Consider the following 72089-nt stretch of genomic DNA (forward strand, 5'->3'; position numbering starts at 1 on the left):
GGTTATTACAGTCATAAATACACGTGTTAACAGATACAGGGAATCAACAGTCTTCTCAAGGAAATTTTCCTGTCAATCTGAGATGAAGATGACTTCACAGCAAAATGAAAGGAGGGAGAAGCATCTCTTGAGTAATAAGAAAGAGCAGAAAGCCACAGGCAAAGTCCAACAAGCAGGGAGTAGCCGGCAGACTCACCCACCTTGAGACTGGAAGTCAGGGCCCATCAGCAGATGGTCTGAACTCATTTTAACAACCAGCCACAATGGCTGGGGCAACCTCTAGGGCAGAACAAAGGAAATACAGGGGAGGCAACCTAACTCCAACAAACTCCTTAGAACATGGCTTCAAACAGGCCACAAAATGCTCCCCTCACATTATGGACATGTTACGGAGTCCTTGATACCTCTGCTAAAATAGGTAGTATTTTCACGGAAGCCTGATGTTTGAATTTATTCATTTCTTCATCTGTTCATCAACTCAACAAAACCAGAACATCTACAAAGAACAGGACATGGGGTCATGAATTGGATACACAGGAAAACCAAGAGACAGTCCCTAATTACAATTGCATAGGACAGAGAGGCATACAGACAGACAAGTGAACAAGTTAATAATCCTAGGACACTGTGACAACTGTGAAGATGATGAATACAGGGCATGAGGGGTGCCGAGAAGAAGACAAGGCCTGGATGCTGAGGGTCACTGGGAAGGGTTAGGGAAAGCTTCATGGAAGAGGTGACAATTGAGCTGAATTTCAATGTTGAATCTGAAATAAAAAGTTAAAGTCCATCCAAGCATATGGTATTAGATACAGGCACCTTTAAATATAAAATTCCAAAAGAGCACAGAGTTATGTTATTTTTTTTTTTCTTTTTCCACATCCTTCAAGGAAACTGAGTGCCTTAAGTAGTACCCAGGGGCTAAGGCACCCACATCCTCTTTCTAACATGTAGTGTGGTTGCTAGGCAACCACTGCTGAGCTAAATCCAGCCTTATTCTCAATTAATTTGGGGGAGATATTATGTTTTTTTTTTTTCCAATTCATGTCCTTGGAGCTTCATTTTTACAAAGAAAAGGAAATAGCTTCAGGCCTTTCTATGTGGTTTAATTGTGAATTTTCTAAATTCTCTTCAGTCATAGATCAATCTCAGCACAGATTCAAAAAAGTCACACTTGTCACTGTGAAGAAGTACAGGTATAGACATTCTGAAACAAACCTTTTCTAGTCACACCTGGTAGAAGTCATGAAACTTCCTGAATTCTCTTGGGAAAGAAAAAGGTGATTAAGACAGATTTTGAGTATATTGTGAAAACACGGAGATCTTGCAAATATAGAGAAAAGTATTTTGTAATTTTATATATAAATGCATATACTCAACTTCAGCTGCCTGTGGCTATGTACTCAACACAAGTTGTAAAGAGATGAAATAGCAATGTATTTCAGAACAATGTATCTCAGTCCCTGATAACTCATAATAATACAAATGTATCCCAGTCCTGCACAATGAAAAATGATTTTTTTTTCAGTTTTGACTCCCAGCAAGATGTGATCTTTCCTGAAAGAAGTTTCTCAAAGATCCTACTTCAAAACAAGATAAAATACGACAAAAATATATATACTTACCACTGTCAACATATGGAAAATCAGACTTAGTCACTTAAGTGTATAAATAGTAATTTAAATTAATTACATTGGTTAATAAATAAGTTAATACACAGTTAATACAAATGATTGCCACCCTAGCTCACTAGCGTATCATGTATGACAATGTGTATAGATGTTTATAGAGAAGACAGTATATGTAGAATGTAGATTTAGTGCTATAGACAAGTTTTATTAAATTTTGGTTAAGAAATCTCTTCACTCTTTATGGAGTCCTCAAACTGGATAACACTACCTTCTTACTAGATGCAAAATGCTGGCACATATAGAAGGAAGGAAAATAACATTTTAGAATCCATACCCTTTTGAACTTCACTTTACAAAGAAAATAGAAAATGATTCCTTCAAAATTTGACATTTGCTTTATGTCTCATTACATGTTCAGTTTTTATGTGCTTCATGTGTGCTTTAAAGAATATGTATTCTGTACTTGTTCAGTGCTTTTTTCATATAAAGACAATAAATTTTCTTTCTAATTCTAAAAAAAAAGGAAGTACAGAATGGCTCATACAGGAAAGTGATTAAATGAAAAATGAAATGTGATACACAAAGACTATGAAATATATGAATCACTACATGAAAAGAGGCAGACTTCTATGTTCTTTATAAAAATTTCTTTTGTTTGTACATCATTTGAAGGGTTACTTTCTGTTCACAGCCATTACAAAATCTCAGCTACATTCCACGTTGCACAGCACATCCTTGAGCCGCCCTTATGCCCAGTAGTTATTACACCCTACTTAACCACCCCTATATTGCCCTTCCCCACCACCACTGTAACCAGTAATTTGCTCTCTATGCCTGAGTCTGCTTTTTTTTTTTTGTTGTACTCCCTAGTTTGTTCATTTTTTAGAATCTACATATAAGTGATATCATATAGTATTTGTCTTTCTCTGACTTATTTCGCTTAGCATAATGCCCCCAAGTCCCTACGTGTTGCTGCAAATAGGAACACTTCATTTTTGTTTACAACTGAGTGGTATTCCACTGTGTGTGGGTACGTGTGTGAGTGTGTAAAAATGTCACACTATCTTCATCCATTCATTTGTTGATAGACACTTAGATTGTTTCCATGTCTTGGCTATTGTAAATAACGCCACTACGAACATTAGGGTGCTCTCCAATTACTGTTTGGTTTTTGTTTTTTTTCCAGATACACAGCCAGGAGCAGACTTTTATGTTCGTATGGCTGCTCACTCACTCAGTCATTTTAGACTCTTTGCAGCCTCGTGGAATGTACCCTGCCAGACTCCACTGTCCATGGAATTTTCCAGACATGAATCCTGGAGTGGGTTGCCATTTCCTACTCCAGGCAGATTTCCTGATCCACGGATCGAACCCGTGTCTCTTGTGTATCCTGCATTGGCAGGCAGATTCTTTACCACTGGTGCCCCTCGGGAAGCTCAAGAAATGGCTATGTCCCAATAAAACTGCATTTATAAAAACAGGTCATATGTTGTTTTTGGCCTGAAGGCTCTAGTTTGCCAGCCTCTGTTTTAAGGAAACGGCGGGGGGTGCAGAAGGGAGTTAGCCATCACATCTCTCAGTCTGAAGTTGGAAGGGCTGATTTAAGGGGTCACACCTGCCTCCCTGATGCTATAAGATCATCCTTCCTGAAGCAGGGTGCTTCATAAACTCCCATCAGCCAGGGTCACTCTATTGTCAGACGCACCAGGGAAGCACTGTCCCCAGCTAGAACCTGGCACTAAGGGGCAAGTGAAGCAGAGCGTTCGCATGGAAGGCACACTAAGCTGCCAATCAGGGGATACGAGTTAGGGTTTGACTCCCAGACTTGCCACTGTCACCTCTGTTGTCTGTCTGGTCTCAAAGATGCTTCCTCTCCTCCTGCAAAAATGAGTGTGCTGGGCGATATTATCTCTGAGCTTCCTTAAGCACAAGATTTCATGATATTTGGGGTAATATAAGTAAATAAAATCTCACAACACCTCCCAAAATCCCCATTTGTTTTTTCTTGTCAGACTGCAGCAATGTTCTCCAGGAATGTTTCAGAAGCATTAACACTCAGGACGAATCATTAATTTAAATTCTACCAGCTCCCTTTCCCTACCAGTCAGCAGGAAGATAACTAAAAGGCAGACAACAGAAAGTGAGCACGAAGGTGGAAAAACTGAAAGTCAAGCCCAAGGAAGAGGGATTAAAGGAACCAGGGTGAAAGGAGGTACTTGGTGTCAAAAGAGAAGGTTCACTGGGGATGAGAAATCCGGCTTCAATTAGAAAGACAAAAACTTTAAGTGACAGCAAATTTGTTCCATACTGTCCCCAAAGTGAAAAATGAACATTATAAGAAGTACTTGAGTTCAGCTCAAGGAAAAGAGCTACTTTGGGGAAATAATAGATTTCTGAAAATGCTGCAGCTATTATAGGTGCACCTCATCCATAAAAGTGTACAAGAAAAGATGGACCAAACACCTGAGATGGTACCAGGATAGACTAAGTTGCTGGGCCAGATTCCTGATCCAGACCTTCCTTCTAGCCCTGAGATTCTACAACAAATTATAGTTAGGTGCTTTGTTTAATCAGGCTTCTATTTTATGATTCTCATCTTGAATGAATGTGATCAAAAGGTATTCTTTGAGCTCTCTTTCAACCTTGAAAGAACCCGAGAAAATTTTCTTCCTATACTGGCAATGCTGTAGAGGACATTTACACCATTTATTGATAAATTTATTCTCCAAGTACAGGGGTTATACTTGACACTTCTTAAAGGATTATATTTGACTGGCTGTTAACAATAGCACCCTAGCTGTAACTAATATAAACTTCTCATTGCTCCCCAAAGAAATATGTTACTTTATATTTTAGTTCAAGGGAAAGCTGGTGAACATCAGTCACCATACATGAGATAAAGGGTAATTTGTCAGATTAAATCCCTGAACTAAAAACTAAACACTGAGAACACCATGCATGTTTTATGATTCTCAGTCCTGAAATGAATGGTCAGGCACACAATGAGATATCCAAACAGGAGTCATACACAGCTGATGACAGGAATGGACACAGCTTGAAAACGAGGAGCTTGATGGGAGGTGGTAAGGATATCAAACTGAATTTTTCAAAGGAAACTAGAAGAGAGGGGATTTTTAGAAAGCAGAGTGGCCTTCATAAGATCCTGAGGAAATACAGAGTACATCCCATCCCTTCTCTGCTAAAGGCACTTCACTTGGGAGGAAACGAATGCAGAGGTGAGGGCATGAGGCTGCTCACATCATGTCAAGTGGAAGCTCAGGAGACATTATGATGATGAGAACGTCCCACCTGATGTGGACCCTCCCTCCCCGACCTCTAGTCTCAAAATCCTTGTTCATTCTACCCAGCCACTATGGCCTCTCTTCTCTCTCTTTCTCTCTTGAACTTTCTTAGGCCTGCCCCTGCCTCAGCACAGCTGTATCTGCTGTCCCCTCTGACCGGAATGCTTCCTCCACCCCCTACATAATGGCCTGGCTTACCATCTCACCTCCTTCAAGCCTTTCCTTAGAGGTCCCTGACTTTCTTAGAACTTATCACAGCATCCTGTTTACAACAGCAATGCCCTGCCCTTCTACCCAGCCACTTTTCTTGCATGCTCTTTCTACCTACAGGACTGTTCACATTGTAACACATCACATACTTTACTCTTTTATTCTCTGTGCACCACCCCACCTCCACTGAGTATAAGCTCCATGAACGTGGTGACTATTGCATGTCTGAGTCACTGCTGAGCCCCACATAGAAACCAGCATATTGTTGAATGAATGAAAGAAAGAAAACAAAAGTCCAAGGCTGGGAAAGAAAATAAGGAAAAGGAACACTGGAACAGAATGAAAAGAATCAGTGGAGAGATAACTGGAGGAAGGGAGGAAGGGTAGAGAGGAGAGCAGCAATGTTTCTGAAGGATGAGCAGAAAGAATAGAGCAAGATAAGTGGTTCCTGTCATTCCTGCTGATCCACCTGGCATGGGGGCTTATTGCCCCACCTCCTGCCTTTTGAAATGAGCTGCTCATGCCTCAAAAGTCCTGTTCTGGCTGAAACAGTTACAGCATCACAGCAGAGAGGGATGGGAATAAACTTTTCTCTGGGCTGCAGTAGCAATGGCAGGGACCTGGGCAACAGGTGGGGCTGGAACTTTCCTGAGCCAAGCAGCTCTTGGTTGACTGTCCATTCCCACCAGACTACCCAATATCTGGTGGGAACAGAAGGAAAACACACAGCCAGAGAGTGTGCCTCTTCCTGCCAAACAACAGGTTCATCTGACAGTTCCACAGAATCAAAGAATACTAGAGGAATAGGGAAGAATAAACCCATGAAATTCTTCCATGGACTAGGATGGAAGGCGAGATCACAGTAAATAAGAGATGCAACTAATCTGGGGAAGACTCAGAATCAACGGAAGAATGACTAGGTTTCATCAGTTTTAAAAGGTGCCTGTTTTTTCACAATTGAACATTTCTAAGATCAAGATGACTCTTACAACTGGTGGCATCTTACAAATTTAGTTGACAGCAATTTTTCCCCTTCGTCATTACTCATTAGACAGTGTGTGAATAAAAAAGAACAGAGTGTCACTCATCATCTAGCTGTACAAGGGTGAAGTCACAACCCACTTAGTTGTACACTGACAGTGCATTCTGAGAAATCAGGATGGAAAAAAAAATAATAAGAAGAAGAGGCACTCTGTGCTTGAGATAAAAAAGGCCCCAAACAGTTAGATGCATATCTCAGGAAGAATTTCAATGACCACTGATTCTTGCATCTTTCCATAAATAGGAGAGCACTAAAATCATTAACTTGAGATATCTGTTCTTTATGATTAGCAGTAATCTTTTATCAAGATGTATGCTTGACTGCATGTGTTTCTTAGCCAAAAAGTGAATGTGTGTGTGTATATATACACAAACATACACACATTCTTCCCCTATGTCTTTGGAAAAATTCCTTAAAGCTGTCTCCCAGACTATAGTCCTCAATAAGAACTTGAATAACACAAATTCACAACTCCTATGTTGTGGATTTTCCATTAGGTCAACAAAAGGGTGGTGCAGCCTATAATCAATTGCATGTTAGAGGAAAGGAAACACAGTGGGAGCACAGAGGAACCCAAAGGCCAAAAGTACACAGACCAGATGACCAAGTCAATGAGAGGAAAAAGATGTGCCTTGCAGAACTGCATGAGGGATTGAGGGATTGGGAACAGCAAATACCATGATGCTGGGGGGAAGAACAAGGCAGAGAGTTGGTGAAAGAGCCATGGGCTCCCCCAGATCCCTGGCACCTCACACAGTGATATAGCCAGGCTACTGCTGTGCTCTTCCAATGTGGGCAAGGCCACCAGATAAAACACATAGACCCAGTGAAATTCAAATTTCAGATACCAGCTGATTGCATGGGACACACCTATACTAAAAAATTATTCCTCATTTATCTGAAATTCCAATTTTAATAGGCAACCTCAATTTTGTTTTTCTTTGAGTAAATCTAAAAGCTTTAGATTTTTGTTTTCTTTGATCAAATCTAAAATTTTTTTTGAGAAATCAAAAGAGAAGTACATTGAACTCTGAGATGAATACTCCATGAAGACTGGGGAAGAAGTCAGGAATAGAAAGCAAGTAGTTTCAGGAAAATCACACTGAATGATACCTCTCTCAGCACTGTGCAACTCAGCTCCAAGAAAACTACCAGTCAGAACCATTTGTTCCACCCCCAGTAACCACTGGAAGAAAGCAAAAAAGCAAAGTAAGAAAGTAATGGGCAATTCTCTGGGGACTCTCCGTGTGACAGAGAAAATACCAACTGAATTTGGAGGCTCTTTAATGAAGCAGGTCAACACTCTACTGAACCATTCTAAAGAGAAGACCACCATTCAACCAGGACCTTACCTTGCTCTTAAAAAATCCCAAAAGATGATGCTGTGAAAGTGCTGCACTCAATACACCAGCAAATTTGGAAAATTCAGCAGGGGCCGCAGGACTGGAAAAGGTCAGTTGTCATTCCAGTCCCAAAGAAAGGCAATGCCAAAGAATGCTCAAACTACCACACAATTGCACTCATCTCGCATGATGGCAAAGTAATGCTCAAAATTCTCCAAGTAAGGCTTCAACAGTATGTGAACCATGAACTTTCAGATGTTCAAGCTGGATTTAAAAAAGGCAGAGGAATAAGGGATCAAATTGCCAACATCTGTTGGATCATTGAAAAAGCAAGAGAGTTCCATAAAAACATCTACTTTTGCTTTACTGATTATGCCAAGCCTCTGACTGTGTGGATCACAACAAACTGTGTAAAATTCTTAAAGGGATAGAAATACCAGACCACCTTAGCTGCCTGCTGAGAAATCTGTAGGCAGGTCAAGAACCAGACATGCAACAACAGACTGATTCCAAATTGGGAAAGGAGTACATCAAGGCTGTATATTGTCACCCTGCTTATTTAACTTATACACAGAGTACATCATATAAAATGCCAGGCTGGATGAAGTACAAGCTGGAATCAAAATTGCCTGGAGAAATATCAATAGCCTCAGATATGCAGATGACACTACCCTAATGTCACAAGATGAAGAAGAACTAAAGAACCTCTTGACTAAAATGAGAAAAGAGTGAAAAAGCTGGCTTAAAATGGATGCTTAGGGCTGGTGCAGTGAGACGACCCAGAGGAATAGTATGGGGAGGGAGGAGGGAGGGGAGTTCAGGATGGGGAACATGTGTATGCCTGTGGCGGATACATGTTGAGGTATGGCAAAACCAATACAATATTGTAAAGTAATTAACCTCCAATTAAAATAAATAAATTTATATTTAAAAAAAACTCAACATTCAGAAAACTAAGATCATGGCATCTGGTCCCATCACTTCATGGCATATAGATGGGGAAAAAATGGAAACAGTGACAGACTTTATTTTCTGGGGCTCCAAAGTCACTGCATATGGTGGCTGCAGCCGTGAAATTAAAAGACACTTGCTCCTTGGAAGAAAGGCTATGACCAACCTAGACAGCATATTAAAAAGCAGAGACATTGCTCTGCTGACAAATGTCTGACTAGTCAAAGCTACGGTTTTTCCCGTAGTCACGTATGGATGTGAGAGTTGGACCATAAAGAAAGCTGAGCACTTAAGAATTGATACTTCTGCACTGTGGTGTTGGAGGAGACACTTGAGAGTCCCTTGGACCTCAAAGAAATCAAACCAGTGAATCCTAAAGGAAATCAATCCTGAATATTCATTTGAAGGACAGATGCTAAAGCTGAAGCTCCAATACTTTGGCCACCTGATGCGAAGAACTGACTCATTAGAAAAGACCCTGATGCTGGGAAAGATTGAAGGCAGGAGGAGGAGGGGACGACAGAGGATGAGATAGTTGGATGGCATCACTGACTCAATGGACATGAGCTTGAGAAAGCTCTGGGAGTTGATGATGGACAGGGAAGCCTAGCGTGCTGCAGTCCACGGGGTCGCAAAGAGTGAGACACAACTGAGCAACAGAACTGATCTCCCTGCTCCCCTGCACATATGAGAGTTAGTTGTCTGTCTAACTTTTAACATGTGTAGACAACAAAAGACCACTGGACACTTAAAGAAAGCCTGTAACAGGCAGACAGTTACTGACAAAGCAGGAGAAACTCCTAATACAGAAAGGTGATAAATGGAGGGAAAGAAAACTTGTTAAAGGTAATTAATACCATGTTAGAGGGAAGAAAAGGCATTGCATTCATAAAATAAGACTGTCATGCTATTTTAGAAAGGAACAATGAAAGAATAAGAAAAGCCTCAAAGTTAAAAATGCAAGAGTCAACATTTTAAAACTCCACTTACCATATGTGCACACTAAGACACTTCAGTCGTGTTCGACTCTTTCCAAGCCCACTGGACTGCAGCCCGCCAGGCTTCTTTGTCCGTGGGGTTTTCCAAGTAAGAACACTGGAGTGGGTTGCTCTGCCCTCTTCCATGGTATTTTCTTGACCCACGGATCGAACCCATGTCTCTCACATCTCCTGCTCTGACAGGCTGGTTCTTTACCACTGGCACCACCTGGGAAGTGCAATGTGTACACGCGAAGTTGCTTCAGTTGTGTCCGACTCTTGGTGACCCCATGGAGTGTAGCCCTCCAGGCTCCTCTGTCCATAGGATTCTCCAGGCAAGAATACTGGAGTGGGTTGCCATGCCCTTCTCTAGAGGATCTTCCTGACCCAGGGACTGAACCTGTGTCTCCTGTAGCTACTGCTCTGCAGGCAGATTCTTTTCCCCTGAGCCACCAGGGAAGCCCTGGGAAGCTCCATTTAAAAGATGGTATTATCTCTTGGAAAAGAAATCAAATGGGCATACAGAAGGAAAACCGAGATAAAAAATAGAATAGTGGGAGAATCCATTCAAGAAGTGCAACATTCAACTGATAAGAGGTCTTAAAGACAGAATCTAGAGGGGAAAATGTTACAAGGAATGGAAGAATCTTGTCTAAAGCCAAAAACATGAGATCCCGCACTGATGGGGCCCGTACAACACACAGGACAAAGAATGAAAACAGACCTGTTAATATGGCCTTTCAGAACACCAGTGCTGAAGAAGATTCTTAAGTAACTGGAGGGGTCAAATGGTTCAGTAAGTAGGCACCACATTTCAGGAAAGTTAGCCTCAAGTTAGCACTATGAGATTGCCTACTGAGACGGTGACATCAATGACTAGGTCCAGCCTTCTGGATCACCAGGAGTGGTGCCAAGGTGTATGTGAAGTGAAGTGAGCTAGACCACTCCTGAGCAGTGGTCTACACAGCCTGGGCCCAAGACAGCAATGGACTCCATCAGCTCTCATGGTGCCACAACTGGCCCCTCTAACAAGAAGCCAAGTTTAGTAATGAGTATTCTGTGCACGAGTGGTGGTTCCAGACTCAGGACCTGATTATACATAAGTCACACAGGGAATAAGGAAGATTTCATGGCACAGAAGCCTTCAGAGCACTCCCAATATTTGCAAATAAAAGCAATTTAAATGTTATTAATTGACAAAAATAGATAAAACTGGGAAACCTCACCCCAAAAGCTAGATTTTTAGGAAGTATTGAAGCACATGAAGACCTGAGAACAATCAGGCTCATCCTCTTGGAACAACTGGGTAGGGTCAAACAGCAGATACCTCTTGCAGATTAGTTTCTGACTGGTCACAGTCTCTACCATTCCCTATTTTCCTCAAACTCTGAAGTCAGTTGACCATTGCCATTTATCATTGAACAGGCACTCTTTTTCACTGGAAAATAAACTTTTCTCTTTAAGCTGATCATTTTTTTCCCACATACATCACCAGCTTAACTTTGTAAGGACTTGAGTTACTAACCTGCTTGACGGAGCTGTAGCACAGCGTCTCTGCACTGCCAAGTCAAGCTACCACTTCAGTGTTTTTATAAGGAAGATGATTTTGTGAACCTCAGTTTCCTCCTCCAAAAAGGATCTTCTGATATCATGCTGCCAAGTAATACAGTATTAATGTAGTAAGACTATACATCTGCTTCTACTGGGGAAAAAAAATAATGGCTAACTGAGAAAAGACTATTTCTATGATTAAAACTAAAGTTCTGTTTCATGACTTTTTCCTCACTTGACCCAACTCAAACATGGAAGCCCCGTGACATCGTATCCAGTGTATGCATAGTATCCTGGGCTTGTTATTTCTCTATTTTCTCAATTCAGAGCATAAGAAAGGGAAAGAGAGGTAATTTTGGTTCAGTATCTGAGCTTTAAGACAGTAGATTCAAGTCTTCCATCTTAGTAAAGGGATCTTTCACAAACTCAATAGAGGGTGTCTCTGAAAACTAAGGAGAAAAAGATCAATAACCTGGTGTTATGGTAATAGCTGTGACAATTTATCAAGAATTTGACATAGACATGTTTCATTTGGCCCTGACTAAAAGTAGGGATTCTGTGAAACTCACCTGTAAAATCAGGAATCCCTAATTGTGTGTTGGGGTGGGGGTTAACTCGGCAGAAGGATAAAGCTATTTCAGGCAGAAGGATAAAACTTCAGGCAGTGTGCAAAAGCTAGAAGAATGAAACTCCGTGGCTGCTCAATGAACTCTGCATGGTCCCATCTGCCGGAGAGGGAGTGCAGCTATGGGATAAGGTGGTGTGGATGGGGGGTCATGGTAGGGATTTGGCAGACCCCTTTAGGGAGATGGTATAGGATATTACACTGGGTGTGCTCACAGTCCAGAAATACACTCAGATTTCTTTGGACTAAATTTTTCCTGTCTTCTTTGTGCTATGCCTCTTCATAAACGTCAGTAACAGCAACCATCTTTTGTTCCACTGCCAAGACTGTCTCTCACTACATTAGGTGCTTGATACCCACCTTCTCTGATCTTCGCAACTACTAGCAAAGGGCATATCCACCCACCATTGATTCAAACATCCATTCATTCTACATGTTTTGTTTTGTTTTGTTTTTAATTCCAGCTTCATTCCAGGGCCATTGTGCTAAGCGCTGAGGATGCAACTGTAAATAAAACAGTCAAAGTCCCTAGGTTTCTGAAGCTTATAGTCTGAGGAAGAGTAGACAATAATAAGTTGGACAAAAGATAATAAGAAATTAGTAAGCATTCTAAAGAGAATTATGACTGAGAGAGAGATATAATCAAGAGTGTCAGGTGGTTACCATATGAACATGTCTGTGAACTACAATTAATTCTATGACAATTGAGAAGACTATAAAAAAAATAGGCAATGAGAGGCAACTTAATTTAGTCGGTGGGGAAACTGTCAAAAAAAAAGACCAGTGGAAGTAAGTGGCATTCAAGCTGAGATTTGAAGGATGAGTGGGTGAGTTAGGCAGATCTAGGATGGGAGGTGAGAGAGGGGTTGTAAACAAGAGGCACAGCACAGGTAAATGTTGGGAAGCACAAAGAACTCAGCCTGTTGGGGGCACGAAAATAAGGTCATTGTGGAGATAGGGTTGTCGAGTGGGGGGAGGGGAGGTGGAAAGGAAACACACAAGGAAAATCTCCGGCTGGCCAGTATCACGTCCAGTGAGACAGGTTCATAGGTTAAACAACAGAATCGAAGGTCCCCAATGCACTGATCAAAACTGGATTATAACCCAGGACCATCAAACTCCAAAGCTCATCAGCTTGTCTTGTTCTTCCTCCTATAAATGCCACCACTTTTTTTTTTTTTTTTTTAACTAAGAAACAGAGGGTACGCATGCACACACACAACTTTCTCTTGAACCAGGGAGAGCAGCTTAGAAGCAGATCCCTGTGGTTTGACTGAAAGTATTTTTTTTGTAAAGATTACCTGGGATCATCCAACCCATTTCCTCCAGCACTAGTGAAGTTGTTCAGTCGTGTCCAACTCTTTGTGACCCCGTGGACTGTAGCCCACCAGGCTCCTCCATCCATGGGATTCTCCAGGCAAGAATACTGGAGTGGGTTGCCATTTCCTTCTCCAGGGGATCTTCCCAATCCAGGGATCGAACCCAGGTCTCCAGCATTGCAGGCAGATGTTTAACCTCTGAGCCACCAGGGAAGCCTTTCCAGCACTAGAGATCATACCAAAACCTGCCTGTCTTCAGTGGGGACCCAGGACTGAGCAGGTAAGTCAAAACTGGGCTGCGAGCACTTAACACCTAAACTTCCAAGGCCACTGGCAAGTCAGAGGAGAAAGGAATAAACAGAGTTATTATACTGCACTCTTGTAAATCATGTGAGAGCCTCCATCACTGTTGTCAAGTTATTTTAATTGCTCTCATTTGCAGGAGCAAATTAGGTGTAGCATTGTTCTCTGGATGCTGTTCAGATGGGTACCAGGAAGAAATTAAATGAGCAAAAAATGAAAACCCCTTTCCAAACAAAAGCCCAAGCTCTGCAAGTGAAATTGATCTATAAACCTTGTCAAGGCAGCTTCTAAGGCAAATCTATTCAGGGCATCGTGGGGTTTTTAATCAAGGTTGGGGAAAATCACTCAATTAACACATGCATCTGACACCAGTAAAAGACTTCCTTGCACAGAACTCTCAAGAGCAGGACCACATGTCTGTCTGGTCTCCACTTGAAAACTAGGGCAGAAAAGGATATTTGCTACAGCCAAGCTGTTGGAAGTTTGTTCAATTAAGCCTTCTCTAACATATGCTAAGCAAAATAATGATTGGGGAAGTAATTTGGGGAATTCAGGCAACCTACACACCACTCTCCGTTTATCTAAGTAATGAAATGTATTTGTTTTCTCTCCACCAATTTGGGTTGTTCTGACTAATTTATTGCTTCATGTCCTAACCACAGGAAGGTGGACAGGGAAAGAAAGATTTGATTCAATTCAAAATATTTTTATTTTATTTTATTTATTTATTTTTAACTTTATTTTACTTTACAATGCTGTATTGGTAGCTATAGAATATGGCTCTGGAGGTGGAGTCTACAGTTGGTGATGAAGAAACAAGGAGCTCAAGATGGCATGTTGTGCTGTAAATCCACTCAGACCACCGGTGCCATTGACAAGGATGGCACAAGCACTTAGGCAGCTCTGGGAGCACACAGGCTGGATGTCCCAAAGTAGATCCCATTTCAAGCATTTTGTGCTTTTATCCAGAGAACCATCAAAACATTTTTCAGCCTCTGAGAATCCAATCTATATTCCCTCTCACCTGGAAATACCCCATAAAATTATTCCTTTGTGTGACCATGTGAGTTGAGTTTAGATTTTCAAACTACTTTTTGTGTGTTTTGTGTACATTTAAAAATTATTATCTGTATTGGCCCTTTTGAGCTTACCTGGTGGTTCAGTGGTAAAGAATCTGCCTGTGAAGCAGGAGACGCAGGTTCACACCCTGGATTTGGAAAGATCCCCTGGAGAAGGAAATGGCAATCCACTCCAGTATTCTTGCCTGGAGAACTCCATGAACAGAGGAGCCTGGTGGGCTACAGTCCATGGGGTTGCAAAGAGTCAGACACAACTCTGACTGAACAACAATTGGCCCTTTCACTGAGAATGTTGATTTCTGCAAGTTAAATGCACCTAGCAATAGAGTAGTGAGTTTACACCCAACTGTCTAAAGCCTTGAGGGTGGAATTTTTCCAATAAAACAGATCATTAGAGGTGTGAAACTATAATGAACTTAATCTGATATTAACAATCAAGAATTCCCACTTGCTCACAAGAGGCCCATCTAAGAGGGCTAATACCTACAGAGACACTCTGTTAGGCAGAATTATCATATAGGTTGAGAACAGGCCTAGTTTAAGTTAGGGGTAAAGGTGAGGAAAGATGGTGAATTAGGCACCAAAATACAAGACAAATCTCTAAATAGCTCTCAGAACTAAGCTTAAACACAGTCTTCCCAAAACTATTTAAGTAAGCAGTAAAGATGTTGCCCTTTCTGTAGCATAAAAGTGGTTAGTTCAGTTCAGTTCAGTTGCTCAATCATGTCCGACTCTTTGCAATCTCATGAACCGCCGCATGCCAGGCCTCCCTGCCCATCACCAACTCCCAGAGTCCACGCAAACCCATGTCCATTGAGTCGGTGATGCCATCCAACCATCTCATCCTCTGTCGTCCCCTTCTCCTCCCACCTTGAATCTTTCCCCGCATCAGGGTCTTTTCAAATGAGTCAGCTCTTCCCATCAGGTGTCCAAAGTGTAGGAGTTTCAGCTTTAACATCAGTCCTTTCAATGAACACCCAGGACTGATCTCCTTTAGGATGGACTGGTTGGATCTCCTTGCAGTCCAAGGAACTCTCAGAAGTCTCCTCCAATACCACAGTTCAAAAGCATCCATTCTTCAGTGCTCAGCTTTCTTCACAGTCCAACTCTCACATCCATGCCACGGGAAAAACCATAGCCTTGACTAGACGGACCTTTGTTGGCAATGTCTCTGCTTTTGAATATGCTGTCTAGGTTGGTCATAACTTTCCTTACAAGGAGTAAGCATCTTTTAATTTCATGGCTGCAGTCACCATCTGCAGCAATCTTGGAGCCCAGAAAAATAAAGTCAGTCACTGGTTCCCCATCTATTTCCCATGAGTGATGGGACCAGATACCATGATCTTCCTTTTCTGAATGTTGAGCTTTAGGCCGACTATTTCACTCTCCACTTTCACTTTTATCAAGAGGCTTTTTAGTTCCTCTTCACTTTCTGCCATAAGGGTGGTGTCATCTGCATATCTGAGGTTATTGATATTTCTCCTGGCAATCTTGATTCCAGCTTGTGTTTCTTCCAGTCCAGAGTTTCTCATGATGTACTCTGCATAGAAGTTAAATAAGCAGGGTGACAATATACAGCCTTGACATACTCCTTTCCCGATTTGGAACCAGTCTGTTGTTACATGTCCAGTTCTAACTGTTGCTTCCAGACCTGCATACAGATTTCTCAAGAGGCAGGTTAGGTGATCTGGTATTCCCATCTCTTTCAGAATTTTCTGCAGTTTCTTGTGACCCACACACTGAAAGGCTTTGGCATAGTCAATAAAGCAGAAATAGGTGTTTTTTTTTTGGAACTCTCTTGCTTTTTCGATGACCCAACAGATGTTGGCAATTTGATCTCTAGTTCCTCTGCCTTTTCTAAAACAGCTTGAACATCTGGAAGTTCATGGTTCATGTATTGCCAAAGCTTGGCTTGGAGAATTTAAACCATTACTTTGCTAGCATGTGAGATGAGTGCAATTGTGCGATAGTTTGAGCATTCTTTGGCATTGCCTTTCTTTGGGATTGGAATGAAAACTGACCTTTTCCAGTCCTGTGGCCACTGCTCAGTTTTCCAAACTTGCTGGCATATTGAGTGCAGCACTTTCACAGCATCATCTTTCAGGGTTTGAAATAGCTCAACTGGAATTACATCACCTCCACTAGCTTTGTTCATAGTGATCCTTCCTAAGGCCCACTTGACTTCACATTCCAGGATGTCTGGCTCTAGGTGAGTGATCACACCATCATGATTATCTGGGTCATGAAGATCTTTTTTGTACAATTCTTCTGTGTATTCTTGCTACCTCTTCTTAATATCTTCTGCTTCTGTTAGGCCACTACCACTTCTTTCCTTTATTGAGCCCATCTTTGCATGAAATGTCCCCTTGGTATCTCTAATTTTCTTGAAGAGATCTCTAGTCTTTCCCATTCTATTGTTTTCCTCTATTTCTTTGTATTGATCGCTGAGGAAGGCTTTCTTATCTCTCCTTGCTATTCTTTGGAACTCTGCATTCAAACGGGTATATCTTTCCTTTTCTCCTTTGCTTTTCACTTCCCTTCTTTGCACCACTATTTGTAAGGCCTCCTCAGACAGCCATTTTGCTTTTTTGCATTTCTTTTTCTTGAGGATGGTCTTGATTACTGTCTCATGTACAATGTCACGAACCTCTGTCCATAGTTCATCAGGCACTCTATCAGATCTAGTCCCTTAAATCTATTTCTCACTTCCACTGTATAGTCATAAGGGATCTGATTTAAGTCATACCTGAATGGTCTAGTGGTTTTCCTCACGTTCTTAAATTTCAGTCTGTATTTGGCAATAAGGAGTTCATGATCCGAGCCACAGTCAGCTCCTGATCTTGTTTTTGCTGACTGTATAGAGTTTCTCCATCTTTGGCTGCAAAGAATATAATCAATCTGATTTCAGTGTCAACCATCTGGTGATGTCCATGTGTAGAGTCTTCTCTTGGGTTGTTGGAAGAGGGTGTTTGCTATGACCAGTGTGTTCTCTTGGCAGAACTCTATTAGCCTTTGCCCTGCTCCATTCCTTATTTCAAGGCCAAATTTTTCTGTTACTCCAGGTGTTTCTTGACTTCTACTTGTGCATTCCAGTCCCATATAATGAAAAGGACATCTTTTGGGGGGTGTTAGTTCTAAAAGGTCTTGTAGGTCTTCATAGAACTGTTCAACTTCAGCTTCTTCAGTGTTACTGGTCGGAGCATAGACTTGGATTACCGTGATATTGAATGGTTTGCCTTGGAAATGAACAGATCGTTCTGTCGTTTTTGAGATTACATCCAAGTACTGCATTTCAGACTCTCTTGTTGACCGTGATGGCTACTACATTTCTTCTAAAGGATTCTTGCCCACAGTAGTAGATACAATGGTCATCTGAGTTAAATTCACCCATTCTAGTCCATCTTAGTTTCTGATTTCTAGAATGTCGATGTTCACTCCTGTCATCTCCTGTTTGACCACTTCCAATTTGCCTTGATTCATGGACCTAACATTCCAGGTTCCTATGCAATATTGCTCTTTACAGCATCAAACCCTGCTTCCATCACCAGTCCCATTCACAACTGGGTGTTGTTTTTGCTTTGGCTCCATCCCTTCATTCTTCTGGAGTTATTTCTCCACTGATCTCCAGTAGCATATTGGGCACCTACCGACCTGGGGAGTTCATCTTTCAGTGTCCTATCTTTTTGCCTTTTCATACTGTTCATGGGGTTCTCAAGGCAAGAATACTGAAGTGTTTGCCATTCCCTTTTCCAATGGACCACATTCTGTCAGACCTCTCCACCATGACACAGCCATCTTGGGTGGCCCTACACAGCATGGCTTAGTTTCATTGAGTTAGACAAGGCTGTGGTCCATGTGATCAGATTGGCTAGTTGTCTGTGATTGTACTTTCACTCTGTCTGCCCTCTGATCCTCTTTCTCAGTACCTACCGTCTTACTTGGGTTTCTCTTACCTTTCTGTAGGATAAAAGTGATCTGATATTGGCAATTTTATATGGTTTAAATTAATGTGTTTAAGCCAACTCTAGATCTAGAAACTGTCCCTGAATAAATGAAAATCAGAAGGGGTGGTGGGAGAGGGGGAACTTTAGATAAAATATTTTAGGCAAATCCTTATAAATTAAACACCCATATTAGCAAATTAAAGTCATATTAAAGTGAGAGGTTTTAGAGTAAAGAAACCTGTTGACTTTATTTCTCAAATGTCTTGGATTATGGAACCCTTATTTTTCGCCCAAGGAAACTTTAAAGACAATTTGAGAAATACTGCTTTTCACTATCCAAACATGCCACTAAGAACAGTTTTAGGTGACATAATGTTATTAGGGAATGACAGAGTATTTGTGTGTTGAAAAATGTGGCCTTGGGGTCCCCAGTTGTTTCAATGCAACATCTGCAGACATAGTTCCCAAGATAATCAGGGGAACTATGCCTGGATTTAAAATGAGTTATCTTCATGAGCAAGATATTTTGAAAAACATAAAATCCACCCTCATAGATCTGAGATGACAATCTGAGAGCAATAAATCCTTCCATTTTTTCAACTAAAAATATATATCCCTCAATTCTTATCCACACATATTCTCAAGTGAACAGAGTGCAATGGGGAGGGGAGACAATTTTCTTTCCTCATATTCACAATATTGACTTTCTGAATTATTACTTTTGGCTACCACTGATAAGATTTGCAAATGATTTGGTTTTGTAAAATGTTAATCAAACTGTGTTCAACAAAGTGGAAACTTTAACAATGTAGGAAGCTTGTGCATGAGGCACATGGATAAAAAGAAAAAATGAAATCTGCTGTTATTAAAACAATAGCCTCTGTTTCAGAAAGAGGGTACAAAGATTGGTTCAATGCTCTCCCAGGTAACACTGAGTTGGTTCTAAAAGGGATCTGTCACTTAGTAATTTGATATGTTAATAAACTATTGTTTGACTTGAATTTCCTCATCTGTAAAACAAGAAGGGAGTTCCTAAACAAATCCAGATGCTCTGCTTAATCCTCCCTGAACTTCCTTCCATCATACATTTTACACTATTACACTATTATCTATTTCATTTATTTACATGCCTATCACATCACTCCTGCTAGGTCTCCAGTACAAAAAGAAGCAAGAACTAACTCTGATTCATCTTGATTTTCCATAAACCATCTGATGATGGTTAAAGGTGCAGTTCTAGAAACAAAATACCTGAGATGGAGTCTTGATTCTGTCCCTGACTGGCTGCGTGACCCTTGGCATTTGCTTAAACTCTGCATCTGAGTCTCCTCCAACATCATATTGGGATTATAATCATACCTAAGTTTTGTTTAATCCATGCTTTGCACTTCAAACAGTGAGTAACAGGTGATCAGCCCTCAATAAAGGTTAATCCTTTCCTGCTTCATTAGCAACAATTGTTGATTCAGTGACTGTATGGGTGATAATAGGCTAATATTCCTTTCTTATGAAAATATCTTTTTCTGCTCTTAATAACTCTTTTAATGCGGGCTTCCCTGGTGGCTCAGAGGTTAAAGCGTCTGCCTGCAATGTGGGAGACCTGGGTTCAATCCCTGGGTCGAGAAGATCCCCTGGAGAAGGAAATGGCAACCCACTCCAGTATTCTTGCCTGGAGAATCCCATGGACACAGGAGCCTGGAGGGCTACAGTCCACGGGGTCGCAAAGAGTCGGACACGACTGAGAGACTTCACTTCACTTCACAATACCCTCTATGTAGCACAAAAAGCATTGCTTTAACTCTGCCAGTCTCCAAAAGAATCATGAAGTTGCAGTCTACCTTCTTATATCCAAACCTCCCTTGAAATTCTTTACTTCCCTTCTGATCACTTGAGAATAAGACTTCTTCACATTTTTCTATAAGTAAGATCTTTGATGAAGGATGCAATTTTATGCATATAACCCTGAATCATATTTCTGTTAAAGTTGGGAAAGTAATTACTCTGAAATTAATGGTGCTTATGTTCCAATTATCTGTCTAGAATACTAGCTGGGAGCTTCTACAGATAAAGTATATTTATGAGAGAAGGTAAGGCCTATGAAGGAAACCCCTCCCACTGACTCTATCCCAGTATGGCCTTGTCTAGATTTTGTATGTCATTTTAGCCCCCATAATTCTCTTTCATTGATGGTTCACAGCAGACTAGAGATAAAACTCAAGATTTGTTCTGGAATTGTGCTGTTATTCTAGCAGCACCTAATTACGTGTAGTTATTGAGCATCAAAAGCATGGCTTGTCCAAATTAAATGAGCTCTGAGGGTAAGACAGATACCGGTTTTCTAAGACTTAATACTAAAAAAAATTTAAACATCTCATTAATTATTTTCTACTGACTTTAAGTTGAAATGATATAATATGTTGGAAGCATTGGGTGGAGTAAAATATATTACTAAAATTAGTTTCAGCTGTGTTTTACTTTTTTGTATGTAGCCATTAGAAAATTTAAAGGTATGCATGCATGTGTGTGCTCAGTTGCTTCAGTCGTGTCCAACTCTTTTGTGACCCTATGGACTGTAACCTACCAGGCTCCTCTGTCCATGGATTCTCCAGGCAAGAATACTGGAGCGGGTTGCCATGGCCTCCTACAGGGGAGCTTCCTGATCCAGGAATAGAACTCATATCTCCTGCATCACAGGTGAATTCTTTACCCACTGAGCCAACTGGGAAGCCTAGCTGTGTAAGTAAGTCAAATGTGTGGCTTATCTTTATTAGACAGCACTGATATAGTACATGACCTAGATCCAGAATATTCCCTGAGAAAGCCCCTGCCCTAAATTCCTCCTCTGTGTTCTCTCAGTGTATAAGTTTCCATGAGGAATTATTATTCTTTTAGATTTAATAAAACTGGGAATTTCTGGAGACTAAAAAACTCATATAAAGGAATAAGAATATTGCATTTTACATTTGTCTGACTCCATATTTAGGTTCTCTTGGTTGCACCAGACTCAAATTTGGAGACAAACTGACCCCGAAATAAGTAACAGTAAATCGTTGTCTCTGGTTGGATATTCCAGAAGCAGATGCTAAGATGCAATTTAGGGTGTGATTCACTTATTACAATCAGTATCTAGCACAGAGAGGGAAGGAGCAGCAGGATGAAAGAGAGAGGAGCACAGAAACATATACATTACTGTACGTAAAATAGCCAGTGGGAGTCGGCTATATGATACAGGGAGCTCAGCCCCTTGCTCTGTGATGGCCTAGAGGGGTGGGATGGGGTGGGAGGTGGGAGGGAGGTTTAACAGGGAGGGGACATATATATATCTTAGGTGATTCATGCTGATATATGGCAGAAATGAACATAACATTGTAAAGCATTTATTCTCCAATTAAAAATAAATACATTAAAAAAATAGAATCAGCATCTGGTAAAGAAAGACTGTTAGGGAAATTAAATACATAGTCTTGATTAGGCTTCAGAGACGAGCAGAACAGGCCTCTGACTTTGCTTCTAACCTGCCCTTACTTGAGTAACCAGGCCTCTGACCTTGCTTCTAACACTGCCCTTACTGTGAGTGTCCTGACTGCCTGCTGTGACCATAGATAACATAGGGGACCAATCTTGAGACTGTTGAGCCCCTGGAAGGGGTCTAGCCAACCAAGCCCTAGGCTTAACATTTCAAGTTTTACACGACAGAACAAACAGCATTAATATGAAACCAGAACCGCAATATGTTCACAAATTGATGATGGTATCAGTTTGTATCCTGGGATTATAAGCAGGAACCCTGGTGTGCATTTTTGGAACCCTATGGGCTCACCATGTACTGCCTGGGACCTTTTCCAACTGGGACTCCAGATGTGCTGTGGCACAGGACTTCCCAGTGCTGTTTGAGTCTGGATGTTGGTCAAAACACAATTTGATGATGTATCCTCTGCTGTTTCTATTTTCCCTTCCTTTTAATGTTAGTATATTGGAAAAAAAGCTAGATAATTCTCTAATAAATGTTGGTACTATTTACGTGTATAGAACGAGTGACTTATTTTGTTAAAAAAATAATCCTTTGAACCTGAGACCAAAGTGAAAACTTCCTGCCAAACAAAGAGGAAGGAAGGAATAAGGAGCAGAGGGACAAGTCAATTAATGATGAAGACCCAAGAAAGCCCCAAACAACCTGGCAGGAAGCTCTAGTACTAATGATACCAGTCAGAGTGATCTCTCCTTGGAACAAAACAGCCAGACTGGCTCGGTGGCTCAGTATGTGCTGCTCTGAGGACACAAACTGAGGCTGGGGAGCACTCTGCCCTGAGTCAGACCCTGAAGGAGCTGAAAGCCCATCTTGTCCACTGACCACAATACTTGCAGCTGTATATCCCACAAATTTCTGAAGAACCTGGGTGGTGCACCCTTTATTGAGAAAGATACTTCTTAATTATCTTTATACATTGGCTTTAGTTGTTTTCTTCTTTCAAATATCTGAAAGATTAATGCTTCTCCCCTTGCTACACATGTACACAAAGAAACAGTGGGTTTCAGGCTCAGAGACTTGGCAGGCAATGGAATCTAGCTATAATTTAATAATGTTATTTGTTGCATTTTTTGGTTGTATCCTACTTATTCAAATGTGTACTGGCTTTCTGTGTGTGATCATATAAAATTGTCTTTCTAGAAACTTATTTTTAAAAAGATCCAATTAATAGAAATGTACCAAGGGAGCCTATTTAATTTAATGCAAATTAGAGGCCTCACTGGCCTGAGATAGAAACGGATAAAATTTGAAGAGACAGAGCTCACTCTTCTTGGGGGGGACCAAGAGGATGGGGAGTCAATTCAGCTTGACAGATGTGCACCACCAGTGGGGTCTGGGAGCAGAGAAGAGAAGAGAAGAGAGCGAACTAGTGATGTCACCATTTGTTCTGGAATGGGACCATGTCAGGATCATCTTTGCCACTACAACCCTACATATTCATGTCAGTTTCCTCTCTTACATCCGGGGTTTTATTTCTTTATTTATGGCTCCACCGGGTCTTTCTTAGTTGCAGCACACAGGATCTTCACTGTGGCACTTGTGATCCAGTTCCCTGACCAGGGTTCAAACCCAGGCCCCCTGCACTGGAAGCACAAATCTTAACCATTAGACCACCAGGGGAGTCCCCAGAGTCTGTTATTTCACACCCCATTGCTGTTATTTGGGGTCCTGGGGTCAGGCCTGGACCTCTTACTCTGACACGCAGCTTATATTGAAAGAAGTTCTCAAGTAACTAAGATCAAAGCTTAGTAGAACCCACATCCCAGTTTAAAATGATTTCTAAGATATTTCAGTGTTTGTTGCAGGGTGGGGGTCAGGCCTGGACCTCTCACTCTGACACACAACAAAAAATACAGAAGAAACTGTTAAAGGTTATAACTTCTAGGGAGTAGGTTGGAGTTGGAAAGACCAAGGAGAAGTGTCTAAGATAAAAAAATGTATTTCAATGCTCCTCTTTTTTGTTTGAAGTTACCCCAGTGTTATGTATTACTGTTACAATTTTTAAACTAGTTTAAATGTAAATACTGAAAGCGAAAAGCTAGCTGGCCAGGGATACACAGCTAGAGAGGACTACTGTAAGCCCACAGGGAGCTGTCCTCTCTCTGGGGTGCTTAAGCATGAAGTGACACAGCACAGCGCATCACAGCGGCGTGGCAGGAGAGCTGCTCGAGAGACGGAAGAGGAGTCACAGCAGGGCTCTGTGAGTTCCTGGGACTGACCAGCTGCTGATCACGCGGCTCAACATGGAAGAGAAAGAAAGGAGCCAGCATGGAAGAGAGAAGCTTCTGCTGCAAGCAAGTGCTCAGGAGCAGTGTTATCCCCAGGGAGTCCCCACTGGCTAGAGCCTCCACTGACACATCACAGGGTGTGAGGCCCAGAGGCCTCTGTTCCGATCATGATCCCCCATTCTACCGTGATTTGTCACAGCAGTGAACAGTATCAGGGTTTTATTGGTTGATTTTGCATTTCTTGCTCTGGCATCATATAAACATAACCCTGGGAGAGGAGAGATGTTGCTTTTTTACTGTATTTTTTCAAACCTAGAATAATCCCTAGAGAGTAAAAACAAATAAACAAACAAAAAACCCTTGCTGCATGAATTACTATGGTGGGAGATCAGACATTACTTATCAAGCCTTCCTGTCTAACTATGAGATACTTACAAGTAAGACTTAATAAACCTGAATCACTCAGTGCCAAGAGACCACGTATAAAAGTGAGACATGAAGAACTGGTATATGTATACAGTGGACTATTACTCAGCCATGAAAAAGAAGGAATTAATGCCATTTGCAGGGACACAGATGGACCTAGAGATTATCATACTAAATGAAGTAGGTCAGAGAGAGAAAGATAAATATCACATGATTTCATTCATACATGGAATTTTTAAAAATGAAAGAAATCAACTTATTTATGAAACAGAAAGACTCACAGACAGAGAAAACAAGCTTATAGTTAACAAAGGAGGAAGGGGGAGAGGATAAAGTAGGAGCTTGGCATTACAATATACACGGTAACTATATAGAAAATAAATAACCCACAAGGACCTACTTTACAGCACAGGGAACTATACTCAATATCTTGTAACAATCTATAATGGAAAAGAGTCTTAAAAAGAATATACACATATATGTATAACTGAATCACTTTGTTGTACACCTGAAGTGAACACAACATTGTAAATGAACTGTATTTCAATAAAAATTAAAAATGAAACAAAACTGAGACACATACTCCCTCTGGTTACAGCCCAAGCTTAATTACAAAATATAATGGAGGAACCACTCCTTTGAAAGGTTCGTTTGTCATTAAAACACATCACCTTTGTAAGTATGACAATGAGGTCTTCTCCTTATGTGAGGAGCAAATAAAACTCTCGGATAATGATGGTGGAAGTCTTTGCATTCTGCTTTACTAATATGCTTCTACATCCTTACTGAAGTAATTACTAAGCACTGCCACAACTAAATTTCATCATCTATTAGCTTAATGTAGATGGTCAATTAAAATTCAACAGAGACTGTTCATATAAATGGGGGAAAAAACAAATATTTAATAGACTACATTCATTGTAAGGATCAACTTAAGTTTTCCTTCCTTGAAAATTTTATTATTGTTGTTGTAAGACGGAAGCATTTATTCTGGGTCACGGTCACAGTTGCCCTCGGACCTTTCGGATCACTTCTACAATGTCTCCTTCACTGGGTTCTCCTCTGCTCAGCCCAGTGTTTATGGAGACTCACCATGCTCTCATTCTTAGGTCTCCACTCACTTATCCATGATTCCTCAACCCCACCATTTCATCAACCCATTTTATGATTATTTCAAACCCTGACATTGTTTTCCGATATCTCTGCTAAGATCTAACCCCCACTTCCAGGCCTTCCTTCCACCCTCACAGAAATTCCTTCAGAGTTTTTGAACTCAATGTGTGCTTTCCCCAATCTCCTTATGGACATCTTTACCCCTATTCCTCATCCGTGTTCTCCATCTCAGTGAAAAACATCAACATTAGACCTGCTTGTTCCGCCCTCAACACCTCTTACTTGGGTTACTACAAAAGTCCTAGCTTCAAAGACCTAAATACTTCCACCCTGCCTTGTATTCACCATATACTTCCTGAGAGTGCTCTGTATACAATGTGGAAACATACAGATGACTCATTTTTTCTATGTTTCTATAAGTTAAAAAAAAACAACAACTGTAAGAGACATTTGACACAAGACCAAAATATAACACTTCTCAGCATGGTACTATTTCCCTGCTTATCCTGTTTTCAATCCACACTGTATCAACTCACACACCACTATTTTTCAAGCCAATGAATCTTCCTGCTCACATGCAGAAAGCTCTTAAAGTTATTCTCTTTTGGAAAATTGCTTTGTCTATTTTCTCCATCCAGTGAATGGTGAAGCTTTTATCATTCAAGATCAATATTGAAAATTTCTTCATATAGGACACTTTCTGCCACCCCCTTATCACCCACCTCACATACATGCAGATCTATGTTCTGATAACTCCATGGATTTCTACCCCATAAGTTATCATATTATATACATTTTAATAACTATTATGCTTTAATCTGTCTTCCAGCTATACAAAATATAAGCACTACAGAGGAAAGATTCATGTTTTAGCTTTTGTTATATTTTTGTATTCCTGTCCCAACAATATGGTAGGAGTTCCATGGATTGTTTTGGATAAACGAATAAAAAAGGAAAGATACAAATGAGTAATGAATTGAATGACTGTGGGGGTCCCAAAGGAAATGATGATAACACTTAGGAAGCTACCTCCAGTTCGCATGGATAACTTCTCAGTCTAAAAATACTGCTCTGCCTATTCTCTTTTTCTCTTGATCATACATTGTCCCACCATAGAGGACTTGGGGACAAAGAATTTAACTCTTAAGATAGGGATTTCAGACATTAGTAATCCTTTGCAGTACATGCTGGAGAAATGTGGGCTTACTAAGCTTCCTCCCATTCCCTTCACAAATTTTTCCTGGCCATCAAGTTTCTGATACTTTCAGAGCTCAAATATTAATGTTTAACACTCCTCCCCTGGGCTGGGTAATGAACACAGCAAAGCAATCTCTCTCTGTTACCTCCTGACAGTCCTGAATTATATAACAACAAATAGCTGGCATCCATTCTTTGGCTGACATTTGAATCTGTATGCTCTGTAATGATAACCATTTATCAACGATTAGCTATTGATTACTCCCATCTGGGCCTGCAACTTGAATGAAGGTAAGGTGGATACATGCACTTCCACATGGGCTTGGTGTACAGAACCCAGCCTGAGCTGGGTAAATGAGGTGTCCAGATACAAAACAAATAGCACCAATCCAAATTATATTAACTTTTAATGAGGCAGGATTAAAACAGCTCCAGGGACTTAAGAGTTCTTGCAGAGAAATAAAACTCCAGGCTGATGAAACATCATTTTGCAGATGATGGGACTCTGTTTTCTCAGAATTCTTCACATCTTCTACATAGTTGAAATACCTATGAAAATACATAGTTCACCATGATTGTTTGCATCTCAGCACCTCTTTAATGGAGGCCACAGAGAGATCAGATTTGAATCAGAAGGGAAAAGATGCCTTGGGAAGCTTCCTAAATAATTAAGCTCAGTACTGAGATCAGCTCAGCACCATCAGAACGAGGAGCAGACATGGGGAAGCTGGAGAAGTAACTGCAGGGTTTTAAAGCATGAGCAATTATCGTGTTTTTAAAAGGAATTCTGGGTAATCTGAACTTGGATCCCCAATCTGCTGTTAAAAAGTGTCAAAAGAATAAATGGCCAAGATGATAGAATAAGAAGACCCTGAGCTCACCTCTTCCCACAGGTACACCAAAATCACAGCTATTTACAGAACAACTATTGATGAGAACAACCTGAGCAGAAAAAGCTTTCCACAACCCAAGATATAAGGAAGAAAACACAATGGGACAGATAGGAGCCGCAGTCTAGATAAGATCCAAAGGCCAGGCTAGACAACCCACAAACGAGACATTCACAGCGGCAGATGCTCTTCCCAAGGAGGGAGGGGTCTGAGGCCCACGCTGGGCTCCCGCATCCCCAGCATGTCTCTCCTGCACTGGGAAGACAAGTCCCAAGAATGTCTGGTTTGAAGGCAGATGGGGTTTGATAGAAAGCTTCAGGAAACAGAGACTCCACTTGTAATGGGATCGCTCAAAATCTCACGTGCTCTGAGTCCCAGTGCAGAGGTGGCAGTTTGAAAGGAGCATGCTCTCCACTACAAGCAGAGTGGCACTGGAAAACACGATTTTGCAGGCTATTAGCACTGGAGGCTCACCCGCCCAACAGTCAGTCAGTACCAATCCCAGGACACTAAGGCCAAGCAGTCAGTGGCACGGGACTCACATCCCCAGCCCTGGGCCAATACCACTGATGAACACAGATGAAAAGATTCTCAAAGAAATATTATCAAACTGAATTCAACAATATATTGAAAGGATCATACATCATGATTAAGTGGAATATATCCCAAGGATACAAGGATGGTTCAATATTTGTAAGATTGTCAATGTGATGCAAAACATTAACAAATCGAAGAATAAAATATCTTATCAACCATACCAACAGATGACGCAGAAGCATTTCACAAAATTCAACATCTACTTATGATTTTAAAAAACCCTCAATAAAGTGGTTTCTGAAGGAACATACAGCAATGTAATAAAGGCCATATATGAAAGGCCCATAACTAACATCATATTCAATGGCAAAAAGTTGAAAGCATTTCCTCTAAGATCAGGAACAAGACAAGAACACCTACTCTCATCATGAATACTCAACATAGTGTTGGAAATTCTAGTTATAGCAATCAGACAAGGAAAAGGGTAATAGGGATCCAAACTAGAAAGGACGAGGTAAAACAGTCATTGTTGCCCGATGACATGGCACTACATAAAGAAAATCCTAAAGACACCACCAAAAACCATTAGAATTAATAAATGAATTCAGTAAAGTTGTGGGTTATAAAATTAATCAACAGATGCATTGCATTTCTAAACACTAACAACAAGCTGCCAGGAAGAGAAATTAAGAAAACAATACCATTTACAACTGCATCAAAAAGAATAAAATACCAAGACACAAATCTAATCAAGGAGATAAAAGCCTTATCTTGAAAAACTATAAAACACTGATGAAAGAAGTTAAAGGTGACACAAACAAATGGAAAAATATGCCATGCTCATGGGTTGGAGGAAATGATATTGTTAAAATGACCATACTACCCAAGGCAATGTATAGATTCAATGCAATTCCTATCAAAACACCAAAGGCATTTTTCAGAGAACTAGAAAAATAACTTTAAAATATGTATAAAAACACAAAAGACTGAAGCTAGACAAAATGATCTTTAGAAAGAACAAAGCTCAAGGTGTGGTGCTTACTAATTTCAAACTATACTTTAAAGCTACAGTAATCAAAACAATATAGTATTTACACAAAAACAAACACATATATCAACGGAACAAAATAACTCACATTTATTCATTGTGCAGTTAATCTATGACAAAGGAGGTAAGAATGTACAGTGAGGAAAAGACAGCCTATTCAATAAACAGTGTCAAGAAAACTAGACAACTAAATGCAAAAGTAACAAACTGGGCTTTCTCATACCATATAAAAATATAAACCAGATTAAACACTTAAATGTAAACCTGAAATCATAAAACTTCTAGAAGAAATCATAGGTATTATCTCAGCAATATTTCTTTTTTTTTGCCTATGTCTTAGGCAAGAGAAACAAAAGTAAACATAAATAAGATGAATACAGATTAAAAATATTTTGCACAGGGAAGAAACTATCAATGAAATAAACAGATCACATACTGAATGGGAGAAGATTTTTGCAAATGATATATCTGATAACAGGTTAACATCCAAATTACACAAATGACTCAGACAACTCAACATCAAAAAGAGAGAAAAATCAGATTTAAAAAAACACATATTTTTCCAAAGAAGACATACAGAGGGTCAACAGATATCTGGAAAGATGTTTAACATCACTAATTATCAGGAAAATGCAAATCAAAACCACAAAGATATCACCTCACAATTGTCAGAATGACTATTATCAAAAAGATAAGTGTTGGCAAGTATGTGGAGAAAATTGAACACTACTGTTTGGGGGACTATAAATTGGTGCAGCCATAGGGGAAAAGAGCATAGTGGTTCCTCCAAAAATTAAAAATAGAACTATCATATAATCCAGCTATATCACTTCTGGGTTTTTTTTTTTTTAGAAAAAAATGCAAATTTAAAAAGATATATGAATCCTTATGTTAATTGAAGCATTACTTACAATAGCCAAGTTATGAAAGCAACAGTAGAACCTAGGTATGCAGCAATACATGAATAAAAAAAGAAGATGTCACACACAAACTCACACACACACAACAAGGATGGACCTAGAGGGTAATATACTAAGTGAAATACATCTGAAAGTGAAAGACAAACACTGTATGATTTCACATAAATGTGGAATCTAAGAAATAAAACAAAAACAACCAAAGCAAAGCAAAAACAGACTCACAGATACAGTGAATAGGTGGTTGCTAGAGAGGAGGAGGTGTGGTATGAGAAAAATCGGTGAGAGAAATTAAGTACAAACTTGCAGTTACAAAATAAATGAGTCACAGTGATGAAATCTACAGATAAAAATAATATTATAAAAATGTTGCATGGTAATAGATGGTAACTGCAGGTCAGGAAGCAACAGTTAGAACTGGACATGGAACAACAGACTGGTTCCAAATAGGAAAAGGAGTACGTCAAGGCTGTATATTGTCACCCTGCTTATTTAACTTCTATGCAGAGTACATCATGAGAAACGCTGGGCTGGATAAAGCACAAGCTGGAATCAAGATTGCCAGGAGAAATATAAAAAACCTCAGATATGCAAATAGCACCACCCTTATGGCAAAAAGTGAAGAGGAACTCAAAAGCCTCTTGATGAAAGTGAAAGAGGAGAATGAAAAAGTTGGCTTAAAGCTCAACAGTCAGAAAACGAAGATCATGGCATCTGGTCCCATCACTTCATGGGAAATAGATGGGGAAACAGTGGAAACACTGTCAGACTTTATCTTTTGGGGCTCCAGAATCACTGCAGATGGTGATTGCATCCATGAAATGAAAAGACGCTTACTCCTTGGAAGGAAAGTTATGACCAACATAGACAGCATATTAATATTGTAAAGTAATTAGCCTCCAATTAAAATAAATAAATTTAAATTAAAAAAAAAAAAGCAGAGACATTACTTTGCCAACAAAGGTCCATCTAGTCAAGGCTATGGTTTTTCCTGTGGTCATGTATGGATGTGAGAGTTGGACTGTGAAGAAGGCTGAGCGCTGAAGAATTGATGCTTTTGAACTGTGGTGTTGGAGAAGACTCTTGAGAGTCCTTTGGACTGCAAGGAGATCCAACAAGTCCATCCTAAAGGAGATCAGTCCTGGGTGTTCTTTCGAGGGACTAACGCTGAAGTTGAAACTCCAATACTTTTGCCACCTCATGTGAAGAGTTGACTCATTGGAAAAGACTCTGATGCTGGGAGGGATTGGGGGCAGGAGGAGAAGGGGACGACAGAGGATGAGATGGCTGGATGGCATCACTGACTCAATGGACATGAGTTTGGGTGAACTCCAGGAGTTGGTGATGGACAGGGAGGCCTGGCGTGCTGTGATTCATGGGGTTGCAAAGAGTCAGACACGACTGAGCGACTGAACTGGCTGAGACTTATGGTAGTGAACATTTTGTAATGTATAGGGATATCAAATCACTATGATGCACACCTGGAGCTAACATAGTATTGTGAGTAAATTATACTTCAATTAAAAATAATAAAATAAAAATTCAAAAAGTGGAAATAGAAAAAATTCATGGCTGATTGCACAAAATTATGTCACAACAGTCACACATTAAACCCCAGGTTTGCCACTTAAAAGTTAATGGGTAATATCTATAGTCAATTAATCTGTGACAAAGGAGGCAAGAATATACAATGGAGAAAAGATAGTCTCTTCAATAAGTGATGTCAGGAAAGCTGGACAGCTACATGTAAATTAAAGAAATTAGAAGTCACTCACACTGTACATAAAAATAAACCCAAAATGGCTTAAAGACCTAAATATAAGACATGACACCAGAAGAGAACATAGGCAAAATATTCTTGAGTATAAACTGTAGAAACAGTTTCTTAGATCAGTCTCCCAAGGCAAAAGAAATAAAAGCAAAAGCAAACAAATGGGACTAGTCAAACTTAAAAACTTTTTTACAGGATAGGAAACCATTAACAAAATGAAAAGACAACCCACAGAATGGTAGAAAATATTTTCAAATAAATGTGACTGACAAGGGGTTAGTAACCAAAATATACAAAAGCTCATGCAACTCAGTACTGGAAAAAAACACAACCAAATCTAAATAGGCAGGAAACCTAAAGAGAGATTTCTTCAAAGAAGACACACAGATGGTTAACAGGCACAAGGCAGGATGTTCAACTTTGCTAATTATTGAAGAAATGCGAATCAAAACCACAATGAGGTATCACCTCAGACCTGTCATAATGGCTATCAAGAGTAGTGAAAGATAAACTGCTACCTTAGAGTGAAACATAACCAGATAAACTGCTGCCTTAGAATGGAACATAACCATATACAGTCGTAGATCAGTGAAGAGTCTGTTTATTCCCAGCATGGCAGGTTAATCACCACAAGGCTTTGAGATCATTCATAGTCTAAGAAAAGTGAAAGTTGCTCAATTGTGTCTGACTCCCTGTGACCCTATGGACTGTAGCCCACCAGCGTCCTGCAACCACGGGATTCTCCAGACAAGAATACTGGAGTGGGTTGCCATTTCCTTCTCCAGGGGATCTTCCCAACGCAGGGATCAAACTCCAGTTTCCCGCATTCCAGGCACATTCTTTACCATCTGAGCCATGAGGGAAGCCCCCGTAGCCTAACAGAGAAAATTTAAGTTATTATTAATATATTAAGTTATTATTAATATATAACACATAATTATATGTTATGTGCTTAGCTGCTCAGTTGTGCCCGACTCTTTGAGACCCCATGGGCTGTAGCCCTCCAGACACCTCTGTCCATGGAGATTTTCCAGGCAAGATTACCAGAGTGGGTTGCCATTTCCTTCTCCAGTATGTCACAGTTTATAATAACAAATACATCTTCTAATAACAACTATGTTTTTTAAAATGTTTGTTTGGTAAAAGGTTACACCCCTTGGTAGCAGCACAAAAATGTTATAATTAAACAATGAATAGTTAAAGAGAAAAACAAAACATGTAAAGATTTAAACTTCTGTAGGACTGTTAAGTTAGATCTAGACATGGAACAACAGACTGGTTCCAAATTGGGAAAGGAGTACATCAAGGCTGTATATCGCCACCCTGCTTATTTAACTCATATACAGAGTACATCATGCAAAATGCTGGGCTGGATGAAGCACAAGCTGGAATCAACATTGCTGGGAGAAATATCAATAACCTCAGATACGTAGATGACACCACCATTATGGCAGAAAACAAAGAAGAACTAAAGAGCCTCTTGATGAAAGTGAAAGAGGAGAGGGAAAACGTTGGCTTAAAGCTCAACATTCAAAAAACTAAGATCATGGCATCCGGTCCCATCACTTCATGGGAAATAGATGTGGAAACAATAGAAACAGTGAAAGACTATTTTTGGAGGCTCCAAATCCCTGCAGATGGTGACTGCAGCCATGAAATTAAAAGACACTTGCTCCTCAGAAGGAACGCTATGACCAACCTAGACAGCATATTAAAAAACAGAGACATTACTTTGCCAACAAAGGTCCATCTAGTCAAGGCTATGGTTTTTCCAATAGTCGTGTATGGATGTGAGAGTTGGACTAGAAAAGACAGCTGAGTGCTGAAGAATTGATGCTTTTGAACTGTGGTGTTGGATAAGACTCTTGAGAGTCCCTTGGACTGCAAGGAGATCCAACAAGATCAGCCCTGGGATTTCTTTGGAAGGAATGATTCTAAAGCTGAAACTCCAGTACTTTGGCCACCTCATGCGAAGAGTTGACTCATTGAAAAAGACCCTGATGCTGGGAGGGACTGGGGGCAGGAGGAGAAGGGGACGACAGAGGATGAGATGGCTGATGGCATCACTGACTTGATGGATGTGAGTCTGAGTGAACTCCAGGAGTTGGTGATGGACAGGGAGGCCTGGCGCGCTGCGATTCATGTGGTCACAAAGAGTCGGAGAGGACTGAGTGACTGAACTGAGGACTGTTACACCTCTAGACAGTCTGTTTATAGTACTGCCCTTTTCTTCTTGCCAAGGATGGCAAGATCAACAGCACTTGATTATGCTGTTAGTAAGTTTATTGTCAAGTTGTCCTATCAAGTACAATTATAATTATTTAATGAGTCCGTCAAAGAATTTAAGCTCTACAATCCTTAGTTTCCACAAGTCATCTGACAAATTCATTCACACTAAGGCATAATGAGGGGCTTCCCCGCTGGCTCAGCTGGTAAAGAATTTGCCTGCAGTGCAGGAACCTGGGTTTGATCCCTGGGTCAGGAAGATCCCCTGGATAAGGGAAAGGCTGCCCACTCTGGTATTCTGGCCTGGAGAATTTCATGGACTGTATAGTCCATGGAGTTGCAAAGAGTTGGAAAGAACTGAGCAACTTTCACTTTCAAGGCATAAGGACACAACTTTACCAGAGTATGTTTGACTTTGAAGAGCAAGAGGAAAATGCCTAATCTCAGGTTGGAATTTACTACTGGAGGAATTTCTGAGATCGTTTGTAAGACAAGCATGAGTAGATCAGTGTCCATGGAACCTGCCAAGTTACTTTGGTAAATTCCTCCTTTGACCACTAAGACAGCTCACGGGAACATTTTTCTTGCTTGAATTTGTGAATATACTTGTAAAATGGGGAAGAAGTAAAGAGGAAAATAAAGGTAGGCTCCCTCCAGAGAGGCTAGAAATCAAGGGAGTGTTCCATTTTCATGGCAATACTGTGTCACTCTAAAAGGCTCTAATAGAAGGTGTACAATGAATAAACAGCATTACCTCCACCTCCATAGGATGTTCTGGAGTGCTATTTTTCAGCACTGATTACTTTGCTCTCCTACGTAAGTCCACTGCTGATGGAAATACACACACAGATGGTATGGTGGCATCTTGAGGGAATGACAGGGAGGGCAGATGGCAAGGGGAGCATCCTCACATTTCTCTATTCCCTACTGTGCTTGTATACCAGCCTTTGAGCCCTTCCCACCTCTTCTTCCTTCCTGACAGTCTGGTCTGCACTAATAGCCACATCAATAATAACCCTTTGGAGATTCCATTCTTCTACCCTACAGCCTCCTGCCGTATCCTTCTCTTGTCAATCTTCACCTGAATCCATCCTACATATATATTTTCTCTGCAAATTCTCCCAGGATGTCCACAAAATGCTAGAAAATCAAAATGAAGCCATCTTGGCTGTATCAAATTTTCTGCTTTGACAATGTTTTTAAGTCTTCTCCTTGATCTCTATTCACATTTCATTGTCCATGGGGCTGCCCCAAAACTTACTGATCTGCTCAAGTATCCAGTATCCACCTGTACCTCCCTCCACTCACAAGACAACTTATTGTTTTCCAGAGAGCAAATTCAGGCCAGGATGCCACCACCTCCAATTTAAGCATTCTCCTATGTGTTCTTATTTTTCTTCCTCCTGACCCAGGGAAGACAGTCTCCTCTCCCATCAACAATTTCTCTACTTTCGGTTTTCAATCTACTCTTTTCTAAGCTCTGTAGGCATCTATCCTTTCTTTTCAATCCCTCTTTCTTAACCAAACCTCTTTAAAAGCATTGTAACATCCCAATCTTTTTAAGTGATTTAACTTCCAATTTACACTGCCCCAAACTTACCTTTGTCTCTTCATCCCTTAGTTTCCAATTCCTTGAAGAGCTGTGTACACTCACTACTTCATTTCCTTTCCCTCTCTGCCCTCTTGTTTTTTCGGCTATAATCTAGGACTCCAATCAAACTGCTCTAATTAGACCATCAATGAACCACTAATTGCTTCAATTCTTGGCCCCTTTTCAAGTCTCAGCTGACTTGGCGTCCCAGTGGTATCTGACAATGCTAACCCACTCCATCCTCCCAGAAACATCCTTTTTCCTTGTCTTCATGAACCCTGATCTCTCTCTCTCATCCTAGATCTGTGATGGCTGCCTGCTATCTCTTTCATTAGTTTCAGTACTTATTTTGCTGGCATCTCTGAGATATGGGGTTCCCTAAGCCATTATCATTGGTTCTCTACATTTATTTCTGGGAGTCCTTCTCCCACCCCCATGGTGTCAGCTGCCATTCAACACCAATGGTCTCCTAACGTGTATTTCTAGATACAAGACCCTCAGGAGACTCCCTGCCTCAGAACTCCCCCGCCTCCATTCACAGTGTCACCCAAGCAGAAGTGACTGTCGCCATAAAAATGCCAGAGGGTCCTGTTGCCTTCAGGTGAGTTTACTTTCTTTACTCGGTCTTGTCAGTTCTTTTCAAGCTTGTTCCAATCTTCTGTTTTAAAATCCAGTTCTTCCCATTTCCCACTATTTGTCAGATGAATCTGGTCTATTAAATATCATCCACATATACGTGATGGTCTTTCACATCCTCACATTTTTGTCACTCTGCCTGCAGCTCCCTTTCCCATCCCCACCTCTACCCATAACCACTGCCATTTACCCCACCCCAAATGTTACTCAAAGGAAAATAACTAAACACAACTGATATTTACTGAGTGCTCACTATATGTCACAGACTATATGAGTGTTCCACGTGTATCATCTCAACTAATCCTCAAAACAATGTGATTGATAGGCATGATTATTATTCTCCTTCTTGTATATAGGAAAACAGAAGCTTATAGGGTAAAGGAACTTCTTTAAGGTCACATTCTCTCCAGAGGATCTTCCTGATGCAGGGATCAAACACAAGTCTCCCTCACTGCAGGCATATTATTTACCCTCTGAGCCACTAGGGAAGCCCGTAATGTCACATAGATAGTAAAGAAATTTGATCTAACTCCAGAGGCTTCTCTCCCTACTACCTGTCCCCAAGACCTGAGCTTCTCCTACACATTTCCGTTTCTGTTCAAGGCACAGTCCTCCTTGACTGCTCATTCATCTCTCTGTCCTCTGGTACCACACTGAGAACTTCTGGAGCAAAGCTGGTTTTCATCTGTCCCCTATTCTTACCCCTCCAAAATGCCTGACAAATACTGGTGGTTCAACAGATGCCTTACGTCTGAATTTGAAACGCATGCACTATATATATAACGGGTGGAGCCCTGGAGAAGGAAATGGCAACCCACTCCAGTATTCTTGCCTGGAAAATCCTATGGACAGAGGAGTCTGATGGGCCATAGTCCAAGGGGTCATAAACAGTCAGACACAGCTGAGTGACTGAGCAAGGAGTGGAGACAAACTTCAAGGCCAAAGATCTAATTAGCCTGAGGGACTGCCAGCGTTCTGAATGATCCACTTTTCACTGCGCCCCAGAAGAGGGCAAAAGTCTACAGCTCATCCTCTGTCTCCAAAGCTCTTGAAATAGACTGTCTGTGCAGAACTGTTCTAATCACAGTGACTTTCTAGAAAGACTGTTTATCAATTTTCTACAGAATGAACACTTGAGCTAGTGACTTAGCAGTCCTGTGATACTGAGATGTTAAGACCATTCAAAATATTGCAAAGGCAGAAATGCAATTCTTACAGAGTATAATCCCAATAACAGTCTCCTGTTCTTCCTAAACTATTCTGCAACATCCTAAGTTCACATTGGAATGAAGAGCCTGTGTACTATAAAAGGTAAAAGAAGAGAAGAGGTGGTTAAGTACGCAGAGGGCATAAAATAGAAGCATCACCTTGCTCTCATTGCATCCATCTGTCTTCCTCAAACAGAGAAATGGTTAAGTCTCTCTATGGCTATCTAACACTTTGTAACAGGATGCTTTCTATTTAGCTGATTTCTAATGCTAAGGCACTAGCTTTCCAAAATCCACTGAAGCTTAACTTCAGAAATTGGTGACATGCAGTAGTATTTTACTTGGGATGCAAACAGGCTGATTCCTTCATTTGGATGTAAAAATGTGACCTATTTTTAAAGCACTGGGAGATATTTCTGAGAAAGGCAAGCAAGGAGCCAAGGTTTTATAGCAGCACATTGGTCTGAACCCTCACTCTTGTCTTCTGGAAGTTCAGTCCTTCATCATCCCTCCTCCTCACTCATATCACCCCAAGCGAGTGAGAGAATGGAAAGCATCATATGTCTGCTTAAAGAGCGTCTTAGTTGAGTGAGAGAATACGGAAATCAATAGTCTAGACTTTTCAATCTATAGACAGGGGAGAATGAAAATCAGATAGGAGACTGACTTCCTCTGGATTCTCACCGACTTGACAAAGTCCTGCTGGATCTGGCAAGAGCCAGTACTGTGCATCTCTTCCCAACTCTGCATTCAATGATAACATGTTTGTAGTTTGAAACTGGTCATGATGGGAGTATTTACACCATGGAAACTGACAAATGCTACAAATCAGAGCAGTTTCTCCCCCTTGCAGAGAACTCAGTTCAGTTCAGTTGCCCAGTCGTGTCCGACTCTTTGTGACCTCCAAGGACTGCAGCAAGCCAGGCTTCTCTGTCCATCATCAACTCCCAGAGCTTGCTCAAACTCAGTTGGTGAGGCCATTCAACCATCTCATCCTTTGTCATCCCCTTATCCTCCTGCCTTCAATATTTCCCACCATTAGGGTCTTTTCCAATGAGTCAGTTCTTACAGAGACCTGGTTAACCAGAAACCACTGTTACATATTTTTAAATGTGGAACCCAATTATGTTTTCATATTCTCATGAGTTGTGTCTTCTTTCTTTTACTCTCTTTCTTGCCTGTTTGCTTTCATTAATTCACTCAACAAGTAGTTGGTGACCACTTTTTATATACCAGGCACAATGCAGAGAGTTGTGGACAAAGTGATGAAGAAAACAAGGCCCTGTCTTGACTGAATCGAATGGGGAACATAGGCCTCAAACATATGACAGTTACAGCTATAAATAAAAGACTTCATATGTGCTACAAAAGCATGTAAGAGAGGGGCATAATCTAAGATGGGAAAGTGACATATAAAAGGAGGTCTTCCTACCACCTTAGCACAGAATGGCCTATGTGATTCCAGAGTGTGCTTTGCAGCCAGACAAAACTGACTTTGAATCCCAGCTTTAAATATTCTTATTGGCTGACTTTGGACCTGCTCTCAAAGCCTTAGTTTTCTCTCAAGTGAAATGAAGATAATCTTAGCAGTTACTCCATACAGATGATGTGAGAGTTGACATAATAACATAGGGAATGTCTAGCCTCCAAGCCTGCCGTGTAATTGATGTTGATAAAGAGTGCATATCTTTTCTTCTCACTGCATGTCTAGAATGCTCACTCTGTCCATGCCTTTGAAGGACATGTTTTTTGCCTTCATGTACAAATTCTCTGAGAAAGCAGGAGACTTGTGGAGGCCATCTGGTAACGGTGGACACTAGCCAAATCATCACTAATTGCCTAAGTGCACTGGCTCTCCTTGGTGATGGGTTTGGCGGGCCTAATTACTGGAGACCACATGACATCTTTGAGCTGCTGCTGTTGGGAGCTTGAGCCCAGGCCAGCAGCTCCAGGTTCCTTCTGAGTTTGGAGAGGAGCTTTCAGAGAATCATGTTTAACAAAGAGCTGGCAAAGGGGGGTCCTGTCTGCTCCCATGTCCCCCAGAGGTGGGAGCTTGCTGTGACTGAAAAAAGCACAGGGTCTGTGATTAGAGTGACAGATGGAAAATGGAAACGCTCACTTAGCAGCATTTAGTGACCTCTGAGGACTGATCTTCAAGCAGCTCCAAGCCTTTGGCCTGGGTTTTGATTTGCAAAATGAAGGCCAGGGTTCCCCAGCCTAGAGTAGGAAACAGATGCTTTTTCCAGGATTTACCTACCAGCTGCCTCTCTCTGCACGGCCATATGTCGTCATACCTCAGTCTCAATAACAAACATGAAGATGCATGTTACGCAGGACAGTGTCTGGCACACAGTAGGGGCTCCACAAACATTAGTGGAATAAATGAGTGCTATGTCATCCTCAGCCACCTTGCTGCAGTTGGCTTTGTGATTGTTTCTCATTCCATCCCCCTCCCTGTTGTTCATGCTGATAGAATACATGAGGAATGTATAGAAAACACTTAGCATAGAACCTGGTACACGGCAAATACCAAACAACCTGACTATCGTGAGTTATTTCCCAAAGAGAAGCAAAAAGACGTCATTTCTTTCCGCTCTTTAGGTTTAGCCTTGGATAATCTGGGCGCACACCTGGATGATAGTCTCTTCTCCCACATCATGGCCTTGACTGAGTTACAACAAAAATTCACACCCTTAGCTTTTCTTTCTTTGAAGGTCAAAGAGAAAAAATGTTAGCAGTTGCTGAATCTCAGACAGCATGGCACTTAACAGTTTACAAGGGACTTAACAGTATACAAGGCCTTTTCCAATGCATTTGCTTCACTCTGCCCTCCTAGAGCCCCTGAGAGTGGGGTGGAGATTATTAACTCTATTTAACATTTGTAATCAGTGGAGTTTTTCATTCTCAGCAACCTACCCAAGGTCACAGAGCCCACAGAAGAGATGAGAAAAACACAATAGAAGACAACATGAAATTCTGCCAACTCTTCCTTCCACAACACTCCAAAGTGGCACTGTTCTTCTTCCAGACAATTCTCAGGTTGCTAATATTTACCTAAACCAAAGCAGAAGCAAGAGGCAGTTACCAACGTTGCTTGATTTCCTATTGTCAAAGCAACCTTGCCAAGAACAACCACATGAGGCTTTTCCAATGGGGCATGAAAAGGATGCTTAGACTTATAAATATAACCAGCAAAGAGAAGCCACAGGAACATATGTGTATATAATCTGTCTCAAAGGTATGCCACAGAAATGAATAATCAGAAATGAACATGTCCCCTGGCCTAACCAATAAGTCCCCAGAGAGGAATAATTAAGGATTCAATGGTCCCCCAAGCACCCACCTCCTCCACCCCAGCTCAACTGCAGAAAAATTCAAAAAGACAATTTGTACACTGGTGACAATGGAACCAAGCTATTTTCATATTTCCCTTCCACCAAGACTTAAGTTTCCTCAGCGATTTTGTGTAAGGCAGTTTTCCCCCTTTCCCAAAGACTCCATACTCACTTCTACCATATGTGCCGGCTTTAAAGAGAAGAGGAGAAAACATCCTGAAGCTATTTTGGTAAAAGCCACGTGTATGTGGGTTGGGAGCTGGGGGAGGGAAAGGAACAATGCTTGTAGGGTTATGAGATCAGATGATACTTAAGATAATAAACAACTGATAATCTCTCGCCTCTGGCTGAACCATCAATATTATAACACATTTCTCACTGGGGGTTTTTATTGTTGGTTTCAGGTAAATCCAGCTATTCTCCTTCAGCAATCATCAGGTTTGGCTCCTGAATTCTTTCCCTAAGCAAGGGTGCAAGTTTAGATCTAGTCTCTAATGAAAGCAATTGAGCAGGTAAAATATGTGCGTTCAGAAGGGTGTCCAGAGAGACCGACTGGGGGTCTGGGGCCTGAATCTCCTACTGAGTGAGCTGTATGTCCTGGGCCACAGAGTTCACCCCTGCTGAGCCTCAGTTTTCCCATCTACCTGTGTGTGTGCTAAGTCACTTCAGTCGTGTCCAACTCCGTGCGACCCTATGGACTGTAGCCCAGCCAGGCTCCTCTGTCCGTGGGATTTTCCGGGCAAGAATATTGGAGTAGGTTGCCATGGCCTCCTCCAAGGGGTCTTCCTGACCCAGGGATCGAACCTGTCTCCTGCAATTCCCGAATTGCAGGCAGATTCTTTACCACTGAGCCACCAAGGAAGCCTCCCATCTACCTATGTGGGGTTATTTGGAGGTTTGACGGCACACTTGGAAAGTTCACCCAGGCAAATCCTCTCAGTCCCACTTTTTATTTTAGCCACTGCTGAGGCAAATGGGTTCATGTGAGCTGGGGTCAGGTGTGAGGGAAGGCGGCCTTTCTCACTTCATGAAGCTAGTACTGTGTCCCTCTAGTTTTCAGGCTTCCCTGCCACAGTCATGTCGGACCCCTGTAGGAAGGGACAGGTCGTCAAATGTGCACCCCAGAGTTGTGGGTTCACCCTTGAACAATGGGGGGTGGAAGTTATGAGCAATTCCTCAGGAGAAGATGGGTGCTTTTCTGGAAAGGCAGACATCACATTGTCTAGACCCTGGAGGATACCTTTTGGGTTATATGATTCTATAGAAGCTATTCTATAATAGTTTACACATACACACACACGTTCATTTCTAATGTGATGTCTGAAAAACATGGTGTTCAGTTGCCTTCCTTAATCACTTAGCTGGAATCTTTCCAGATTTAGTCCAAAGGGCATCTCTCTTTTAAGGACCTGGGCTATAGGGGTGCACCTCTTCTTTTCTGACCTCCTTGTAATAAATTTTCCTCCACCTTGCAAAACTGTCCTTCTCCAGGTCATTATATCCCGCCATTGTTGGTTGTACTCTCAGGAGGTATTTATATGGTTATAAACTGACCAAAAAATAGTACAACTTGAGGTTAGGATGCTTTTATGTGAGACTGGAAATAAAAGACAGAAATCAAAGTATATGTCTTCCCCAGCTCCATGCAGCTTGGATGATGAGTTCTCAGCTATGATCTTGCACGAGGTATTTATAGCTGTGCATCAATCCATCCAACCAGAAAAATTAAGAGCCATTGAATCACTGTGGTCTTTAGGTATGGTTCAGCTGGGTGGTGAAGACTTAAAATCCTGCTTACTGCTTACACTGTATTGTGACACTCAGGCAGTAAGCCTGACCCAAATTGTAATCTCCACATCCACTCATCTGCAATCATATGAGGGGTTATCTTCTTTTTGTCTCTCTACCTTTTCTCCCAAGAGCTAAAATCTTTGGATTCCATTTGTCTTAAAACTTACTGATTGTTTCCTTGAGTCCTTTAAGACAGAATACAACCCAGTGCAACCCTACAAAGGTTTTTCAGAAGAAGGTACCATTCTCCCTTCATTCCACACTTCAACAGGCTTGGCCAACTGGGAATCAAGAAAGCCTGTCAACTTTATTTAATTAAAATGTAAAGAAAGAAAACTCACTTTAACATTTCTAATTAACAGAAGTCTAATAAGTCATGTTGGTTCCTGGAGTTGAGACACAGTAGGGCATTTTTGGAGCTAATTTGCTTCATTAATATTCAAAGGATGTATATCACCAGCATTTTCTAGGAGACTCAAGAACCAAATATGTCAAAGGGAAAGTTTTATTTTGTGTATGATGTTAAACAGATGTCCCACATTGAACCAACTGTAGCATCTCATATAAAATGTTGTCAGTTAGAATAATTATATTATTTCCTGATGCGATTCCACTTTCAAAATGGATTTGTAACTCTCACCTCTAAGATCCCTCTTCTGCTCTAATTTTAAGAGTTGACACTGATGCTAAGACCACCAGGACTCACTCTGGACTGGTGGAAATAATTTTAGCTCTGGAGTGTATTCAGCTTGGGTTTAAATTCAGGTCTGTGCAAATTCAGGCCTATCACCTTCTGGGTGATATTTTTTAAAAACAATTTAGTTAACTTATCTTTTGTTCAGTATTTAACAAATATTTATTGAGCACCTCAGTGCCAGATACTGAGCTAAGCACTAGAGAACTGGAAGAATCAAGGCATTTGGAACCTCTATTTTCTTATCTATAAACTGGGGGTAGGTTCTCTTTCACAGGGCTATGGAGCTGGTAAGATACAGACATACATGGGGCACTTCAGGCATTTAATACACAGTAGTTTTATCTCCTCCAGGCCAGGATAACCTGTACAGGTATAACCATACTGAGGCATTTAATTGCAAAGCTGGCATGTGATTTTTTGGCATGTAACAGAAGGTTGAAATGTAGGATTTAAAAGGCGCATCTGTGGAGGACAATTACATGAAAACCTTCTGTGAGAATTAATCCAGACTTTGTTATCATGTGTAATACAATCTAACAAATTATAAATCAAATGCTATGAATCCATATTAATTCTTAAAGCAATTACTCATGAACTAGAGTCTTACAGATAGCATGACTTCAGTAAATGTCTTCATGAATAAAAAGAATACATCAAGAAAGAAGAAGAGTCGACTGTGTCTTTAGCCAATAACAAAAACAATATTCTACACAAGCTACAAAGTCCTTTCTCATTCATTCAGGTCATTCCTGCATGTATATGTATGTATGTATGTATGTATGCCCACACATAAAGATCTACTGGGTTTAGATACACTAAAAATATCTAGTAAAGACAAGAATATCCCTGCCTTCATGGAGCTTATTTCCAGTAGAAAAGACAGTGTGCAAAAGGAAGCAGAATGCCCAGTAGTGGCTGGTAAGGGAAGAAAACTAAAGTGTTCAGTTACTTCACATGTTCTCATCCCACAGTCTTTTTGAAGAAACTAAAAAATATGAAGAAAACTAAAATAATGATAGAGGAGAGACTTTCATGACTTGTTTTTGATGAGATGGTCAGGAAAATACTCTAAGAGGTGGGGTCTGAGTAAAGTACTAAGTGAGGTCAGTGAGCAAGGCTAAAAGCTAGAGTAAGAATATTCCAGGAAAAAGGATCACACTGGAACCCCAACATGGGAGTACAATATGCATATGTGAAGAAAAACAAGATCAGTATGGCTGAAGGGAAGGGAAAGAATAGAGTATGGAGGTGTTGGGAGATAGGGAGAGATCCCAAGAAGCCAGGGTAAAGATTTTAGATTGTATTCTCTATGTGATCAGGTGACATGGAGCATCCAATGGTGGCCCCCCAAATTCCTCCCCACCTCATTTACACATGCTGCTCCTCCAAGTAAGAGGTGGGGCTGTTTCCCATTCTCTTGTACCTGGATGGCCATGGGAGAGCTGAATACGCTGATGCAACTTTCAGGGACTTTTTAATTCCAGACCTCACGAAGAAAGGTTGGTTTTGTTTCCTTCCCCTTTGAGCACTGGGAGCACTCTCTCTCAGAACCCAGCTGTCACATTTCATGGAGAGGCCACATGAAGAACCCAGGTTGGCAGCCACACCGATCAGCTGATGGCACCGACTGCCAGCTGAGAGAGGCAGCCACCTTGGATGCCCCACACCACCAAAGCCTCCATGTGATCCCATTAGTAGCAAGGGGTAGAAGAATTACCCAGCCAAGCACAGCCAACTGCCAGAATCATGGACGACAGTAACCCAGTATCACCTTAATTTATGGAACCAGGAGGCTTATTTGTTATATATCAACAGATAATTAAAATTGATGAGAGGCCATTGGATATGATCTCCAGCAAAATATGTGTTTAATGTTCATAGTATCCCTAAAAGGTAGGCATCCTTATGGCCCCTATTTTCTAAACGAAGAAACAGACGTCGAAAACAAGTTTCCAAAACTTACTTATACAGTAGCTAAGAGACAGAGCCTAGTTTCAAATTTGGGCCTTCTGCAGAGTTCTCTCCCTTGGGTATAACTGAGCATAGATCCAAGCAAACAGGCCAATCTAAATTTCATGAACATAATGCATAATTTCAGATGCTCCATTAATCACAGTGCTATATACCTGGGCCATGCCTATTAAAGTATCTAAAATTTAAATTTAAAGCCAGAATCCTTCTACCATCTGTATCAGACTATTTAATATCCAGACTAAAAACACTCGGGGGAAGCCAACGTGTGAGCTAACTGAGAACTTAATGTCTACCAAATGCTTTGTAGCTGGGAAAGAAAAATGAACAAATTCATGAATTAGTCTCTGCTTGTTCTGAAATTCAAAAGACTGGGTATTAGTCACCCAGGTTTAGGGCTTCCATCTTGAGCAGAGACAGTCTTACTCGAAAATGTGAGTGAAGTTCTTCCTCGGCAGAGATGTGACGTTTGTGAAAATCCAAAGGTGTGAAGAGTAATGACATTTAGCTTGGTAGGTTGAGAAATCAACATTCAGTTTTTCGCTGGGTGAGTAAACTGAAAGTAAATACCTACGTGTATTTTCTTTCTTTCTAGCACATGAGAAAATAGAAATGGCTGTGTACTTTCTACCACGTGTCTTGTAATAAGGACCTTTGAAATACTCTTCCTTCTTCTGAATAAGGTGTGTAGGTGCTGGGGAGGATGATGTTATACGGTAAATGGCCTAGAGCATTGTAGGCCTCAGTAAATGTTCATTTATTGAAAGTGTCTCTTTGCCAACGCTGAATTTCATCATCTGTAGAGTAAGGATACAGCCCAAGAAAGCAAGCTTGTCCTCGGACAACCTTCATCTGCAGTGGCCACTGTCTGTCCTACTTTTTCACTAATCAGACTCTACCCAAGACCCTATTAAGACAGTGCCATGGATGCCCTCTCAGTTACTCACAGTTGCTCCTTATAAAGAATTATTTTATCCTTTGCTAGACAAGTATATGTTGCCCTCAAAGATCTCAGGTTTATGACTCCATGGTCTCATATCTTTAAGAAAAAAATAATCCAGATTCCTCTTACAGTGTTGGCAATGTAACAAAAGGAGAATGATTTTAACATCGGCAACTGCACCAAAGCACCCACCATGGACTGAGCTGGGTGTTTAATTACTGAGGTATTAATTATCACATCATTCTTCACTGTGGTGTTTATAGCATCTTCATATATTTAGCATGAAGAAAGCACTTTAATTTTTTGAATGACAGGAAGAGCAGAAGTATCTATTAAAATTCTCTCTATAATTTGTGAGTCATAACAAGTTATATTTTCATCTAGACTTTTGAGGCATCAAACTAGAAATTTGATATGTAAGAAGTGGTACCAATAGAGATCAAGAATTGGGCAGCAACGGGGCAGGGGAGAGGATATTAGTAAATAAAAGCAGACTCACATAGTCTTTGAAACAAGACCAACTGTATACAAATCACTGTGTTAGGATTTTGGGGAATTCGAACTAGAGTAGAACGTTCTCAAGGAAACCATTGTTTAGATGGGGAGATACCTGGTATCTAACAACTCTTTGTGACCCCATGGACTGTAGCCCACCATACTCTTCTGTCCATGAGATTTCTCAGGCAAGAATACTAGAGTGGGTTGCCATTTCCTTCTCCAGGGGATCTTTCCAACCCAAGGATTGAAGCCAGGTCTCCTGCATTGAAGGCAGACGCTTTACCACTGAGCCACAATGGAAGCATGGTATCCAACAAATCCAACAAAGGTGAAAACAAATATCAGGAGTCATTGTGCTAAATGTCAGATGTTAAGCAGGATATGCTACATAGCTTAAGAAAAAAGAAAGGTCAGTGGGGCTAGGGTTGGACAGCATCGTAAAGACCCATTGCTGTAGTATCAAGCTAAGTGCCCAGTATGTAGCTCATGATAAAGAAATACCTGGGAACTCAGCAGCCATCTGGCACACTTAAGTAAAAAGGAAGATGCCAAAGGTGAAGGAGAGCAAAACCAGAGCAGGTGGGCTCTGAACACAGGTCCAAGAGGTGAGAAGAAATGATTCCCTTTCCACACACTCTGCCTGAGAAACCCCACTCCTGCCTCTGGCTTAGCCATGCCTTCCAGGACAGAGAGCCCCATCTGTCAACTCCACTCCACTCCAGCAAACATCTACACTCTTCCCCATGCAATCTTAGAATACTCCCTTGGAATGACCCACTGGGGTCCTCAAAGTCAAGTTGTCCAAAGCTCTTCTCCTAAGGCCCCTCTTGATTTCCCTTTTGTTCATACTAGGAGCGCCTTTGTGCCAGACTGCAAACTGTATTGGCATCTTTAATATTCCCTTCCTCTCAGATAATCCTGTTGATTCTCTACCAGTTTCTCCATTTGTGGTTGTCTGCACCCTATTCTCACTGAGGATCCCTAAAGGCACCTGTGGTTCACACCTCCCTGCATCTCCTTTGATCAATTACATGTTATTTCCTTGTGTAATGCAGACCCACTGCATAAGGCCCCACTGCCATCCCTTCTATCTTATTAACCTCTCGAGAACAGCTTGGGCCATCCCATAGTCCACCCATGTGCCTATCCCAGTGAGTGGGCCCCTACCACATGTGCATAACTGAGTTGGCTGGTCACCACTTCCCATACACACACACCACACAATCAGAAATCATCTCTCATTGCTATTCTTTGGGCCATATTTATCTTATCTCCCCCTTTACACTAGTAAGCTACTTGGAACCATGGTCAAGTTTATCACAGTATTGCTTGCAAGTACCCCAGCATATAGTATACTGCTGGCATTCAATCAATGTATGTAAAACAAATTAACGCAGGGGGTTGGCACTATAAAGCTGGAGGATCCTAAAAATGCCACATTCAGGGACTTGGTGTCCATCCAATAGGTACTGGGGAGTTCTGAAAGGCCTTGGATTTATGAAATGATTTCTGCAAGCCTATGGATGAGGGAGATTGTTCCAGCAGACAAAACAATCTGGAGGCAAGGGTCATCTGAGGAGAAGGAGCCTTGATTATCTGAGGAAATATGATTCATTAAATACATGAAAAATTAGCTAAGAAAAAAGTATAAGCATTAAAATGAAAAATGAGAGAAAATAAGTATATCATCTAGACTCTCCATATCATAAATGGATCCCATGAAGATATCATTACAGTATTTTTCAACTGTCTGTGGTAATGAGACAGATTGGGTAGTGTTTGTATAAAGCCATCTTAAATCTTAAAGAATAGTGAATATAAATAAACTATATAACTATGTAGTAATTGAAAGAAACCTTTGTTATGTCAGGATTCTCTCTATCCCACACTCTCACACACATCCAAGGCTACAAAAGTACATTTAAAAAAGCAGTGTATGATATTATACATGTTTCAACATGGGGAGGGATTCAGTATGGGGGATTTCAATATGGGGGTTCAGGATTGGGAACACGTGTACACCCGTGGCAGATTCATGTTGATGTATGGCAAAACCAATACAGTATTGTAAAGCTGCTGCTGCTGCTGCTGCTAAGCCACTTCAGTCGTGTCCGACTCTGTGCGACCCCATAGACGGCAGCCCACCAGGCTCCCCCCGTCCCTGGGATTCTCCAGGCAAGAACACTGGAGTGGGTTGCCATTTCCCCCCGCCCCCCATGCATGAAAGTGAAAAGTGAAAGTAAAGTTGCTCAGTCATGTCCGACTTAGTGACCCCATGGACTGCAGCCTACCAGGCTCCTCCATCCACGGGATTTTCCAGGCAAGAGTACTGGAGTGGGGTGCCATTGCCTTCTCCCAGTAAAAAAAAAAAAAAAAAAAGCAGTGTAGCTTCATTTATTTTCCTTAACCATCAGGTGTTAGAATTACATATGAATAAACACTCAAATAAAACAGAGGTACATTAAGACATGTGGATGGACTACAGAGTGTACTACCAGACACCAGGTATATTTAGAAAGTTTGGCCACCTTCACATCCATGTGGCGTGTACACTGGGCAAGAAGCTTCTCTCACTGATCATCACCTTGGCCAGAAGGCTTGGCTCCATTCTCTAGTGAACTAGGTGGATATGACAGTGAAAAAAGATTCCCCTTAATGCCCCTACATGAGTGATGACCAGAAAGAGATGCTGACTATCTGGGCAGTATAATCAATAAACATAATGTTAACATTATGAATAACAGCAATACTATGAATAATGAGAAAAACTATTAATGAAGCAACTACTACTGCTAAGTCCCAATGCTTCTTCATATGCTATCATATTAAATACCATAAGAACCCTCAAAGGTAGACATTTCTAAGTCATTTTGCAGATGAGGGGCCAGAGGCACAAAATATTCACTAGGCAATGAGGTAAATAGCTCAGCCAAACTCAGTCTGATCTCTTTCCACTACAGTATGCTCCTAGGATTTAACCAGTCAAACAGAGAATGGAAAAGCATTCCTGGAAGGTGGAACAGCAGGCGCAAAGGCATGGAGCAAGGGAGACCATAGAATTTTCTGCAAAATGAATGTGATCAGTCTGCAAGGAGAGAAATGAGTGTTGGGGGTGTGATAGGACAGTAGCCTGAAAAGATAAGCCCAGGTCATATACTGAGCAACCCATGGGCTGGCCCTTTACTCAATAAGTCAGAGGGGCAGCCAGAGGAAATCGGCGTTTTATAAAAGGTTCCTCCATTGCCACCCCAGTGGAGGCGACGTGGAATTGCAGATGGTGAACACGGCTGCAGAGTTCCGGAGGAGACAGGCCATGGCCCCTCTCAGGAACACTGGTAGTAATGAATGTGACTAAACGTGCAAAAGTGGGTAGAGAGGTGACTAGTAAGCAAAGCAGAGGGTAACACTCATATTTTTCACTCCTGAAAAAAAATTAAAAGCTTTGAATATTGCTCTTAGAAAGGAAAGTTTTCATTTTAAAGGCACTGAGACAACCCAAAGGGATGGTATGGGGTGGGAGGAGGGAGGAGGGTTCAGGATGGGGAACACGTGTATACCTGTGGCAGATTCATGGTGAGGTATGGCAAAACCAATACAATATTGTAAAGTAATTAACCTTCAATTAAAATAAATAAATTTATACTTAAAAAAATAAAGGTAGTAGTAAAATCAAGAGAAAAAATATGTTGAGACGTATCTATTACATAACTATGCATATGAACGAAAAGAGTACACACTTAACTCATATATGTGTGTGTGTTGTTTGTGTTTCTGGCATCAGTAACACATAGCTAGATCATTTATCACACAATAGGGAGTACTTTCGGAGAAGGCAATGGCAACTCACTCCAGTACTCTTGCCTGGAAACTCCCATGGACGGAGGAGCCTGGTGGGCTGCAGTCCATGGGGTTGCGAAGAGTCGGACACAACTGAGCGACTTCACTTTCCGTTTTCACTTTCATGCATTGGAGAAGGAAATGGCAACCCACTCCAGTGTTCTTGCCCAGAGAATCCCGGGGACGGGGGAGCCTCATGGGCTGCCGTCTATGGGGCTGCAAAGAGTTGGACACAACTGAAGCGACTTGCAGCAGCAGCAGCAGCAGCAGCAGGGAGTACTTTGGCCAAATATATCAGTAAGTCCAAAACAGCCTCCCTCTATCCACATAAAATTCTGCCAGTGGCCTAGGAATCTAGCATATCTCAAAGGCAGATGATTTTATTTGACAATTTACTATAAAATGAAATACATTTTCACATAATGATATCTCTAAATCGCATCGACAATGCTTCATCCATAGGCAAGAGTCAGAAGCAATGATTCTGAGTAATTTCAACATTCTGGAAAATCAATCTTGCCAGAACTCAAGGAATCATTTTCACCTCTGCCTTTTAAAAAGAAACAGTAAGAGTTTTGGGGTTAGATGTAGTAAGCTGCTTTGGATTTGAGGGCATATGACGTCACTGAGCCTTCAGCTTTTCTCTTCTAGGGCTCTGATTTTCTGCTCCCATTTTATCATGCTCTGGTGGAAAGAGGCAGAGAATTAAAAAAAAAAAAAAGGCAACAAAATTTTTCTAAGGATCCATTAGCATGATTTTCCCCACCCTATCAAAAACCCTTGAGAATAAGAACCAGGCTTAACGATGCCCTCCTCTATCCCGAGTGTCTACCATGGTCCTTGCCCCAGACATTAGACTAGATGGATATCTCACCTTAGTACAGAGATGGGAGTTAACGTTCTAGGATCATCAAAGTTACAATCTCCACCCATAGTGTTTGAGAGAGAAAGCTCTCCAGTGAGACCTGGAGACCTAACTTGTCTGTGCCCCGGGAAGACTTTTCAATTTTGTTACATCATGCCTTATTTATTCCTATATTTACTGAAATTTTGTAAGCAACTATAACCTGTACTATTGTTTATGGTTTAGAAATAAATAGAATATGGTCACACTGGTTGTCTTAAAGCAGTCTGTGATTATTCAGATAAACCTCTGCAAGTAGCTTTTTTATTGTAGTAAAATGTACATAGCATAAAACTTACCATTTTAACCAGCTTTAAGTGTTCACTTCAGTGACATGAAGTATATTCACATCATTGTGCAATCATCGCTATCATCCATCTACAGAATTCTCCATCACCTTGAACTGAGACTCTGCATACTACACACCAACTCTCTATTCTTCCCTCCCCCAGCTCCTGGTAACCACTATTCCACTTTCAGGATCTATGAATCTGGCTAAGTACCTTATGTAAGGGCAATCACGTAATATTTGTCATTTGGTGTCTAGCTTACTTTGCTTAGCATACTGTTTTCAAAGTTTATGTATGTTATGACATTTATCAGAATTTCATTACTCCAGTGTATGTGTGTGTATTTAGTTTATCCATCCAACCATGAGTGGACATTTAAGCTGTGTCCTCCTACTGGTTATTGTGAATAATGATATAAACATTGCTATACAAATATCTGTTCTTTGATTTCAATTCTTTTAGCTGTATATCTAGAAGTGGAATTTCTGGATCATAAGGTAATTCAATTTGTTTTGTTTTTGAGGAACCACCATACACTGTATCATTTTACATTCCTATCAGCAATGCACAAGGGTGCCAAATTATCCACAATTTGACTATGGTTATAATTGCTGTTTTTGTTTGTTTATTTATTTTTGATATAAGTCACCCTGATGGGTATGAGCTGGGATCTCATTGTGGTCCTGATTAGCATTTCCCTAATCAAAGTGATATTGAGCATCTTTTCCCATGCTTATTGGTCATTTGTGTATCTTCAGAGAAATGTCTATTCAAATTCTTTACCCAATTTTAATTGGGTCATTTGTTTTTGTTGTTGCTGAATTGGAAGTAGCCTTTTACAATGACAAAAACTTCTTTTTGAACCAACTTCTAAGACAGAGAATAGCAAACTATGACAGTAGGTTTTCTACCTATTGTTGCAAATAAAGTTTTATTGGAACACAGCCATGCTCATTTGCTGATGCACTGGCTGCTTTCACACTACAAAGGCAGAGCTGCAAACTGCCATTGAGACGACACAGTCCCCAAAGCCTAACATATTCACTATCTGGCCCTTCACAGAAAGTTTGTCAGTAACTCTTTTGAAGATGTTGTCTGGTTGGTCTGGTTTTAAAACAGAACTCAGGGCTAAGGATCATAATTTTGGTCTTCTTTTAAGACATCTGTTCTGCACAAAATAGTCTATGATCAGCCCTTTGGTTTAGGGTTGTGAGACAAAACACAGCACACTCAATAAAAATTGGATTTCTCAAAAACAACAAATAAGGGTTTCGTATAAGTGTGTCCCAAATATCTCATGGGCCAGACTTATACTCTAGCCTTATTTCTTATTTATTTGAATGTCGAATTTAACCAGATGTCCTGTATTTTCACTTACTTGTCATGAAAGTCCTATCATCGTTTCATAAATCGGGGTTACTAATATTCCCTGATAGCTCGGTTGGTAAAGAATTCACCTGCAATGCAGGAGACCCCACTTCGATTCCAGTGGGTCAAGAGGACCCACTGGAGCAGGGATTGGCTACCCACTCCAGTATTCCTGGGCTTCCCTTGTGGCTCAGCTGGTAAAGAATCCACCTGCAATGCAGGAGACCTGGGTTCAATCCCTGGGTTGGGAAGATCTCCTGGAGAAGGAAAAGGCTATCCACTCCAGTATTCTGGCCTAGAGAATTCCATGGACTGTATAGTCTATGGGGTTGCAAAGGGTCGGTCATGACTGAGTGACTTTCACTCATTCACTCAATAAGCCCTAAACTCTTTGGAAAGCAGGAATAATTGTAACAAGCTATAAATCTTTCCCATATCTTTTCCAAGCACTTGTTCTTCTAGTCTTTCTACTTGGAAGGCCCTTTGCCATGCTGCCTGGTCAACTCCTGTTTAGATTTAAGACCCAGAACCATGTAAAGCTTTATTGGCTACATCCCAGGTGGAGCTGGAGGTCCTTTCTCTATGACCCTATTGACACTGTTAAAAATATAACAGTTAATGATATCAATAAGAGCTAAGACTGACTTGTTGACTTCTGTTCACTCAAGAACACAGAGCAGGGTCTCAACAAATAGTTAGCTGTGGAGCCCTTCCAGCAGGCTTCTATTTCATTCTTGCTACTGAATTGCCCAGTGAAGCTCTGCTTCACTGACTGGCCTAGTAGACTGATAAAGCTGCCTTTCAGGAAGATGAATGCAGAAAGTCAGCCTTATGCCCCAGGACAGAACTAGAGCTGGGATAAAGGGACTGCTCTGTGATCATAGGAAATCTCAGCCTTGCTTATACTCTCGCCAGATTTTGATGGGACAGGGTAATTGGTGAAAGATTAGGGAGAGATGACAGGGATGAATGCCACTAATATCCTTTGAATTTATCCTTCGAATTTCTAGGATTTGAAATTCATCCGTAAAGCAGAGCTTTCAAGTGAGTATTACCATCCTTAAAGACTGAAGACCAACATCCAAGTAAGCAACAAGGTGCTGTGACTTTAAAAGATTGAGCTGAATTCCTAAGGTCACACATCAAGTGAACCTGGCATTATGATAGAAACCCAAATACAGGGGTCTTTTTCACACTGCCTCACTGACAAGAAATATAATTTCTTTAAAAGGCAAAAACTGGAGAAAAATCAAATCATGTAAAAAAAAAAAAAGAGGTTTGCTCAACTCTGTCATGATTTTGATATAATTCCTCATACCTGTTTTTTTTAACACTAATGTATAATTAAGAATTGATGTATTTTCTGCAAAACAAACCAGATTCACCTAGATAGACAACCTCAGACAATGCTTCCATGCTCTAAAAGATCATTTTCTAACCAGAAACCATATTCTTTCATGGAATGTGATGATGCTCTCAGGTGGAATTGGGAGCCACTGGGTCAGTTCTTGAAGCCCTAGCAGATCATGAAATCAGGCACATTTTGAGCTGACCACGGGAGGCAAGTCAATGATGGACATGAAAAGTCAAATTCCATGGGGCATCAGAACTCAAAGGGCAGCTTGCACACCTTAGAGATCAAGTAATGTTCTATCAGTTTAGTTTTGCTCATGTTAATAATTATTCTAGTGAACTCTGAGACAAAAATAGAAACTTTACCACATTTTAAAGTTCAAGTTAAGTCTATAATTACTGCAACATTTCACAGCCACTGAATAAGTAAAGACACTTTAACATTAAAACCAATGAAAATATCAAATATGGCAAATGAAAACTAATTATTAACCACCTAACATATACCATACCATATGTATACACAAAAATACAGTATACTTACTAAAAACAACTAGAGCTAGAGTATTAGAAAGTGTATATCCCTAAATTTACAAGTGAAGACACTTTGACCAAGAGAAGTCAAGATATATACACAGGATTTATATGTGTTGTACATGTGTGTACACACAGACAACACACACATATGCATATCCAGATGTACATACACACATATGCATGATGAGGGAGGGAGAATGAATGGATAGATATGCATTTGTACATCAATTAAACTATATGTCAGTGGTATAGTAGAAAGGATCATTTAAACAGCAGGTATCAGAATTCCTGTTGGATGAGAGAGTGTCTTCAGATTGTTGAGTCTTTGAGACCATGAGGTCCTGATGGAATGGGGTGGAAGGACTAAACTGCTTTGAAGAGGAATAGACAGGATGTGTGGGGAGGACAAAAAGAGAGGGGAGAAGACTGGAGAAAGGAGAGTGGGATGGTGATGAGCAGCGTGACAATCAAAAGCAGAAGTGTTCAGTATTTAACTTATTTAATGTATGTCACCCATCTGTGGTCGCTCTGATATAGAGTGTCCAGAGCCTCTAATTCTCAGCCAGATTTGTAGTGTACACAGACTTGTGTGTAGATTTGGGATGAAATCAAGGTAAAGAGGCTGAGTTTCAGGAGTATACCAGGCCACAGGAGGTGAGTGTGGGGAAAGGCCACGTGCTCAGGGAGGCAGAAACACTACCAGCAGGAAGCACGAGGCTGCAAGGTCTGGCAAAGATCTGGAGAACCTAGGAAGAGCATGAGCAGGGCCTGAGCTGCCTGGTGGGCTGTGCCCACACATTTCACGGACGTCCCTCTGTGGATGCACTGGGGATCTGGGTGGGTGTGGTCTTTCCTTTCTGGGTCACTAGCAGCAGAGTCTGAAAAGGTGGCAGTGATGTCTGAGAACTGAGGCTCCTCGGGAGTGGTCAGCTGAGAGGACAGCCACAGTCCTATGTTCCCCAGAAGCTGGTCAGGAAGACTTGGAAGACTTGACAGCTGGGGCAGGGGGCAGGGGGGTGGGCAATGGTGCAAAGAGCACCAGCCAGGGCAGGAGGAAAGCCCTATCCTGACACCATAGGGGCTGGCTGAGGACAGCAAAGCTACTGAATTATTGCCCTAGCATCTCAGCTTCCTTGAGTCTTAAACCCTTGCACAGCCTTCTGTTATGGATGAGTACCAACTATCGCCTTAGCAAATCAGCAGATTTTGTGTCCTAATAACCCAAGTCAAAGTCTGAAAGTCACATGCTACAATCAACAGAGAAACAAAGGGAGAGGGAGACAGGCATGTGTAAATTGTCCACTCCAGAGGACTGGCCAAGAATGGCCATGAGGCAGAGTGCTAGGCCACATTTGGAAGTCTGAGCTTACCCCAGCATTCTGGAAAAATGTCTGTACTTAACTGGTTGCCTTCTCAACTTATAGATGCACTTTTTGGCTCTGTTCTGTTCTCTTACATCACTGCGAAGGTCTGATATAAGCCTTTAAAAAAAAAAAAAAAAAACAAGTAACAGAAAACTAAATCAAACCAGCTTAGGTGAAACAGAAATGCACTGGGTCATGCAAATAGGAAAGGAAGGCATGGTGCCATCTCTAGTCAGGACCAAGACGCAGGTGATGGAGGAGGGCTTGGTCACCCTGTCTTCCTCCATGTATCCTCAGACTGTCTTTCCCAGGGGGGAGATGGATCCCAACACCCACAGCTTTACCTTCCCTAGCTCAGCCCTTCCTCTGGCAATCAGGAACTTTTCCATCTGCCAACATCCTTTTACAAATTTACAAATGGTTTCTTAACTAATACTTGAGACTCTTATTCATTCCATAAGTACTTAGTGAGCTCTTCTGACCTTTGAAGCACGAAACAAATCCCTTCCTCTTGGGAAGCATCTACTTATATCCCTGTGCTACTCCCAGGGGCAAGACGTTACATGCCTAGAACAATCTGAACGAGAGACTCATCCCGGTAGGGCCATGGGGGGAAGTAAACCCTATGACTGACAGCCCTACTGAGGCATCCTGGGAAGGGGAGAGGCGGTCTGCCAATGGCACAGGTGAGCACAGTGTGCAGAACACCAGATGCCCGATTCACCACCTCCCTTCCCATTTTCCCTCTAAATAAATTCCAGAACTGTAATCTCTAGCCCACCAGCTGTATTTAAGTATTCAGACAGGAAAGGATGCCAATGTCAACCAAATGACTCTCTCAATCCCCAATAAGGCAGCAAACACACAGGTGTAGAGCAGGCATGAGGAATATTGCCCACAATCTCCAAGTCGGCAAACTAAGTAACTGTGTTGGCATCTTGGCAGCTGATCTTGTTTGCATTTATAAATTAAGTTTTTAATACTCACATTTGTAGAGGTGAATTTTTTTTTTTGGCATTTGACTTTTGTCTCAGAAGCAAAATGTCATGGTATTTTTTAAAGTGCATAGATTTGAAGCAAAAGCAAAGCGAGTGCCTTCTGGCTTGGAAAACAACCAGACTACATTCATCCTAAAATGAGATGTAAGGAGAGACCCAAAGAGCACTTATTGTTTCTTCCCACAGGGGCCACACCTTGGCTCACCCTTTACTGTGAAATTCTAAATACTTTTAGCTATGTATGTCTGCAGGAATGTCGGAAATATAATTCACAATGCCTGAGAGATTCAGGAAATTTGAGATTATATCCAGAAGGGGACAGGCAGGTCTTACAGGTGTCACAAATGCTTGATGGAAGGCTGCTAAAGACACAGTGAGTCAGTTTCACCAAATGTCAAAGAAAGTCACGTGGCCCTGAACCTGAAGCAGAAGGATGATAGGAAAACCCAGTGCTTGACAAAGGGGGTGTCACTCATCAGCAACCCAGGGCATTGCCCTTTTGAATCTGCTTGATTACTTCTCTTTTTCCTATGCTAGGTTCTAAATTCTGTGAGAAGAGTAAACAAATGATTCTTAGTTATCTTCAAAATCCCAAGGCCTGGTAAAATGCTTTGTACTTGAGGGTGATAAGAAGGAGACAGAGGAGGGAGAGGAGGAGGGGAGGAGGAGAGGGAGAAGGAAGAGAGAGGATGCAGGCAGCTTGCATTAACTGAGTGCTCATAACATTCCAGACACCATACAGACCCCTTTAAATGAATTAATTCTTTTAATCATCATAACATACCTGAAGGTATTATTAAAAATACTTTTCCCTACATTATAAAAAATGAAACTAAGGCACAGAGAAGTATAGTTATTTGTCCAGTGTCACACAGCTATGAAAGGAAAGAGTTAAGACTGAAGTCGAAATAATGTGACTCAAGAGCTCAAGTTCTTACATATCTACTGAGTCTACAGTCAATGCTTTTGCAGAGTCAGACACATCAGAGCACACAGACTAATTTACCTTATGCATGACTACTATATCCTTTCATTTTGTGGAAACACATCCTCAAGTAGCTTTCTAAGAAATGCAGTACATAAGTGTTAATGTCTAACACTACTGCATGTCTTCAAACTGAAAATTTTCACTCTCAAAAGTTAGTAAGAGTATAGAGGGCACCTACCCCCCTGGTTCACGTTATTACCATAAGAAGGTGCTAGCCAGACAGAGGAAGTGGAATAAGTTTCAGGAGCCCAAATAACTGAAAAAGAGAGGAGATAAATTCATGTTTCTTTAGTTTGGCTGTAGAAGAGCAGATTCAAACATTTTTTTTAGGGCAAAGATTGATGGATAGAAGGTTCTGGAAAAACCCTCTCCAAAAACCCTCTCCACCACTTTCTGTGGTGATGGAAATATTTTGTAATATGTGCAGCGCTGTCTAATATTGTAACCACTAACTCAGTGTGGCTATTGAGCCCTTGAAGTGTAGTTGCTCTGACTTAGGAGACTGTGGTTAGTAGGACCAGAGTGGACAGAGCAGTTCTAGATTCCCCTAAAATGCAAGCTCAATAGGATGGTCCAAAAAATATATATATATCAAGAAAGGAAGAAAAGAATTACAAGACCACCATGTACCCACAGGTGGCACTCCATGGAGCTCACAAAGTAAAAATTGTGGACATACAAGATGGAAAGAGAGGCTATAAAATAAAATAATAAAATCAGTGTTGAGAGTCCAATGGCATATGCCAAGTTACTGGATTAAACTTCTAATAACAATAACAACAAGAGAATTCTGACTTTTGATAACACAGAGAAAGAAAACAAGTAAGGATGGAATGAGGCTGCAGGAGGGATCAAGGTGTGGATAACCACATTAGGGAGAGGGTGTGTGTCTTCCTCTTCATGGGCAAACAGAATTCATTTGGTTGAAAGATAAGAGGGAAAGCCTATAGGAATGCTCCGAGGGCTTCTCAGGGAATTAAAACTCTCTGGCCCAGAGCTAGGATAGAGATCCTCAAACAGGAGACGATAGAAGAATCACCCAGTCTTTGTTAACCGTGCACTTTATCTGGGAACAACTCGCAGAGGTTCTCATTCAGAGAGTCTGGGCTGGGTCTCAGGGGTCAGTCACCACAGGAGTAGGGCAGAATAGGTGCTGGAAACTCACTGAACAATACACTTTGTTGAAGGCATCTCTGAAACAGGGTACATGCACACTGCCAAGAGGAATGTGGGAAAGAAATGCTCCTCACGCTGCTGTTACCTATCTTTTCCTCTAACAGAGAAAGAAGCTTTACCAATGCTTCTTTCAACGCACGCCTTGACAGTAGCACTTGCGCATAACCAATAAGCAAACGTGCAAAAGTTAAAGCTACATGTTTGAGAGGGAAATTTTCTAAAGAAAATAAAAGTGCTTGGGGCCACCACGAAAGATCACAGAACAAAAAGGCATGTCTTCTTCCACTCCTGACACCTGTTTCTCAAATGTCCCTCTCTGAGTTAGCACTGGTGGCTTCTCTCCCCTTATGAGAGTTTGTGCATGTTCAAACATATCTGAATCTCTTTTTTCACTGGACATAGATGGTATAATATGCAACACAGTGGCCAGTATCTTGTTTTTATATTTTTCATTTAAAAATTCTAAGTTATTGGTTTTTATATTATTGACGTGCCTCACTCTTTCTACGCAGAGGGAAGCCATACCATCAAGTGATTTTGAGTACTGACTCTAGGGCTAAACGGTGTGAGTTCAAATTCATCTCTGTCAAGTACTAACTGTGTGACTTTGGACAAGCGACTTACCCACTCTGACCTCAGTTTCCTCATCTGAAAAATGAAAATAATAACAATAGTACCTACTTATCTCACACGGCTGAGAGAAGATTAAATGAAGTAACATGAAAAGTAATTAGAACCATGTCTTCTACCTAGTAAAAGCTTATTATTTAAAAGGACAGGCTTCCCTGTCCTCATCTCTCAGATTCATGCCCATTAAGTGTAAAGAAATGAACAAAAAGAATCCATTCTTGCCTTCATGGGGCTGATCATGCAGGACTGCTTATCCCTCCATCTACTCATTAGTCCAGAAACCTGTACTTTTCCTTCTCTGTTTTCTCAACAGGATAATAAGGTATGCTCAGTAAATGCTTTACTATTGCAGTAATGGTAGATTTGCTACCATACAGACATCTCAGATATTTGTTATGCAGCAGGGACTTAATGATTCAGAAGGTAAATGAAATTGTCCAAGAGCTGGCTCTTATCTAGCAAACTTGTGAAGTTGGGCCACTCCTTCAGGTTCAGCCTCATGTTCTGTCTCTTTCCTCTGCTGCTGCTAAGTCGCTTCAGCCGTGTCCAATTCTGCGCGACCCCATAGACGGCAGCCTACCAGGCTGCCCTGTCCCTGGGATTTTCCAGGCCACAATTTACTCTGAAGATCAGGGCCTGATGCTCTATTCCAGTGGAGAATCACTGGCCCTTATTAAAATGTCCTTACCTTTCCCCACATAAAGATGTCTTGGGTCTTGCTCACAGCCAAAGGCACCAATCCCCAAAGTTAACACATCAAATATTGATGTTTATAACTGTTTACTGTATACATGCCATTCCAGGGGAATGCGCTCATTAGAGAAGCAATTCAGTCCAAAGAAATGCAGATCTAAGAGTAGAATTTTAGTAAGTATATCATTCATGGAAGGTTTTCACAAGGAATAGTCTAACATGGTTAGCCTTGATAATAACCTTTCTTCCCTGTGGTTGCTAGTCCCTTAAGACTTACAAAATCCTCCAACATTTTATTTATCAAAATTTTCTGCAGGTAGAGTTCACTCTTCTTGCTCTATAGATTAGGAAACAGGAAGAAATCAGATGTCAATGACTTATTTTAAACTTGAGGTGCCAAGAAAGCCAGAGTCAAAAAAACTCTGATCCTCAGCCTTGATGTCTAGCCCCCTTTCCATCTTATTGTAGCCAGCTCATACTGGGGAGGGAGGTGGTTTGAAGAAAGAAGATTTATTACCAATTCCACAACCTACCCATTGTCTCTGAAAATTGCACCCCAGATTCCGCACTAGCTGGTTATGAACCCAGCCATCTGTTTCAGCATCCTACCCATGGCTGTGATGAGTGTAATTCACACTGAAGTCCAAAAGGGGTATCTGTGATCTCAACTGGAAATGCCATCTCCCTGCAGTGAGCTTCCTAATTCAATAGCTTTGGGCCAAAAAAACACTTTTCTCTTGTTCCTATAGTTGCATTGCCCTCTAGTGGGAAAAGCTGGCACCACAGCCTGCAAAGCTATGCTAAGTGAGGGGGTATTGCTCATAGCCCTTCTGTACGGGGCAGGCAGAAACTCTGATCCACCTGGGCATAACTCAGCTGGGTCCATTATTGAAGCAGTGAGTCATATTCTCAGATTAACATGTAAGAACCTCTTTAAAGCTTCAGCATAGTTAATCATATCACAGATAATATTGTCCTTTTTTATTATTTTAAATCGTATATTTTCAACATTTCAAGGGGATAGCATCCTTACACACACACATACACACATGCGCACGCGCGTGCACGCATACACACATACTCCACAGAAAATAATGGCTGAACCTAAAAAGCATCTGGCCCAGAGATTACACTGAGACAATCAGATGAGATTGGGACGGTGGGAGTGTTTTTCTGGTCCACCTAGAGCTTTTTGCTTATCTGCCATTTTTCTAAAATGAATAGAAATATTTATAGGTAGACTTTCACTCTGTAGTTGTCCTCAGTTTTTAATCACTTTCTATTGTCTTGGTTCAGGTTCCCCAAAGCAGACCCAAGACAAGGACTTGGTTACAACTGGTATATTTGGGAGAGGACCTAGGAGGGGGTGGGAAGACAGACAGGCAGGAGAGAGATGTCAAGAAAGGGTGTGTTATGGGATGGACTGTGTCCCCTCAAAATTCATATGATGGAGTCCTAACCCCAGTACCTCAGAAAGTGTCTATCCCTGTCAATAGGGCTTTCAAGAGGCGATGAAGGTAAAATGAGGTCACATGGGTGGGCCCTGATCCAGTATGACTGGTATCCTTATAAGAAGAGTCCATCTGGACATAGAAAATCATGTGAAGATACAGCAGAAGACCAAAGAGAGAAGCCAGGGAAGGAACCAACCCTGCCGACCCCTTGGTCTTGCACTTCCAGCATTACACAAGACAATATAAATGTGCCATGTAAGCCTCCCAGGCCACCGTGCATTTTTATAGCAGCCCCAAGAAACTAATACAGGGTGTCCCCACCGTGGGCAACCAGAGCTCAGCCCTGCTGGGGATCCTCCGAGAAACTGCAGGGAACACACCTCAGAACTGTGCCACCAGAGACCGGGGAGGCCGGGCGCTTATCCTGGGTGGGGTCCCTCTTGGCTGAAGGCTGTTCCAAGAGCATATCCAGTTTCCCACCGAAAGACAAAGCAGATTCTCCTGCTGCTGGGAAACAACACCTGCAGGCAGAGGAGCAGACAGAGCAGGAGTCCAGCCGCTCTTAGTGGGCTGGGGGAATTGTCCACCTTCCCAGCAGGCAACTCAGAAGCAGGTCAAGGGACTACAGGCCAAGCAGCAGCTGCACTGAGTCTCTAGGATATGTGTTCACATCTCTGAATATGCTACGCTGCTACCTCACAACCCATTTACGTCAATGACATGGCTCGCAAAGTGACCAGGGTGCTTTTGCATTCACTTGTCCTTTGCCCTGAGCACCCACCATGTCTTCCTCCCACCAGCTCAGGTGTCTCCTCCAGAGAGCCCTCCTCCAGCCACACCAGACAGTGTCACTGCAGAGACTCATCCAGCTTAGAGTCCCTGCCGCTCACTCCATCCACATAACTGTACATGATGCTAACCACCCCTGAGCCTCTGCATGTGATCCCTTTTATATGAAAATGGATGTGTATTGTGACATTTCTGAATCTTAATGGGAGGACCATGTTTGCCACCGCTGGACAAAATAAGGTACATGACAGCTATTACTTTACTGTCTCCATCTGTCAGTCTGTCACACCCCCTTTCCAGCAACCTGGCTTGTTCCTTTCATATTTGGGGCAAAACTAATGAGGATGCCCTGCATCAAGTGATGCTTCTCAGCTACAAGTCACTTTCTGGCGCAGATTATCAGAAAGTCATAGTGTTAATCACTCAGTCGTGTCTGGCTCTTTGCAACCCATAGATTGTAGCCTGTCAGGCTACTCTGTCCATAGAGTCCTCCTTTTCCAGGGGATCTTCCGGACCCAGGGATCAAACCCAGGTCTTCTAAATTTCAGGCAGATTCTTTATCATCTGAGCCACCAGGAAAGCCCAAGTAGAGCCTCTCAGGAGACCTACAAACACTCTGCTGAAACGGGGTGGAGGAGCCACACACCCCCCACGTCCTACAGACCTGCAGACCAGAGGCCGGAGCCGCTGCTTGATGTGCCCAAGGTGACCTGTCAAGGCTGTGATGGCGCCACACTGAGAATCCGGGTCTCTGCATTTCTAGCTTGGAGTCCTTCCTTTCCCAGAGGCTGTCAGTGAACATGAACTCCCATTTCCCATGCAACAGGAGGACTCTGAACAAAAGTAGAGCAGCCAGTCTTGGCTTCCAAGGAAATTCCCCATGAGAACCTGACTCTTTTTCCATGGCTGGAGCATCCTCTCTCTAAATTGAAATTGTTTGATTATTTGGTTAACAATGGTCTTCAGCTGCCACTGTGCAATTAAGGTCCCTTCTGGTTGAGGAAGAAATTATATGAAAGAATACCAGAGTGGCATATTCCCCCTGGCCCTCCCAGGGAAGGATCTAGGAAGGATCTACTGACTTATTTTTCTAAAGTTGGTTTTGTATCTAAATTATGTCACAGATTAATAATCAACTATTACACTCGTAATCATGCCAGAGGCATCTCAGCTTGCGTCTCTGCCCTTTCCCCCACCTTGCACAGCAGGCAGAGTGATCCTCCGAAAGCATGTGACATATCAGGACACTGCTTTGGTCAAAAGATCCCAGTGGCTTCACATCGCACAAGAGTAAAGAGCAAAATCATCACATGGCCCTCACCTGGCCTGCAGCCTACCTCCTCCTCACCTCTCAGACCTCACGGCCTATGCCTCCTTCTTCATCCTGCTCCACTTGCCTCTCAGGCCCGCCTTCGACTTTCCAAACACCTCAAATGTGTGTCGTGTGCACGTGTGTGCGTGTGTGCACGTGTGTGTGTGTGTGTGTGTGTACGCAGGCCCTTTGCACTTGCTGTTTCCTTTGCGGGCAATTATTCCCAAGATCTGTGCATGTCTACACGGATGCCTCCTATAGGTCTCTGTTTAAACGTCACCTGTTTAGTGCGCTCTTCTGTGTGGGAAAGGATTTTCTTGTTTGATTTGCTACTGAATTGCCAGCTTCTGCAACACTCAAGAAATAAATATTTGTTAAATTAATAGACTGAGTAAAAAGGGGGAGGGATATATGTGATGTTTGGGGATTTGTCATTTACTTTGAAAAAATTATAATAAGGAATCAAATTGATGTAATGGATAGGTTACTGTCCACTTTACGTATGTAAAAATCGGCCTCACATACTGGAGGGAGGTGGATACAGGTCTGACAATGGCAGAGAGAACTGATGGTCAGAGAAATTTCAAGCTCAAACATTAGCAATGACATTGCACTGTCAATAAGGCAAGTAAGAGAGACAAGGAGAAAACAGGTCTCAGCAGATTTGCAGCCTATGAAACTGATCTTTTTCATAACCTGAGCTGCGTAATCCCCTATGTGTCTGACTTCAGTCTCTCATGGTGACTGTCTGTCAAGCACCTATGATGTGACTAAAGGGAAAAAGGCCCTTCGGAGGGACACTGTTTTGAGCATCCTAAGAGCAGTCCCTGAGCAAAGGACTGGAGGAGTGCAATTTACTGGGGAGGTGATGCCGGGAGAGAAAGGAAAGGAAACCAAGGAAAGGAGGCTTAACAAGCAAATCGTCACTGAAGACAAGAGGAACACAGTCACACTGGGCACTCTGGGGGAGAGAGGTTCCTGAAAAGGAAAACCTGTGCAGTCTGAGTCATAAAGACAAAGAGGTGTCCAGAGGAGGGAAGGTCATAAGGGGCCCTGCCAGGCAGCGATTCTGGAACCACAGTGGTCAAAGCACAGGTGTCAATTCTCACACCCGGGCGTTTCAAACACGTGACTATTTCTCCAACAGCTGAATTTAAGTTTTCCTTTGAGCCCCCATCTCCTGGGTGGCAGATTATCTACTTACGTTCGCCCTTCCTTTCACACCAGAGATGCACAGAAGCACCAAAGCAATAAAGGCAATGGAAGCTTTGGGGCTCTGGTTTGGGGTCCTGATGGTTAACTTTATGTCTCAACTTGTCCGAGGACACAGGACCCAGATATGTGGTCAAACATCAGCCTCGATGTCACGGGGAAGGTAATTTTTGGATAAAAATACCAGAAATGTAAGAGACACATGTAGCCCAATGTTCATTGCAGCACCGTTTGCAATAGTTAAGCACAGGGAAGCAACCTAGATGTCCATCGGCAGACGAATGGATAAGAAAGCTGTGGTACATACACAATGGAATTTTACTCAGCTATTAAAAAGAACACATTTGATCAGTTCTAATGAGGTGGATGAAACTAGAGCCTACTATACAGAGTGAAGTAAGTCAGAAAGAAAAACACCAATACAGTATATTGAAATATATATATGGAATTTAGAAAGATGGTAATGATGACCCTATATACTAGACAGCAAAAGAGACACAGATATAAAGAACAGACTTTTGGACTCTGTGGGAGAAGGCAAGGGTGGGATGATTTGAGAGAATAGCACTGAAACATGTATGTTACCATATGTGAAAAGGGTCACCAGTCCAAGTTCAATGCATGAAACAGGGCACTCAAAGCTGGTACACTAGGGCAACCCTGAGGGATGGGAAGGGGAGGGAGGTGGGAGGGGTCATTCAGGATGGGGGACACATGTACCCCCTGGCTGATTCATGTCAGTGTATGGCAAAACCCACCACAATACTGTAAAGTAATTAGCCTCCAATTAAAATTAATTAATTAATTTTTTAAATATCATGTGAATCATTAGACTTTGAGAAAAGCATATTGCCTTCCATAACAGGACTGGGGATACAATCAGCTGAAGGTGTTAAGAGAAAAAAGACTGAGGTCCAGTGAGGAAGAGGGAATTCTGCCTTCAAACGTGAGGTTGCAACATCTGCCCTTCCCTCCATCTCCAGGATGCCAGTCCACCCTGCAGAATGTGGACCTGCTGGTGTCCACACAGGACCCAGTGCCTTAAAATGCATCAATCTCTCTCTCTCTCTCCCCTCTCCACTCACTATCACTCTACCCCTCCCTCCCTCTCTCTTCCACAGACACACACACACACACACACACAATTGGTTCTGTTTCCTGCAGTTCAGTCCAGTTCAGTCTCTCAGTCATCTCCGACTCTTTGCAACCCCATGGACTGCAGAACTCCAGGCTTCCCTGTCCATCACCAACTCCCGGAGCTTACTCAAACTCATGTCCATCAAGGCAGTGATGCCATCCAACCATCTCAACCTCTGTCATCCCCTTCTCCTCCTGCCTTCAATTGTTCCCAGCATCGGGGTCTTTTTTAGTGAGTCAGTTCTTTGCATCAGGTGGCCAAAGTATTGGAGTTTCAGCTTCAGCATCAGTCCTTTCAATGAATATTCAGGATTGATTTCCTTTAGGATAGACTGGTTGGATCTCCTTGCCATCCATGGAACTCTCAAGAGTCTTCTCCAATATCCCAATTAGAAACCATCCGTTCTTTGGCGCTCTGTTTTCTTTATACTCCAACTCTCATATCCATACATGACTACTGGAAAAACCATAGCTTTGACTACACAGAACTTTGTTGGCAAAGTAATACCTCTGCTTTTTAATATGCTGTCTAGGTTGATCACAGCTTTTCTTCCAAGGAGCAAGCATCCTTTAATTCCATCTGCAGTGACTTTGGAGCCCAAAAAAGTAAAGTCTCTCACTGTTTCCATAGTTTCCCCATTTATTTGTCATGAAGTGATGGGACCAGATGCTATGATCTTAGTTTTCTGAATGTTGAGTTTCAAGCCAGCTTTTTTACTCTCCTCTTTCACTTTCATCAAGAGGCTCTTTAGTTCTTCTTCACTTTCTGCCATAAGGGTGGTGTCATCTGTGTATCTGAGGTTATTGATATTTCTCCCAGTAATCTTGATTCCCGCTTGTGCTTCATCCAGCCTGGCATTTTGAATGATGTACTCTGCATATAAGTTAAATAAGCAGGGTGATGATATATAGCCTTGATATACTCCTTTGCCAATTTGGAACCAGTCTCTTGTTTCATGTTTAGTTCTAACTGTTGCTTCTTGACCTGCATACAGATTTCTCAGGAGGCAGGTCAGGTGGTCTGGTAGTCTCATCTCTTTAAGAATTTTCCACAGTTTATTGTGATCCACATAGTCAAAGGCTTTGGCATAGTCAATAAAGCAGAAGTAGATGTTCTGGAACTCTCTTGCTTTTTTGATGATCCAACAGATGTTGGCAATTTGATCTCTGATTCCTCACGTACTGTCGAAGCCTAGCTTAGAGAATTTTGAGTATTACTTTGCTAGCATGTGAAATGAGTGCAATTGTGCAGTAGTCTGACCATTCTTTGGCATTTTCTTTTCTTTGGGATTGGAAAGAAAACTGACCTTTTCCAGTCCTGTGGCCACTGCTGAATATTCCAAATTTGTTGGCATATTGAGTGCAGCACTTTCACAGCATCATCTTTTAGGATTTGAAATAGCTCAACTGGAATTCCATCACCTTCACTAGCTTTGTTCATAGTGATGTTTCCTAAGGCCCACTTCACATTCCAGGATGTCTGGCTCTAGGTGAGTGATCTGTTTCCTTACACAACCTAAAATTGAGCATCACTGATTTGCTTAGTAATTCTTGCGAACATCACCAGCCCTTCCAGCCTCTGTTCACATTTAACCATGATGTAAGGCAAGGTCTATCTGGGTCTAGCTGTCACTCAAGTACTCTGTGCCCATAGGAGGGATAGAAACATCTGGCTGTTCTCTCATGTGTCTCTGGGACCAGAAGGGTCTCTCTGAGGGGTGTGTGGCCTTCTCCACCTGAGAACACCATGGCATCTGTTTCTATAGTTCAACCCTGTGACCTACTAAGCACAGAGGAATTTGACAAACAAGATCTGCTACCTCTCCAGCCTCAGCCCAGGGTGCTCTGACTTGGAGATCTCAAACTTAAAATGTTATTCCCCCTACTCTTTGCCAAAACTGGGTGGAGAGAGGGCTTGTAGAGTGGAAGGAGGAGAGAGCTGGGCTCTTTCTCAGGGGCTCTGCTAGCAAATGTCCCTGGCTCCCCACCAGGATCAGCCTCTCTCTACAATGTTTGTCATTTGTTTCTCCTGCTCTCTTCCTATTTATATTTTACTCTTGTAGTCTGTTTTTATGGTTTTGTGCTAGTTTCTCTTAATTACTCATCTTTGAAGGAGATAAATTCTTATGAGCCAGATATGGATGAGAGATGAAGGGTGTGTTCCAAGCAGACAGGAATTTTCTTTGACCCAAGTTTTGGTGAGTTTTTTCAGCCTTTACATCTCTCCAACAACAACAAAACTCAACAAAAAACAATGGCAACAACAACAACAACAAATGGCTATGAGATTATTCATATTATAAATTTCTTCCACTGTCTCGGTGGCATATTGCTGTCAGCAAACATGGCTGCTCTGTGATGCTTCACTTAGACCCACCTCCGCGATTTCTCAGATTGAAACTGAATCCAGGGTGACTCCATCTGTCTGCCCACCTTCCTCTTTCCCAAGCCCTACCTACCCCCAAGGAACTTAGGTTTTTCACACCAAAGTCAGCTTGCTTGTTACTTCCCTGGTGGTCCAGTAGTTAGGAATCTGCCTTCCAATGCAAAGGAGGTGGGTTCAATCCATGGTGGGGGAACTAAGATCCCACATGCCATGGCGCAACTAAGCCCATGCACCACAGCTACTGAATCCATGTGCCTCAACTAGAGAACCCATGTCCCCCCAACTACAGAGCCCACACACAAGTAGAGAGAAGTTGCTTGCACCACAACTACGACCCACTGCAGCCAAAAACACATACATACATGAATGCAAGGTCACCAAAAGAAGCCTGCTTGCTCGGCTTCAAGAACTGTCTTTTCTAGGTGTTTCCTGAGATCTACAACTTCCTAAGATACCCCTAAGATCTAGGAAACTGTATCTTAGGAAACTCTTACACACACACTCCTATGAAACTTGGATTTCTTTGGTGTGCCTTTCCAACCATGTCATGGTTTGGGTTTCATCCATCTCCTCCTTCCACTGAAGGTGAGATTTGTCTTTCTATTTCTTCAGGTGATTTTCTGCTGCTTTGTTCAAACCAGATGTTTCTTACGGGCTCACTATCTATTCTGGGAGGGCAGGGAGACTGGCTCCACCCAGCTCTGTGTTCTGCAGGGCCTGACTTTTATGAATGAAAATGCAGAGCCTCAGTGCCCTGGACTCAGAAGCTCCAAAGGTCAGGTTCTGGCAACTGCAAAGTCATCCATCTCAAAACTTTTCTATCTGTGATGCACTTGAAAAGTCTGCTTTAAAACTCAAAGGATTTGACTTTTATGTTACTTGAGATGTGCCTCAACTGTAACAACAGATGTTGTAACTTGCCTGGAAGGGCAATAGATTAAAAAACAACAACTATTTACTGGGAATGAAAACACACCAGCAAACACATCAAATGATCATCCTGCTACACCATGTAATGGGTAACATTTCCAAGCCAAAGCACTAAAGTGAGGGCTAATTATCTTATATTTTGGTAGAGTGAACTGTTACAGACAAAATAAAAATTAGAAATAAATAAGTACCAAGTAACGGCAAAGGACAGCATTTTAGTAAAGGATCTTTAACCATTTTTCCTAAACCAATCAATCTGTCAGTCTCTTGCACTCTCTCTCTGAGGCTGTGCTATGATTTAAAATACTAAATTTTTTATCCCCATTTTTCAATGACCACCATGTCACCATGGTGGTGTCAGATTTGTTACACACAAGACATGATAAAATTTGCTATGATTTTGTCAGAGGCAGTATTATCTAGAAATCAGTGACTATATAAATAAAACTATTTTGATAGGCATCTTCTCTTGAGATACATATTACGTTTCTCCTCTCTCACAGTAAGCTATCATTCCCAAGCCCTGCCAACTATACTAGTTTTAAAAATACTATTTTTAGAGACAAACTAATAAGTTCTTGGTGGTAAAATTAATTAGTATCAATTAACATTTTTAAATGTTACCCATTCTCTGACACAGACATGGAAAGGATTTAAATTTCTTCCCACACTACCTTCTCTGAAAAATAAGTTCTGAGAAGTTGTTGTCTATGCAAAGACTTTCTGGTATTCTGTTTTGTATGAAATATCATACCCTTTCCTACAGAACACATTTCAACCGTTCATCTTTGGTCTGGAAGTTCTGCAGTGGCCTGTGCCCAAAGCAATAACACTCTGACGGTTAGATGGTATCAGCCATCTCAAACGGGTTGTTCCATTTTCGCTTTCTGGTCTACAGGAATCCAAGGTGATCCAGAAGCTTCAGTGTTTAGAAATGAATGGCCAAGCAATGTCAGTGACTCTGCCTCCACAAAATGAAGATTTCAGCTAAAAGAGTACATCAGGAGAGAAAGACCAGGATGAAGAGGAAAGACAAGGATGAACAGGAAAAAAGAATGGCGCCAGAGGACCTGGGTTCATGAGGTTATTCAAGCTCGTAACCAACCTGGCTCTTGTCTTTTCTCATTGTGAAAATAGGGGAAAACAATAACCCTTGCTCCCAGTGGAACTATTTTAGGGGAAAGTTGGCAAATGAAGAACACCATACAAATGGAAATATATATGCCAGCTGCCATTATTAACAAAGCACTGTCTTGTATTGAAAAGCATACAGACAAGACAATGCATCCCTTTGTTGTGGCTCAGTTCATCTCTAACTTAGGTTGGGACCCCTAAAAGCAGAGTCTGAAACTAGGACCCTTATCCAGGGAGGAAGATGGAATAGGGCAGGGAGAAAAGCCCAGCTAAGATGTGGTTTAGACTGTGGCCCAGCCTCAGCCTGATTCCACAGGGAGCTCTGAAGTGTGAGTGACACCACAGAACTCACCTGCACTTGCAGCAAAGGGACCTTCAGTGTCAGAGCATCTGTCAGTGGCTGTGGAGAAGGTGGGAGTGACCTAATGTCCCAGATATTTCCAGGTGAGACAGTCCTGTCTGTCAAGGGCAGTTGTCCAATGCAGGACACAGCTGTAAGCTGTCAGCAGCCAGCACTCCCTGCCCTGGAAGAAGGATGCCCCAGCTGAGCCAACAACATCTGGACTGGGCATCTTCTACAATCACCTTTTTGAATCAGAAACATAACATTACCCAGATATTTCTTACACTGACTCCGTGTGAAAAATCAAACTCTATGCTCATCTACTCAAAGCCTTCAACTACCAAACCAGTAGCTGCTTAAATAAGAGAAATGCTGGAAAGGTGTGGAGAAAAGGGAATCTTCTTACACTGTTGGTGGGAATGCAA

The sequence above is a fragment of the Oryx dammah genome, unplaced genomic scaffold (genome assembly GCF_014754425.2).
Source record: "Oryx dammah isolate SB20612 unplaced genomic scaffold, SCBI_Odam_1.1 HiC_scaffold_9, whole genome shotgun sequence".
Classification (NCBI taxonomy): domain Eukaryota; kingdom Metazoa; phylum Chordata; class Mammalia; order Artiodactyla; family Bovidae; genus Oryx; species Oryx dammah.